Below are 72089 nucleotides of genomic sequence, written 5' to 3'. Positions count from 1 at the left end.
AGAAGTGGGAATGGGGAGGGGGGGCAGAGGGTGAAGCTTGTCACGGGGCAGAGTGTCACCAGGACGGGGGCTATGAGGAGGCACTGCACAGTCCTGATAGGCCTTGGGGAGACCAGGCACAGGAGGAGACACTGAGGCCCGACAGACAGGACTGGGAGCAGACGTGAGGCATTTCTTGCGGCAAGCAGGGCCCCAATTCTTGATCTCCTCGGTGGTCCAGTCAAGGGTGGGAGAATGATGCTGGAGCCATGGCAGACCGAGGAGGACTTCAGAGGTGCAGTTGGGAAGGACGAAAAATTCAATTTTCTCGTGATGCAGTCCAATGCTCATAAGCAAGGGCTCTGTGCGGTAACGCACAGTGCAGTCCAACTTCACTCCGTTGACCGAAGAAATGTAGAGCGGCTTGACGAGACGAGTCACCGGGATGCAGAACCTATTCACCAAAGAGGCCAGAATAATATTTCCAGAAGCACCAGAGTCCAAGCAGGCCACGGCTGAGAAGGAGGAGTTGGCAGAAGGAGAAATCCGCACGGGCACGGTGAGACGTGGAGAAGCAGACTTTGTACCAAGAGACGCCACACCCACGTGAGCTGGGTGCGTGCGTGCGTTTCCCAGATGTGGAGGACGAATAGGGCAATCCACCAAGAAATGTTAGGTACTGGCGCAGTACAGACATAAATTTTTATCCCTACGGCGAGTCCTCTCTTCATGGGTCAGGCGAGACCGATCCACTTGCATAGCCTCCTCGGCGGGAGGCACAGGGGTAGATTGCAAAGGATACTGTGAGAGAGGTGCCCAGAGATCAAGGTCTTTTTCCTGGCGGAGCTCCTGGTGTCTTTCAGAAAAACGCATGTCAATGCGGGTGGCCAAATGGATAAGTTCTTGCAGGTTGGCAGGAATCTCTCGTGCGGCCAGCGCATCCTTGATGTTACTGGATAGGCCTTTTTTAAAGGTCGCGCAGAGAGCCTCGTTATTCCAAGATAATTCGGAGGCGAGAGTACGAAATTGGATGGCGCACTCGCCTACTGAAGAATTACCCTGGACCAGGTTCAGCAGGGTAGTCTCACCAGAATAAGCTCGGGCTGGTTCCTCGAAGACACTATGGACTTCAGCGAAGAAGGACTGGACTGTGGCTGTGGCAGGATCATTGCGGTCCCAGAGCGGTGTGGCCCAAGACAAGGCCTTTCCAGACAGAAGACTCACTACGAACGCCTTCTTAGACCGTTCTGTAGGAAATTGGTCCGACAACATCTCCATATGTAGGGAACATTGAGACAAGAAGCCACGGCAGAGTCTAGAGTCCCCATCAAATTTGTCCGGCAGGGACAAGCGGAGGCTAGGAGCGGCCACTCGCTGCGGAGGAGGTGCAGGAGCTGGCGGAGGAGATGGTTGCTGCTGTAGCAGTGGCAGAAGTTGCTGTAACATGGCGGTCAACTGCGACAGCTGCTGTCCTTGTTGGGCAATTTGCTGAGATTGCTGGGCGACCACCGTGGGTAGGTCAGCGAGACTTGGCAGCGGCACCTCAGCGGGATCCATGGCCGGATCTACTGTTAGGATTCGGCTAGCTGGATGTGGGTCCTCTGTGTCAGCGAGGGATTGGCGTGGACTGCGTCGGTGGACCGGTTCTAGGGTTGCTACTGGTTTTCACCAGAGCCCGCCGCAAAGCGGGATGGTCTTGCTGCGGCGGTAGCAACCAGGTCGTATCCACCGGCAATGGCTCAACCTCGCTGACTGCTGAGAAGGCGTGGGACAGAAGGACTAGGCAGAGGCAAGGTCAGACGTAGCAGACGGTCGGGGCAGGCGGCAAGGTTCGTAGTCAATGAGGATAGCAGGAGATCTGGAACACAGGCTTTGGACAACACTAAACGCTTTCTCTGGCACAAGGCAACAAGATCCGGCCAGGAAGTGCAAGGGAAGTGAGGTAATATACACAAGGAGCAGGTGGAAGCTAATTAGACTAATTGGGCCAGGCACCAATCACTGGTGCACTGGCCCTTTAAATCTTAGAGCGCTGGTGCGCGCGCGCCCTAGAGAGCAGAGCCGCGCAAGCCAGAACATGACAGCCGGGGACTGGGATGGGTAAGTGGCTTGGGATGCGATTCGCGAGCGGGCGCGTCCCGCTATGCGAATCGCATCCCCATCGCGAATGTCAGTGCAGCGCTCCCGGTCAGCGGGTCTAACCGGGACGCTGCCGAAGGGAGAACGCCGCGAGCGCTCCGGGGAGGAGCAGGGACCCGGAGCGCTCGGCGTAACAATTGCATTTAGTGCTGTAAGTTCTTACAAAAGAAAGCTTGTAAAGTTTTAAAGAGTTAAAACCCTTGTCACTACGTTTAGTGGGAGAAAGATGATGACATCTACTTTTCTTAAGAAACTATAGATGGTACGTTTTATCCCTGGATGTCTCCGAGAAGCAAGTTTTATCCATTAAATCTGAAGTTACTGCATTTCTCTGGCCTGCATCGTGTTTGTTTTTGCTTTCTGGGATGTGATTTGGCCAAGAATCTGCAATTTTTGACTTATTTTTACATTTACGGCATTCACCATACAGAAATATTAACATTATATATTTTAATAGTTTAGATATTTATTCACGCTGCAATACCAAATATTTTTAATAATTTATTTTATAGCGATCTTTGGATTGCTATTACTGTTCAGTGCTATGCATAACCATAGCACAGATCAATGATATCATCGCTCTACTGGTGGACAGTTGACTCAACTTTAGTGACCAGTGCCAAGCAGCGCTTGCAAAGACTGGCAGAGAGACATAGAGGCTTGTTACAAGAACATAGTTTTGCTACAAAGAAACTGGCTCACATGCGGACCGCCCCAGGAAAGGAAGACCAAGAGTCACCTCCGCTGCGGAGAATAAGTTCAGCCTCAGAAATCGCAGGCTAACAGCAGCTCAGATTAGAGACCAGGTCAATGCACACAGAGTTCTAGCAGCAGACACATCTCTAGAACAACTGTTAAGAGGAGACTGTGTGAATCAGGCCTTCATGGTAGAATATCTGGTAGGAAACCACTGCTAAGGACAGGCAACAAGCAGAAAAGACTTGTTTGGGCTAAAGAACACAAGGAATTGACATTAGAACAGTGGAAATCTGTGCTTTGGTCTGATGAGTCCAAATTTGAGATATTTGGTTCCAACCACCGTGTCTTTGTGCGACGCAGAAAATGTGAACGGATGGACTCTACATGCCTGGTTCCCACCGTGAAGCATGGAGGAGGAGGTGTGATGGTGTGGGGGTGCTTTGCTGGTGACACTGTTGAGGATTTATTCAAAATTGAAGGCATACTAAACCAGCATGGCTACCACAGCATCTTGCAGCGGCATGCTATTCCATCCGGTTTGCATTTATTTGGACCATCATTTATTTTTCAGGCTGTGTAAGGGCTATTAGACCAAGAAGGAGAGCGATGGGGTGCTGCGTCAGATGACCTGGCCTCCACAGTCACCAGACCTGAACCCAATGAAGGCAAAAGGACCAACAAGTGCTGAGCATCTCTGGGAACTCCTTCAAGACTGTTGGAAGACCATTTCAGGTGACTACCTCTTGAAGCTCATCAAGAGAATGCCAAGAGTGTACAAAGCAGTAATCAAAGCAAAAGGTGGCTACTTTGAAGAACCTAGAATATGACACATTTTTTGTTGTTTCACACTTTTTTGTTATGTCTATAATTCCAAGTGTTAATTCATAGTTTTGATACCTTCAGTGTGAATCTACAATTTTCATAGTCATGAAAATAAAGAAAACTCTTTGAATGAGGTGTGTCCAAACTTTTGGTCTGTACTGTATATATATATATATATATATATATATATATATATATATATATATATATGTATATACAGTATGTGTATATGTATGACAGATATGTATATGTATGATAGATCTATCATACATACACACATCCATTGTACATACTTCTATGATACATACACACATCCACACATCCATCATACATACACACATCTATCATACATACACACACATCTATCATACATACATACATCTATCATACATATGTCTATCATACATATAAATACGTCTATCATACATACATCTATCATACATACATATACACATCTATCATACATACACATAATATACACATCTATCGTACATACACACATCTATCATAAATACACATAATAAGCACATCGATCATACATACAGCTATTATACATATATCGTGCATTCCTCTATTATACATATACACATCTATCATACACACATCTATCATACATACAAACATCTATCATACATACATACATATACAGTGGTCCCTCAACATACGATGGTAATTCGTTCCAAACGACCCATCGTTTGTCGAATCCATCGTATGTTGAGGGATCCGTGCAATGTAAAGCATAGGAAGTAATACTCACCTGTCCCCGTCGCTCCGGACCAGGTCGTCACCGCTCCCGCTGCTGTTCCAGGGGCTCCCGATGCTGTCCCGCTGCTCCGGTGTCTTCTTTGCGATCCTCCGGTGTCTTGCGCATCTTCTGCAGGGTCCGAGCCTCGCTTTCTGGTGACGTTATTACGCTGCTGCGCCGACGCGGAGTGCGTAGTGACGTAATAACGACGCCGGAAAGCAAGGCCCGGACCCTGGAGAAGATGCGCAAGACACCGGAGGATCGCGAAGTGGACCCGGAGCATCGGGAATAGGTAAGTGAACCTGCTGGGGCACATTACACTGCTATCCGACAGCAGCTTAAGCATTTTGCCTCTGAGAGGCCATCGTATGTCGATTTTATCATATGTCGGGGGGCATCGTAGGTCGGGGGGTTACTGTACTGAACATCAATGTGGAGGGGTGCCCATAGAGCGATTGGGTATGGGTCGGCATAGGACAGTACAGAACTAAAATACACCACTGATGGGTTAGGGAATATTGGTTTAGATTGCTGTTCTCCAATCTGTTGCTTCCCAGCTGTTGCACATCTACAACTCCTATCATGTTATGACAGCCTTCTGGAGAGGACTTTGAGGTCTGGAGGAGGGGGAAAGAGGAGCCTGGAGAGGACTTAGTGGACTGGGGAGGGGGGCAGAGGAGCCTGGAGGAGGACTTAGGAGTCTGGGGAGGGCGCAGAAGAGCCTCGAGAGGACTTAGAGGTCTGAGGAGGGGAGCAGAGGAGCATGGAGAGGACTTAGGGGTCTGAGGAATGGGAGCAGAGGAGCCTGGAGGAGGATTTAGGGGGTCCGGGGGTGGAACAGAGGAGCTGGGAGGAAGACTTAGGGGTCTGGGATGACAGAGGAGCCTGGAGTAGGAGGATAGAGGGGTCTAAAGGAAGGGGACAGAGGGGTGTGGATGAGAACAGTGCAAGGGTGGGATTCAGCTGACAATATTATTATTATGGGCACAGTGTGTGGCAGGGTTATATTCAGGGGGTAGAGTGCCTGGCAGGGTTATAATCAGGGGGCACAGTATCTGGTAGGGTTATATTCAGGGGCACAGAGTGTGGCAGTATTATATTCAGAGGGTATAGTGTGTGGCAGTATTATATTCAGAGGCACAGTGTGTGGCAGTATTATATTCAGAGAGTACAATGTGTGGAAGTATTCAGGGGTTCCAGTGTGTGGCAGTATTATATTCAGAGGGTATATGTTTGGCAGTATTATATTCAGGAGGTACATTGTGTGGCATTATTATATTTAGTGGATACAGTGTGTGACAGTATTATATTCAGGGTATTTGGCAGGATTATAATGATTATTTTCTTCATGCAGAGGACAAGGATCTGCTGACAAAGTGAGGAACCTGTAATGTCCATACTAAAGAGAAAATGTAGCTGAAAGAAGTCCTGACATTTGGACCACATAAGGAAGAAAGAAAAGACACCATAGAAGATGTCACTCAGGTCACTGATATCATTGTGTTTTCTCATTACTGTGCCCATCAGAGCTGTAGTCTCTTATAAATTCTGCAGTTATGATGGATGACACTGTATACCAATCTGTGGCTCTACAGCTGTTGCAAAATTACAACTACAATAATGCCTAAAACTCTTCAGACATGATGGGAGTTGTAGCTTTGCAACAGCTGAAGAGCCACTTGAACCGAGGTGATCGATGGGGATCCCAGCAATCAGAGGCCCCCCTCCCCCCCCCCCCAAAAAAAAAAAAAAACGGGCTGCTTATTCTTAAATGCCAGGGCCTATTTTTGGTCCCAGTCTGACCCTTGTGTAGGGGGGTACAGGGGCCCGAGGCAATTCCTTGCACCAGGGCATTGTGGTTTCTAGCTACACCCCAGTCTGCAGGCACAGAGTGCACTTCTCTTGTAGCAGAGCGCAGGCTCCATGTAGCCTCTCACGCCACTAGAATATGAGAGTGAAGAAATTAGAATATTTATCAGATGGTGGGCATAGCCGACTCCCCACTCCCATTACGCACAGCAGCGTTGTAGCAATATATACACCAAGTCATCCAGTGGACCAATTTATGCAAGTGACCCCTTGTTTTAATGCTGTTCACTCGCACTATGACCCAATGTATTAGGTTTAGTGTGGGTGAACAGCCTGTTAGTTTTCCTATAAACATTTATTAAGGAAGGGGCTTATTCACATTTATTAACAATTTGTTTTATCACTATTTTATAGTCTCCATAGGTAACAATTGATTGCATTGAAACACTAAACAATACTGTGCATACACAATACATAGTATAACATTGATCAGGGTTATCAGCACTCCACCTGGACAGGCTAATGAGGCTGCCTACACATTTGGAGCACCAATCGGACAACACGAAGCCCGGTTAGGGACCACTGGCCATCTTCTCAGATGAAAGGGACCCGGTAATTTCATGCTGGTCAATGGTGAGATCACCCATGCCCAGCATTTGCGGTATGTCCTGGCTGCTGATATCAGCTGGGACTTACCAGGAATGAAGTGCTTTCAGCTTGTGAGTATGCTTCCTATACCTCAATGTACATGTACATTAATAAAATATGTTACCAGGGCACACATGTGCAATAATAAAATATGCATGATAATACACTGTGTAAACATAGCCCAGTAGTTGAACTATTGTGGTAGTAGAGTCATACACACTCATAAAGAGCGACAGCAACACAACCCCTCCCCCTCCAAAAAAAAACTAAACACTAAGATACCCATACACATACTCAGTGTTAGCTGATGAAAGTGTTAGTTGTTGAAAATACACAATTTCAACCAAAATAATCATTGTCAGGTGATATTTAGCAATTAATGATTGTTTTAGCTGACCAATAGCAGACGGTTATTGTTTAAAAAGAAGCTAGCCATATATGAAAAGAATATTCTTAGAACATTCCCAGAATGTTCCCTGTTCATCATTGATCATGTATGACTAGTTTAAATATCCGTAATGGCCAATATGGACTAAAATGGTATGGCTATAGCTACAAAATAATCATTTATCAGACTATTATTTATTCAACAGTTGTTCAACCATTGACCTACTTCTGTAGAATGTATATGGCTGCTCTCCAGTGCCTTCCCCATGAGCTATGGCAGCCATAAAGCCCCTCTCCAAATACAGCCATTTATCCTACCACATAGCAGTCAGAATGATGTTGCAGATGATAGAGCCTTCTGAAATCTCAGTTTGCACAATTAGTCCCTAGTTTGTACTACAAATGCCAGGGGCTGGACCTTTTTTTTTTTTTTTATTACATACAGCATAAAAAAATTTAGCAATTTGCAAAACCAATGTTCCAACTACGAATCAGAGTTTCACCACATTTTTTTCCACTTTAATGGACTGTTATATTTAATAAGCCAAGCCGAGACTGAAGCAAAAGTCAGTGTAAAAAGGACATGCTCAGCATTATTTGATTTTCTTCAATACCAACCACTGGGGAATCAGAAAGTCTAACATTCTTTCACTAGGAGAAGAGAAAGCCATAATAAAGTACAATGTGCTTCTGCCTCTTGGCTCATTATAGAAGTGACTATTTTGTTTCAGTGAACATCAAAGACAGTTTGACAAGTGTTATGTTGATACAACTATCACCTTAACTGCAATAGTCATTTTGCCTGCAGACCTTGGAGATCAATTTATTTCACCACTAAAAATAACACTTGTCAGTGCGCTTCCTTGAAGAAAGTGTCCAATTAGCGCCAGTTTGATCCAATGTTGCCCAGGCATTACATCAGAAGAAACTCCTCTGGAATAAATATGTTGTGAGTTATGTTAGGGCATGGAAAATATATGGATTGAGTGAAATTTTGAAATGTTGAGAAGAAAAAAGTGGCTTGTATTTGTGTTACAACTATTTCCAGAAAGTTACGTTTTTTTATTGCATAAATATAGAGAAAGAAATTTCCAGTAATGGCTGGTCATATCTGGTGACTGAGGAGAGTGGGCTCCATAGCAAAAGCTAAACAGGATTCCACTCTAGTACAGGTTCACATCACCATAGTATCCTTATAACAGGACAGTAAGCTGCTTGCTCAGTGACTTACCAAAGATCTAACCAATCCACCAGCTTCACCAGTCCAAAGACTTCTTCATCAAAAGTGTCTCTTTTATAATTTATAAGGTCATAGTATTACAGTGGCAGGCAACTCGCAAATTGATTGATGGCATAACCAGATAAATTCATTGGTGGGTATACAGGCGCATTATTGAGTAATAAAATAAAATAATGGTTGTGCAAAGGTAGCGAAAGCACTTGGGCTCTAGTGGTTGATGGGGCCCAAAGGCCTAATTGTCACATAAGAGGACACCATTATCAAGATGGCACATGATCCGGCCTGGGGGTCCCCTTTTTTGTTTTACATTGGGCCCAGGTGCATTGTTATGCCTATGCGTATACAATGTCAGCCTATATAAAGGCTGGAACTCCACTGAGGTTTTTTTTTGCAAAAACGCCATTAAAAACGCAATTTTTCCCGCACAGCGTTTTTTCAGTGAAAAAACGCAGCGTCCAGATGTTAGCTGCAAGTCAATAGTAAACTGCAAAATGCCAGATTCACTTGGCGTTTTTCAGTTTGGCCTTTTTTTTTATAATCCTTTTGGTTTTCAGCAATTTCGGGCTCAGAGGCTGGATTTTCAAAACGCCCGACAAAACCTAGTTTGGCATTTTTTGGCCTGAAATCGGGGCGTTTTTCTCCCATAGAAGTCTATGGGATAGCAAAAACGACAAGAAAAACGCCATGTTGGTTTAAAATTTTGCGTTTTTGCAGGTGGTTTTTATTCTTTTTTTGACTTTAGTGATCAAAAAAATGATGGAGATACCTTTTATTTATTAAAATTTCGTATGGGTACCCTAAAAAAAAATAGAATAAAAAATATAGTAGTGATGGGAAAAATTGTATCTAACGAAATCTATCTTAATTTTTAAACAGGGATCAATTCATGTGGGCGGGTAAAGCACTAAAAATGTAGCCGACAATAATAAAAATATATTGTGTGTGTGTGTGTTTTTCACTTTTTGTTTAAAATTTTTTTGGTAGTACTACTACTCCCAGCATAGAACACACTGTTCCATGTTGGGAGTAGTAGTAGCTGTACTAATAGACAGATCGCCGGGTGCGATCCTCCTGTTTAATGTATAGATGCGGCCGCTCTTCTTTGGTCCCCTGCACCGACGTATATATACACATATTCATATTTCCCGCAGAGCTGTGATTGGCCAGATGGTTCCAGCCTATCACAGCTCTAGGAATATGTGTATATATACGGCAGTGCAGGGGACCATAGAAGAGCGGCCGCTGCATCTATACATTATACAGGAGGATCGCAGCGAGTGTCAGTAGTGGTACCCGCTGTGATCTTTCCTTAACTACAAGTACTACTACTCCCAACATAGAGTACACTCTGCTCCATGATGGGAGCTGTATTACCTGCATTAATAGACAGATCACATCATGTATCAGAAATTACACTCGTTGCGATCTGTCTATTAATGCAGGTACTACAACTCCCAGCATGGAGCAGAGTGTGCTCCATGTTGGGAGTAGTAGTACCTGCAGTAAGGGACAGATCACAGCGGAAGTCACTCCTCCTGACATCCGCTGCGATCCTCCTGATGGGAATGTCGGGATCAGCTGTCCTCAGGGCTACAGAGCTGGGAGAACAGCTGATGCTGAGCCGTAGGTATACATCATATATCTACTGCCCAGTGAGCCTGCAATGTGTATTCAGTATACACATTGCTGGCTCACTTAACCCCTTGCTGAGCTGTGCACTATGCGCAAGCCCTGCAAGGAAAGAGTTAACTTACACTGCTGGAAAGTGTAGGTTAACCCTTTGGGCGGTATATACTATATACAGCTATCTATAGATAGCTGTATATAGTGTATACAGAAGACGAAGTCCGCTTACTTCCCTCGAGTCCCGGGCAAGTCCGTGTAGCTCTGCCCCCTAGTGATGACGTCATTAGGGGCGGAGCTACCGAAGGGAACCAGGCTAGTAAATTTGAAGCTCTGTTCACATTGTCTGCTTTGTATAATGTGAACAGACCCTTCTGGCAGTGTCTACCCATACAGGGAGACTCCAGCTGTTGCTAAACTACAACTCCCAGCATGCCCAGACAGCCAAAGGCTGTCTGGGCATGCTGGGAGTTGTAGTTTTGCACCAACTGCTGGCTCCCTGTTTGGGTAGACATTGCATTATGGGTGCTCTCCTCAGTGGACAGCGCCAAAAATGTCATAACCAATTTTGTGTTTTTTGTGTCCAATGTGTTGTGTTTTTTTTAAATTGAATTTTCAGGGTTAGTAGTGGAAGCTGGTCTTATTGATGGAATCCATTACTAAGCCAGGGTTTATCGCTAGCCCCAAAAACAGCTAGCGCTAACCGCCAATTATTAACCCAGAACCCACCGCCACAGGGGTCCCGGGAAGAGCCGGTACCAAAAGGCCTGGAGCGTCAAAAATGGTGCTCCTGGGCCAAGGCGGTAACAGGCTGGCGTTATTTAGGCTGGGGAGGGCCAGTAACAATGGTCCTCGCCCACCCTGGTAACATCACTCTGTTGCTGTTTGGTTGATATTGTGCTGAGAATGAAAATACGGGGAACCCTCCCCCACAGCCCTCGTTAACCATTTTATTAAAAGAAAAAAAAATGTATCCGCCGTAATCCATCGAATCCGCGTAATCCTCTGCATACACGGATCTGAAACGAGAAGAAAAAACCACAAAAAATAGGTTATGACATTTATGGCGCTGTCCGTTGGGGAGAGCACCCATAATGCAATGTCTACCCAAACAGGGAGCCACCAATTGGTGCAAAACTACAACTCCCAGCATGCCTAGACAGCCTTTGGCTGTCTGGGCATGCTGGGAGTTGTAGTTTAGCAACAGCTGGCGTCTCCCTGTCTGGGTAGACACTGCCAGAAGGGTCTGTTCACATTATACAAAACGAACAATGTGAACAGAGCTTCAGATTTACTAGCCTGGTTCCCTTCTGTAGCTCTGCCCCCTAATGACGTCATCACTATGGGGCGGAGCTACACTGACCCGGCGGGGACAGGGAGCGAGAAAGGTAAGTGGACCTCGTCTTCTTTATACACTATATACAGCTATCTATAGATAGCTGTTAATACTGTATACTGCCCAAACGGCTATAGGAGCAGGGAGTCCTGTCAGTATAATGACAGGATTCCTGGCTCCTGTACAGTATGCACGGGTACACTATTCCCCCCTGTATACTATACAGCCGGCGAGGTGAGTAGTGATGCTGTACATCCCTCCTCATTTCCTTACACTCTGTGGACCGGGCGCTCAGCATCCGACCCACAGAATGGTACCTGAAGGCAGTGAGAAAACTGCAACAGGGGACAAAACCGGCCATTTCCACACACCAGGGAAAACGCCAGAAAAAACGCCAGAAAAACTGCCAACATGCAAGGAAAATTCCTGGCAGTTTTTCCTGGCGTTTTTGCTGGTGGGAAGAAATCTCAGTGGAATCCTAGCCAAACACTGCATAAAATTAATCCACTTATAATATGTGCCCATAGTTTTTGGCCATAATCAGCAAAAATTTGGCAGCAATTTTTTTTCTTTAGCTAAAAAGGGTTTCCTGGTTTCTGTATTGTAGTACCCTCATGTATAACCATATTACTATTGCAGTTCTGTTTGGGAGTATTTCATGCAATGCTTTGTGGTCACTGAATTTATGTATAAATATCTGTTTAAAAGCAAAATTGTAAATGTCCTTTAATGCCCACCTTGTGCCCTTATTTCAGATTTTTTTTCGCACGGGGGCCAAGGTTCCACAAAAACGCCAGAAAAAAGCAAATGCTAAACCTACATAGCATTTTCATGAAGTTTTTAGACTACTATGGGAAAGAAACACCAACATTTTATCAAAAATACATCATAGTCTCAACATTTTGAAAAACTGCAACTGAGCCCAGAACCGCAAATAAAAACACCAAATATGGATGACAAAACACCAAAGGAAAGGCCAAGACCAATAAATCCCTATTGACTTTTAGATAACATCTGGCCACAACATTTTTTTCACCAGAAAAATGCTGTGTGGCATTTCTGATATTGTTTGGGGCGTTTTAGAAAAAAAAACGAATTAAGTGGAAACCTAGCCTGACGGTTTAACTTTTAAAGTTCCCGAAGGAATTTAGGGTACTTTTTGTAATATATATGGGGTTGTACATGAGCAAGGTTATAACAGGTGACTCATATTTCACTTATTGGTCCGTAAATGATTATGATCTATATAATGACACTTCCGTTATACTAAATGAATTGGCTTTTTCTCTAAAAAACTACAAATATCCAGATATGGCACAGAACATTCCGCCTGGCTGCGTAAATAGCAGTCTACTTGAAATAAATAAATTCAGCTAGCGTTGACCTTTCGGAGAGAGAAAGTTGGAGAAAATGTGATGATAGAAGAGGAATTGCGCTGCTTTCCTTGATCTAATCACAGTCACACTGATGTGTTTTAAGCTCTGTTTGGGTCATCTTGTTACACTTCACTTTCTTATTATAGAGCTAACCCATGGGCTTACTTTCAATCTAATGCCTTTTCTCAGAGTTTTACAATAGTTGATGAGAAGTGAAATAATCTCTCTGTGTTCTGTTGAAGTGTGTCTATGCAATTACACTGTAGTGGGTTTAAAGAAACCACCAGGATAGGCACAAGAAAACACAGCCCAGTAGAAGTGCTTGTCTTGAGGTTGCATTTACATTTTTTTTTCAAATATAAGTTCTTAATGAGGCTTTATCGAGTTAAAGTAATTTCCCAATAAATATTACTTTATTATTACTCTCGGACAACTGAGATTAACCTTTGCAACTAGTATAACAGATCATCCTGTTATAGGGTCTTAGTTGATTAAAATTGTGATATTGTAATATACAAAGTAAAAGCAATTTTACAAATGCAAGTATGAATGCATGTACAGTAAATATTGGTAACCATTAAGCAAAGCCGCACTTAATACCAAGCAGCAGCTGCAAAATTAAGCGTTAGAGCCATAAGAAGACAAAAAGTGATTCTTGTAAAATATTGTTCTCGTCACCGAACAGCTAACAAACACCCTACAAATGTCTGCAGGTCAGGAGCGTACCTAGAGCATTGGGCACCCGGGGCGGACCCTTTGTTTGGCACCCCCCCCCCACACACACACACACGCACCCCCCCCCTTAATTACACCCCCTCCCCCCAGGAGCGGACTAACAACACTCGGGGCCCCCGGACCAAAAAAAGGCAAGGGCCCCTGCTAGGCTCTGCAGCTCGCCAATCTTCTGCCACGCTCCTATTCCACCCAAATCCCACACACAATAAACTAAAATTTATATATATAAGAAACACTTTAGCGTAGGTAAATTTCCATGACCAAAAATACTGGTATACAAGGAGTAAATATATACCACCACACAATAACTGGATAATACGGCCATATTGTACTGAATAAAACCACTATACACAGACCAGTATACAATAAAGGATCTGTATACAATATAAGTGATTATATACAGGAACATATGGCGGTAGATATCAGCTGTACACAGGATGTATATACCATATAAGCGATTACAGTTACATTTTGGGACTCACAATTACGTCTTTTCTGATCACGGGCGTCCTCTTTCCTTTTCTTCTCTGTCCGGATAAGACCGCCATGTAGATCTCTTAACATCTGCAAGAAAAACATGTCAAACTCTGCATATATTCAGTGCCCTCCTCTACACAATCTTCCCATCTATAGGCCCACAAACTGTAATAATACCCTCCTTGGTGTCCTGCACAGTAAAAGGGCAGGTAGGTAGGTAGGTAGCCAGGTAATCCCCTCTTTTCCATAGGTATATGCAGAGTTACACCCCCCCCTTCCCTATAGGTATATGCAGAGAACCCCCCTCCCCCCTTCCCTATAGGTAAATGTAGAGCACCCCCCCTCCCCTATAGGTAAATGCAGAGCACCCCCCCTCTCCCCCCCTTCCCTATAGGTAAATGCAGAGCACCCCCCTATCCCCCTTCCCTATAGGTAAATGCAGAGCACCCCCCCCTCCCTCTCCCCCCCTTCCCTATAGGTAAATGCAGAGCACCCCCCCTCTCCCCCCTTCCCTATAGGTAAATGCAGAGCACCCCCCCCTCTCCCCCCCTTCCCTATAGGTAAATGCAGAGCACCCCCCCTCTCCCCCCTTCCCTATAGGTAAATGCAGAGCACCCCCCCTCTCCCCCCTTCCCTATAGGTAAATGCAGAGCACCCCCCCTTCCCTATAGGTAAATGCAGAGCACCCCCCTCCCTCTCCCCCCCCTTCCCCATAGGTAAATGCAGAGCAAAAAAATAAATAAAAAAGGATGCTCACCTGATATCCCACGCAGCGATCTCCTCAGCTGCAGGGCCCGCGTCTTCTCCCCTCCACAGTACAGGCGCCGGATGAGTGACGTCATTGGCGCCTGTACTGCGTGCTGCATGGGGGCGGAGGTCACGTCTCCTCTGTGTAGCTGCAGATGTGGCTCACACAGAGGGGACGCCTTCTCCTGTATGTGCGTGTATCGTGCATACAGCAGAAGGCACCGCTGTCTGCTGGGGATCTGGGACAAGTGTCCCGGACCTCAGCAGCGGCGGCGCCGGGTCAGTCCGCCCCTGGCACCCCCCTTGAGAGTGGCACTGCTGCAGGTAATGGGTGCACTGATAATATGCTACACCTAAATCAGAACACAGTGCACCACAGACTAAATATAAAAAATGAATGCATATCTTTATTGACAAAGAATAAGTCAGCCAGCACTTCAGTTGATACCAAACTATTATATGGACCTGGCCTGCAGATGCACGCTACTAGGCTAAATATACAGCAACAAAAGAATGCAGCAGCACACTGCAAGCACAAGGATATAGGTGAAACATGAACATGCAGATAAAACATGGAGAGCTATACAGCTATGGTGTAATAGATGCAAATGTGAAACTATGAAATAGTGAGGCACTTATCTCGCAAATTTGTCTCCGCCGGCGGTCAAATAGCTTGGACCGTCCCACCGCGATAAGGTGGCCTCTTTGGGACGGACCCTACACTGTGAATATGCCTCTGTGTGAACAGTTCAGTAAGCATGGCAGGATCTGGAACATCCAAGACACCTTATATACACACCTGATAGAGGTGGGTGGGGTGCAAGGCCAACATGGAGGTAGCCACTCCCCAGTATGTGTAATACAGACAAAGAATAAGTCAGCCAGCACTTTAGTTGATACCAAACTATTATATGGACCTGGCCTGCAGGTGCACGCTACTAGGCTAAATATACAGCTACATGACTACCTCCATGTTGGCCTTGCACCCCACCCACCTCTATCAGGTGTGTATATAAGGTGTCTTGGATGTTCCAGATCCTGCCATGCTTACTGAACTGTTAACACAGAGGCATATTCACAGTATAGGGTCCGTCCCAAAGAGGCCACCTTATCGCGGTGGGACGGTCCAAGCTATTTGACCGCCGGCGGAGACAAATTTGCGAGCTAAGTGCCTCACTATTTCATAGTTTCACATTTGCATCTATTACACCATAGCTGTATAGCTCTCCATGTTTTATCTGCATGTTCATTTTTCACCTATATCCTTGTGCTGGCAGTGTGCTGCTGCATTCTTTTGTTGCTGTATATTTAGCCTAGTAGTGTGCACCTACAGGCCAGGTCCATATAATAGTTTGGTATCAACTAAAGTGCTGACTGACTTATTCTTTGTCTGTATTACACATACGGGGGAGTGGCTACCTCCATGTTGGCCTTGCACCCCACCCACCTCTATCAGGTGTGTATATAAGGTGTCTTGGATGTTCCAGATCCTACCATGCTTACTGAACTGTTCACACAGAGGCATATTCACAGTGTAGGGTCCGTCCCAAAGAGGCCACCATATCGCGGTGGGACGGTCCAAGTTATTTGACCGCCGGCGGAGACAAATTTGCGAGCTACGTGCCTCACTATCTCATAGTTTCACATTTGCATCTATTACACCATAGCTGTATAGCTCTCCATGTTTTATCTGCATGTTCATGTTTCACCTATATCCTTGTGCTGGCAGTGTGCTGCTGCATTCTTTTGTTGCTGCATATCTTTATTGGTGATTACAGAAAAGGTTGAAAGACATCACATAAAGGCACCAGAATACATACAGAGAATAGATATGTTGACTAGACCCATAGGGTATACCACACTAAAAAGGAATGAGCCAGGCACAAATACATAGGAAGCATACATGCAGTGCACAAAACAATGCAAAGGATTGGACAGAAGTAATAGATCAATCATTTAGGGTGCCAAACCATACCTATACAAACCCCAACAACCGTTTTGCTACAAGACTGCTCAGGGGTTGTTCATTATAAATTTGATCAAATGGAGAAGAATGAAAGGGGAGAGCACCAACCTTGTGGATGACAGCTATAGTGTCTAGAGATGAGCAAACTTTTCAAAAATTCGATTCGTCCGATTCGCCGAATTTTCCAGTAAAGTTTGTTTCGATCCGAATTTTTTTGCGGTGAATCTATATTAAAAAAGGCTATTTCTAGCCTACATACAGCCTCTATAGGGGTATAGAACACTTTGCTGTGTTCTAAAACGCATATGGAGTGTGCTGGGTTAGGGAAATAATACTGTTATTCAGAATAGCATGCAGATTACCGGCATCGCTTTTAGAATCACTGCCGCACAGCAGCACAATGACAGAGCCTGGTGGTGGCATCAGTGTCAGGAGACCATATAGTGACTGAATGACAGCGTGGAGGTGTTGGCAGCATGAGGAGACCATTTCGTGGCTGAATGGCACAGCGTTGAGGTGTTGGCAGCATGAGGACACCATATAGTGGCTGAATGACACAGCTTGGATGAGGCTGAAGCATGAGGACACCATATAGTGGCTCAATGACACAGAATGGAGGTGTTGGCAGCATGAGGACACCATATAGTGGCAGAATGGCACAGTGTGGAGGTGTTGGCAGCATGAGGATACCATATAGTGGCTGAATGACACAGCTTGGATGAAGCTGAAGCATGAGTAAACCATTTTGTGGCAGAATGACACAGCATGGAGGTGTTGTCAGCATGAGGAGACCATATAGTGGCTTAATGACACAGCATGGACATGTTGGCAGCATGAGGACACCATATAGTGGCTGAATGACACAGCATGGACATATTGTCAGCATGAGGACACCATATAGTGGCTGAATGACACAGCTTGGATGAGGCTGAAGCATGAGGACACCATATAGTGGCTCAAGGAAACAGAATGGAGGTGTTGGCAGCATGAGGACACCATATAGTGGCTGAATGGCACAGTGTGGAGGTGTTGGCAGCATGAGGACACCATATAGTGGCTGAATGACACAGCTTGGATGAAGCTGAAGCATGAGGACACAATATAGTGGCAGAATGACACAGCATGCAGGCTGTTGTCAGCATGAGGAGACCATATAGTGGCTTAATGACACAGCATGGACATGTTGGCAGCATGAGGACATCATATACAGTAACCCCCCGACCTGCGACGGTCCCGACATATGATAAAATCGACATACGATGGCCTCTCAGAGGCCATCGCATGTCGATGTCAGCATCGACATACGATGCTTTTATATGTCGGGGCCATCACATTAACTGCTATCCGACAGCGCAAAATGCTTAAGCTGCTGTCGGATAGCAGTTTAAGCATCCCGGGCAGGTTCACCTACCTATTCCCGCTGCTCCGGGTCCACTTCGCGATCCTCCGGCGTCTTCCGCATCTTCTCCAGGGTCTGGGCCTCGCTTTCCGGCGTCATTATTAAGTCACTACCCACGCCGCGCTGGCGCAGCAGCGTAATAACGTCACCAGAAAGCGAGGCCCGGACCCTGCAGAAGAAGCCGGAGGATCGCGAAGAAGACACCAGAGCAGCGGGACAGCATCGGGAGCCCCTTGGACAGCATCGGTGAGGACCTGGTCCGGAGTGGCGGGGACAGGTGAGTACAGCTTCCTATACTTTACATTGCACGGATCCCTCAACATACGATGGATTCGACAAACGATGGGTCGTTTGGAACGAATTACCATCGTATGTTGAGGGACCACTGTAGTGGCTGAATGACACAGCATGGACATGTTGTCAGCATGAGGACACCATATAGTGGCTGAATGACACAGCTTGAGTGAGGCTGAAGCATGAGGACACCATATAGTGGCTGAATGACACAGCATGAAGGTGTTGTCAGCATGAGGAGACCATATAGTGGCTTAATGACACAGCATGGACATGTTGGCAGCATGAGGACACCATATAGTGGCTGAATGACACAGCATGGACATGTTGTCAGCATGAGGACACCATAAAGTGGCTGAATGACACAGCTTGGATGAGGCTGAAGCATGAGGGCACAATATAGGGGCGTAATGACACAGCATGGAGGTGTTGGCAGCATGAGGAGACCATATAGTGGATGAATGGCACAGCCCAGAGTTGCCAGCAGCATGAGTAGGCACTAGGCCTTCACAATCCCTAAGATTAAAAGATGAATTAAGAAATTTAAACCGAAGATTTTGGATAGCGGGTGCTACCTATGAGAAAATTTGAAATTACCAGACCGAGGCCCAGCAGCGCCATCAGTAAACCATATATTGCCTGAATGACACAAGCTGGAGTTGGCTGCTGCATGAGGAGACCATTGAAATGTGTGATTTTTTTATTTGAAATTTAAATCAAAATTTGTGTCCCGGACCCAGCCGTGTGGGTACAAAGGACCTAATCTCACAAGCACCCACAGGGCTCATGTGGCCGTAAGATGTAGGCGCAACGTCTCCATAGCCCTGACCGGCCATTTTTGGTTTTTGTACCTTTGTTTAAGAACAAGGGCATATCCAAGAGTCCAGAATACTCTATAATGCAGGACGGTGGACCACCAAAAGACATTCTTCTATAAAATAATTTTTTTATGAAATAAAGAAGCAGAGTTCATCCCTCTACGTATTTTGTTTTTGAAAATTTTACTTAAAAAATCACACGCAACAATCGTTCAATGGTGTAATGGTTATTATTGTGGAAAATGTAAGTTTATTACTGTGATAATTATCAGGAAAAAAAAAAAACACTACCCAAGAGTGTTTATTAACCCCATACATTGCACCATAAATGTTGAAATTTTAATTAAGCATGTATGTATGTATTTCAAAAATCCTAAAGTTAAAGGCCCAAGCCCAGAAGCATCAGGAAGTCAAGTCCTTCCTGAAAGACACAGGAGCAGTCAGGAGTTAGGCATCAGCAGTACCCAAGAGGCTTTAATAACCCCTTACATTGCACGATCACTCGCGAGTGATTACCAACTGACTACGTAGAATGTCTCTGTAGTATATCAGTTTGTCCTCCCTCTCAGTGGGTGTAAAAAAAGGCCCCCATTTTGGGACGGTAGCGAGGGTCTAATAAGGTGGAGATCCAGAAGTCATCCCGCTGACAAATTTTTACAATTCGGGGGTCACTACGCAAGCAACTGAGCATGCATCGTGCCATTTCCGCCAGTGACTCGGAGGGACTACCTGCCTCCATCTCCACTGCATACTGCCACGGTGTGTCTGGGTCCTCTGTCTCAACTTCCTCATAACCCTCCAGCTCCTCTGGCTGCTCCTGCTTCTCCTCTCCTGTCCGAAGTCTAGTAACACCGGCCATCTCATCCAACCTAAACTGTGCTCCGCTCTGCCCCTCATCCTCCTCCTCCTCCAGTTCAGCCCCCACAGGGCTCATGTAGCCTTGAGATGTAGGCGCAACGTCTCCATTGCCGTGACCAGCCATGGTTTCAATCATTTATTGTAGGAAATGTAGAAGTGGAATTACGTTGTTCATGGCGTAATCCATGCGACTCACAAATAATGTGGCTTCCTCAAATGGCCTCAGCAAACGGCAGGTGTCACGTATAAGCTGCCACTGGTTCACATTGAAGTTACACAGGGGAGTACTCCTATCTGCTTGGATCATCAAGAAATCGGTGATGGCTTTTCTTTGTTCGTATAGTCTGTCCAACATATGGAGGGTGGAATTCCAACGTGTGGCAACGTCACAAATAAGACTGTTGTGGGATACCGTTCTGACGCTGCAGCTCAAGGAAGGTGTGCTTGGCGGTGTACGAGTGGCTGAAGTGCATGCACAGTTTCCTTGCCATTTTCAGGATGTTTTGCAAATGGGGTGAAGACTTGAGGAAGTACTTGACAACCAGATTCAACACGTGTGCCATGCAGGGCGCATGTTTCACACTTCTTTGTCGCAGCGCGGACACGATGTTCTTCCCGTGGTCTGTCACCATGGTTCCCATTTCCAGATTTCGTGGAGTAAGCCATACTCGGATTTCTTTACGAATGAACTTTAGCAGTTCCTCACCTGCGTGACTCCGTTCGCCAAGGCAAACCATGTGAAGAACAGCTTGACACCGCCGTGCCCTATACACATGGTACAATGAATGGCCACTGAGATTTGGACGTGCAGTGGAGGCCGAGGACATGGTGGAGCATGAGGAGGCGGCGTTGCACACTGTAACAGGACCAACTGTCTGGGAGCGAGAGCATGGAGGAGGAAGCGGTGTGACCTGTCCAAGTTGCTGTTGTGGCTGTGCAGGAACCACATTTACCCAGTGAGCCGTAAAAAACAAGTATTGTCCCTGCCCGTAGTTACAGCTCCACACGTCGGCGCTGCCGTGCACTTTTGAACACACCGACAGGCTCAAGGACTGGCCCACCTTCTCTTGTACAAACTTATGCAGGGCTGGTACTGCCTTCTTCGCAAAGAAATGACGGCTTGGGACTCTCCACCTTGGCTCGGTACAAGCCATCAATTCTCTGAAAGGTGCAGAGTCCACCACTTGAAAAGGGAGGGACTGCAACACCAGCAATTTGGACAGGAGCAAATTCAAGTTCTGCGCCGTTGGATGAGTGGACGCATACTGATGTCTCTTGGACATGGCTTCGCCGATGGATTGTTGGCGGAATGGCTGACTAAAAGCGGGAGAAGCAGGAGCGACAGAAATAGGGTTTGACACACAGCTCCCTTCAGCTGAGGTCATGGAGCCTTGGCTGGATGGAGGATGGAGTGGATGGCCACTGGGTGATGCAGCAGGCTGGACCACTACATCGGAGCCACGGTTCTCCCAGGCCGCTTTATGGTGGCGAAGCATGTGTTGACGCAGGGCCGTGGTGCCGACATTGAGACCCTGGCAACGCTTCACCTTCTTGCATGTGGCTACGTGAACCTCCTCCGGATGCCCTATGAAAAACTTCCACACCGCCGAGTAGCTGATTTTCCCACCCGCAGTCCGCACTAATTGACTGCTACTGGCGCCATCTCAAGGAACCCCTGTTCCACTACCTCCCGGAAAGGTAGGCTGCCGCGAAGCAGGTGGTCTCCCCCGGGCACGTTTGGCTCCTTAATTTCCACTACTGCCACCATGTTGACTGCCAACCGTGCCACCGCCTTGCTGCCTCAAGGGCAACCTGCAACTCTCTTCTCCTGATTATGATGAAGCGCCTTCTGCATCCGGCTCCCAATTGCGATCGGCTTCATCATCATCAACAGTTGTGTGCACGTCACTGATGTCCTCCTCAGGTTCCCCAACAGTGTCTGCTTCAGGACCCTGAACACTTGCAACACCGCCACCCACGTCACTCTCCGCATCACTACTTGGCCGCCTAGCAGAGCAAGCGGCTCATGTCTCCTCCCCTTCTTGGCTGTCCAGTAGCTGCTGACTGTCCTCTATTGGATCGTCCTCAGTAAATAGTGGAGCTGAACCCACAGCATAACATACTTCTTTAGGAGAGGGAACAGCATAGGACAAAGGCAATGGGAGGACACGGACTGCTCCCAGGCCATGCCAACTGAGCATTGTGTCTGAGGAACCCACCGACTGTTGACTGGGGGTGTCAGATGTCACTTGTGATGATGTGGATGAGCGTGTTAACAAATCAACTACGGCAGATGGGTTGCTGGTGGAGACACGACCGCTGGCTGATAACGGGAGCTCAGGCCTCTCGCTGCGACTCCTGCTGCAACTCGCCCCAAGTCTGCTGCCAACTCTGCCTGAAGTATTTAGGCCTCTGCCACTCCTCTGTGCACGTCCTGGCACTTCTCTGCCTGACATACTTAGTGCATTTAGGAGGGTATTACAATACGCTACACTACTCTTTAAACAGTATTTGTCTAGAACAGCAGCAGGTGAATACTTACGGCTGTCCTTGAACAGTATGTAGGCCCTAGACAGATTAACAGGTATTAGATGGTACAATACTTGGATGTACCTATGCGGTATGCACTGATGAGGGCAGTAATATGCCTAACTATTAGCAGAAAAAACTCTGTATTTTTGTAAAACTCCAGCCGGTGGATACTATTGTTTTGACTTTGACTTTATGGAGCACCTTGACAGCTTAACAGGTACTAAATGGTACAATACTTGGATGTACGTATGCGGTATGCACTGATGAGGGCCTATTAGCAGAAAAAACTCTGTATTTTTGTAAAACACCAGCCGGTGGATACTATTGTTTGGACTTTGACGGTTTGGAGCACCTTGACAGATTAACAGGTACTAAATGGTACAATACTTGTATGTACCTATGTGGTATGTGTCACGATGCCGGCTGGCAGGTAGTGGATCCTCTGTGCCAGAGAGGGATTGGCGTGGACCGTGCTAGTGGATCGGTTCTAAGTCACTACTGGTTTTCACCAGAGCCCGCCGCAAAGCGGGATGGTCTTGCTGCGGCGGTAGTGACCAGGTCGTATCCACTAGCAACGGCTCAACCTCTCTGGCTGCTGAAGATAGGCGCGGTACAAGGGAGTAGACAGAAGCAAGGTCGGACGTAGCAGAAGGTCGGGGCAGGCAGCAAGGATCGTAGTCAGGGGCAACGGCAGGAGGTCTGGAACACAGGCTAGGAGCATACAAGGAACGCTTTCACTGGCACAATGGCAACAAGATCCGGCAGGGAAGTGCAGGGGAAGTGAGGTGATATAGGGAAGTGCACAGGTGAAGACACTAATTGGAATCACTGCGCCAATCAGCGGCGCAGTGGCCCTTTAAATCGCAAAGACCCGGCGCGCGCGCGCCCTAGGGAGCGGGGCCGCGCGCGCCGGGACAGGACCGAGGGAGAGCGAGTCAGGTACGGGAGCCGGGGTGCGCATCGCGAGCGGGCGCTACCCGCATCGCGAATCGCATCCCGGCTGGCAGCAGAATCGCAGCGCCCCGGGTCAGTGGATCTGACCGGAGCGCTGCAGCGGAGAGAGTGTAGCGAGCGCTCCGGGGAGGAGCGGGGACCCGGAGCGCTCGGCGTAACAGTACCCCCCCCCCTTGGGTCTCCCCCTCTTTTTAGGGCCTGAGAACCTGAGGAGCAGACTTTTATCTTGGATGTTGTCCTCAGGTTCCCAGGATCTCTCTTCAGGACCACAACCCTCCCAGTCCACTAAAAAAAAAGTTTTCCCTCTGACCTTTTTAGAGGCTAAGATCTCTTTGACAGAGAAGATGTCCGAGGAGCCGGAAACAGGAGTGGGAGGAACAGATTTGGGAGAAAAACGGTTGAGGATGAGTGGTTTAAGAAGAGAGACGTGAAAGGCATTAGGGATACGAAGAGAAGGAGGAAGAAGAAGTTTATAAGAGACAGGATTAATTTGACACAAAATTTTGAAAGGACCAAGATAGCGTGGTCCCAACTTGTAGCTAGGGACACGGAAGCGGACATATTTAGCGGAGAGCCATACCTTGTCTCCAGGGGAAAAAACGGGAGGAGCTCTTCTTTTCTTATCCGCGAACCTCTTCATGCGTGAAGAAGCCTGTAAGAGAGAATTTTGGGTCTCTCTCCATATAATGGAAAGGTCACGAGAAATTTCATCCACAGCGGGCAGACCAGAGGGCAAGGGGATAGGGAGGGGGGGAAGAGGGTGACGGCCGTACACCACGAAAAATGGGGATTTGGAGGAAGATTCAGAGACTCTGAAGTTATACGAGAATTCGGCCCATGGAAGGAGATCTGCCCAGTCATCCTGGCGGGAGGAAACAAAATGTCGCAAATAATCACCCAAGACTTGGTTAATTCTTTCTACTTGTCCATTGGACTGGGGATGATATGCAGAAGAAAAATTTAATTTAATCTTGAGTTGTTTACAGAGAGCCCTCCAGAATTTAGACACGAATTGGACGCCTCTATCCGAGACGATCTGCGTAGGCAACCCGTGAAGACGAAAAATGTGTACAAAAAATTGTTTAGCCAACTGAGGCGCTGAAGGAAGACCAGGAAGAGGGATGAAATGTGCCATTTTGGAGAATCGATCAACGACCACCCAAATAACAGTGTTGCCACGGGAAGGGGGTAAATCAGTAATAAAATCCATACCAATCAGAGACCAAGGCTGTTCGGGGACAGGCAGGGGATGAAGAAAACCAGCGGGCTTCTGGCGAGGAGTCTTATCCCGGGCACAGATAGTGCAGGCTCGCACAAAGTCCACAACATCCGTCTCCAGAGTCGGCCACCAATAGAAGCGGGAGATGAGTTGCACAGATTTCTTGATGCCCCCATGACCAGCGAGATGGGAGGAGTGACCCCATTTGAGGATTCCGAGGCGTTGGCGTGGAGAAACAAAGGTCTTTCCTGGAGGAGTTTGCCTGATGGAGGCTGGAGAAGTGGAGATCAGGCAGTCAGGTGGAATGATGTGTTGCGGAGAGAGTTCAACTTCCGAGGCATCCGAGGAACGAGAGAGAGCATCGGCCCTAATGTTCTTATCGGCAGGACGAAAGTGAATCTCAAAATTAAATCGGGCAAAGAACAGAGACCACCGGGCCTGGCGAGGATTCAGCCGTTGGGCAGACTGGAGGTAGGAGAGGTTCTTGTGGTCGGTGTAAATAATAACTGGAAATGTTGATCCCTCCAGCAGATGCCTCCATTCCTCAAGTGCTAATTTAATGGCTAGAAGCTCTCGATCCCCGATGGAGTAGTTCCTCTCCGCCGGAGAGAAGGTCCTAGAAAAAAAACCACAAGTGACAGCATGCCCGGAAGAATTTTTTTGTAAAAGAACAGCTCCAGCTCCCACTGAGGAGGCATCAACCTCCAATAGGAAGGGTTTGGAAGGGTCAGGTCTGGAGAGCACGGGAGCCGAAGAAAAGGCAGACTTGAGTCGTTTAAAGGCGTCTTCCGCTTGAGGAGGCCACGACTTGGGATCGGCATTTTTTTTGGTTAAAGCCACGATAGGAGCCACAACGGTAGAAAAATGTGGAATAAATTGCCTGTAATAATTGGCGAACCCCAAAAAGCGTTGGATAGCACGGAGTCCGGAGGGGCGTGGCCAATCTAAGACGGCAGAGAGTTTGTCTGGATCCATTTGTAGTCCCTGGCCAGAGACCAAATATCCTAGAAAAGGAAGAGATTGGCATTCAAACAGACATTTCTCAATTTTGGCATAGAGTTGATTGTCACGAAGTCTCTGAAGAACCATACGGACATGCTGGCGGTGTTCTTCTAGATTGGCAGAAAAAATTAGGATATCGTCCAGATATACAACAACACAGGAGTATAACAGATCACGAAAAATTTCATTGACAAAGTCTTGGAAGACAGCAGGGGCGTTGCACAGGCCAAAGGGCATGACCAGATACTCAAAGTGTCCATCTCTGGTGTTAAACGCCGTTTTCCACTCATCCCCCTCTCTGATGCGGATGAGGTTATAGGCGCCTCTTAAGTCCAATTTAGTAAAGATGTGGGCACCTTGGAGGCGATCAAAGAGTTCAGAGATGAGGGGTAGGGGGTAGCGGTTCTTAACCGTGATTTTATTAAGACCGCGGTAGTCAATGCAAGGACGTAGGGAGCCATCTTTTTTGGACACAAAGAAAAATCCAGCTCCGGCAGGAGAGGAGGATTTACGGATAAAGCCCTTTTTTAAATTTTCCTGGACATACTCAGACATGGCAAGAGTCTCTGGGGCAGAGAGAGGATAAATTCTGCCCCGGGGTGGAGTAGTACCCGGGAGGAGGTCGATAGGGCAATCATAAGGCCTGTGAGGAGGTAGAGTCTCAGCTTGTTTTTTGCAGAAAACATCCGCGAAGTCCATATAGGCCTTAGGGAGACCGGTTACTGAGGGAACCACAGAGTCACGGCAAGGGTTACTGGGAACCGGTCTTAGACAGTCCTTGGAACAAGAGGGCCCCCAACTCTTGATCTCCCCAGTGGACCAATCCAGGGTTGGGGAATGAAGTTGAAGCCAGGGAAGTCCAAGGAGAATTTCCGAGGTGCAATTTGGGAGGACCAAAAGTTCAATCCTCTCGTGATGAGATCCGATGCTCATTAGAAGGGGCTCCGTGCGGAAGCGTATGGTACAGTCCAATCTTTCATTGTTTACACAATTGATGTAAAGGGGTCTGGCGAGACTGGTCACTGGGATGTTGAACCTGTTGACGAGAGAGGCCAAAATAAAATTTCCTGCAGATCCAGAGTCCAAGAAGGCCACGGTAGAGAAGGAGAAGGCAGAGGCAGACATCCGCACAGGCACAGTAAGACGTGGAGAAGCAGAGTAGACATCAAGGACTGTCTCTCCTTTGTGCGGAGTCAGCGGACGTCTTTCCAGGCGGGGAGGACGGATAGGACAATCCCTCAGGAAGTGTTCGGTACTAGCACAGTACAGGCAGAGGTTCTCCATGCGGCGTCGTGTCCTCTCTTGAGGTGTCAGGCGAGACCGGTCGACCTGCATAGCCTCCACGGCGGGAGGCACAGGAACAGATTGCAGGGGACCAGAGGAGAGAGGAGCCGAGGAGAAGAAACGCCTCGTGCGAACAGAGTCCATATCCTGGCGGAGCTCCTGACGCCTTTCGGAAAAACGCATGTCAATGCGAGTGGCTAGGTGAATAAGTTCATGTAGATTAGCAGGAATTTCTCGTGCGGCCAGAACATCTTTAATGTTGCTGGATAGGCCTTTTTTAAAGGTCGCGCAGAGGGCCTCATTATTCCAGGACAATTCTGAAGCAAGAGTACGGAATTGTACGGCATACTCGCCAACGGAAGAATTACCCTGGACCAGGTTCAACAGGGCAGTCTCAGCAGAAGAGGCTCGGGCAGGTTCCTCAAAGACACTTCGGATTTCCGAGAAGAAGGAGTGTATAGAGGCAGTGACAGGGTCATTGCGGTCCCAGAGCGGTGTGGCCCATGACAGGGCTTTTCCGGACAGAAGGCTGACTACGAAAGCCACCTTAGACCTTTCAGTGGGAAACAGGTCCGACATCATCTCCAGATGCAGGGAACATTGGGAAAGAAAGCCACGGCAAAACTTAGAGTCCCCATCAAATTTATCCGGCAAGGATAGGCGTAGCCCAGGAGCGGCCACTCGCTGCGGAGGAGGTGCAGGAGCTGGCGGAGGAGATGACTGCTGAAGCTGTGGTAGTAACTGTTGTAGCATAACGGTCAGTTGAGACAGCTGTTGGCCTTGTTGCGCTATCTGTTGTGACTGCTGGGCGACCACCGTGGTGAGGTCAGCGACAACTGGCAGAGGAACTTCAGCGGGATCCATGGCCGGATCTACTGTCACGATGCCGGCTGGCAGGTAGTGGATCCTCTGTGCCAGAGAGGGATTGGCGTGGACCGTGCTAGTGGATCGGTTCTAAGTCACTACTGGTTTTCACCAGAGCCCGCCGCAAAGCGGGATGGTCTTGCTGCGGCGGTAGTGACCAGGTCGTATCCACTAGCAACGGCTCAACCTCTCTGGCTGCTGAAGATAGGCGCGGTACAAGGGAGTAGACAGAAGCAAGGTCGGACGTAGCAGAAGGTCGGGGCAGGCAGCAAGGATCGTAGTCAGGGGCAACGGCAGGAGGTCTGGAACACAGGCTAGGAGCATACAAGGAACGCTTTCACTGGCACAATGGCAACAAGATCCGGCAGGGAAGTGCAGGGGAAGTGAGGTGATATAGGGAAGTGCACAGGTGAAGACACTAATTGGAATCACTGCGCCAATCAGCGGCGCAGTGGCCCTTTAAATCGCAAAGACCCGGCGCGCGCGCGCCCTAGGGAGCGGGGCCGCGCGCGCCGGGACAGGACCGAGGGAGAGCGAGTCAGGTACGGGAGCCGGGGTGCGCATCGCGAGCGGGCGCTACCCGCATCGCGAATCGCATCCCGGCTGGCAGCAGAATCGCAGCGCCCCGGGTCAGTGGATCTGACCGGAGCGCTGCAGCGGAGAGAGTGTAGCGAGCGCTCCGGGGAGGAGCGGGGACCCGGAGCGCTCGGCGTAACAGTATGCACTGATGAGGGCAGTAATATGCCTAACTATTAGCAGAAAAAACTCTGTATTTTTGTAAAACTCCAGCCGGTGGATACTATTGTTTTGACTTTGACTTTATGGAGCACCTTGACAGCTTAACAGGTACTAAATGGTACAATACTTGGATGTACGTATGCGGTATGCACTGATGAGGGCCTATTAGCAGAAAAAACTCTGTATTTTTGTAAAACACCAGCCGGTGGATACTATTGTTTGGACTTTGAGGGTTTGGAGCCCCTTGACAGCTACTAAATGGTACAATACTTGGATGTACGTATGCAGTATGCACTGATGAGGGAAGTAATATGCCTAACTATTAGCAGAAAAAACTCTGTATTTTTGTAAAACACCAGCCGGTGGATACTATTGTTTGGACTTTGATGGTATGGAGCACCTTGACAGCTTAACAGATACTAAATGGTACATTACTTGGATGTACGTATGTGGTATGCACTGATGAGGGCCTATTAGCAGAAAAAACTCTGTATTTTTGTAAAACACCAGCCGGTCGATACTATTGTTTGGACTTTGACGGTATGGAGCACTTTGACAGCTTAACAGGTACTAAATGGTACAATACTTGGATGTACGTATGCGGTATGCACTGATGAGGGCCTATTAGCAGAAAAAACTCTGTATTTTTGTAAAACACCAGCCAGTGGATACTATTGTTTGGACTTTGATGGTTTGGAGCACCTTGACAGCTACTAAATGGCCCAATACTTGAATGTACGTATGCGGTATGCACTGATAAGGGAAGTAATATGCCTAACTATTAGCAGAAAAAACTCTGTATTTTTGTAAAACACCAGCCGGTAGATACTATTGTTTGGACTTTGACGGTATGGAGCACCTTGACAGCTTAACAGGTACTAAATGGTGCAATACTTGGATGTACGTATTCGGTATGCACTGATGAGGGCCTATTAGCAGAAAAAACTCTGTATTTTTGTAAAACACCAGCCGGTGGATACTATTGTTTGGACTTTGACGGTATGGAGCACCTTGACAGCTTAACAGGTACTAAATGGTACAATACTTGGATGTACGTATGCGGTATGCACTGAAGAGGGCAGTAATATGCCTATTAGCAGAAAAACTCTGTATTTTTGTAAAACACCAGTTGGTGGATACTATTGTTTGTACTTTTACGGTATGGAGCACCTTGACAGCTTAACAGGTACTAAATGGTACAATACTTGGATGTACGTATGCGGTATGCACTGATGAGGGCCTATTAGAAGAAAAAACTCTGTATTTTTGTAAAACACCAGCCGGTGAATACTATTGTTTGGACTTTGACGGTTTGGAGCACCTTGACAGCTACTAAATGGTACAATGCTTGGATGTACGTATGCGGTATGCACTGATGAGGGCAGTAATATGCCTATTAGCAGAAAAACTCTGTATTTTTGTAAAACACCAGCTGGTGGATACTATTGTTTGGACTTTTACGGTATGGAGCACCTTGACAGCTTAACAGGTACTAAATGGTACAATACTTGGATGTACGTATGCGGTATGCACTGATGAGGGCCTATTAGCAGAAAAAACTCTGTATTTTTGTAAAACACCAGCCGGTGGATACTATTGTTTGGACTTTGACGGTTTGGAGCACCTTGACAGCTACTAAATGGTACAATACTTGGATGTACGTATGCGGTATGCACTGATGAGGGAAGTAATATGCCTAACTATTAGCAGAAAAAACTCTGTATTTTTGTAAAACACCAGCCGGTGGATACTATTGTTTGGACTATGACGGTTTGGAGCACCTTGACAGCTACTAAATGGTACAATACTTGGATGTACGTATTCGGTATGCACTGATGAGGGAAGTAATATGCCTAACTATTAGCAGAAAAAACTCTGTATTTTTGTAAAACACCAGCCGGTGGATACTATTGTTTGGACTATGACGGTTTGGAGCACCTTGACAGCTACTAAATGGTACAATACTTGGATGTACGTATGGGGTATGCACTGATGAGGGCCTATTAGCAGAAAAAACTCTGTGTTTTTGTAAAACACCAGCCGGTGGATACTATTGTTTGAACTTTGACGGTATGGAACACCTTGACAGCTTAACAGGTACTAAATGGTACAATACTTGGATGTACCTATGCGGTATGCACTGATGAGGGCAGTAATATGCCTAACTATTAGCAGAAAAAGCTGTATTTTTGTAATACACCAGCCGGTGGATACTATTGTTTGGACTTTGACGGTATGGAGCACCTTGACAGCTTAACAGGTACTAAAATGGTACAATACTTGGATGTACGTATGCGGTATACACTGATGAGGGCAGTAATATGCCTATTAGCAGAAAAAACTCTGTATTTTTGTAAAACACCAGCCGGTGGATACTATTGTTTGGACTTTGACGGTATGGAGCACCTTGACAGCTTAACAGGTACTAAATGGTACAATACTACCTATGCGGTATGCACTGATGAGGGCAGTTATATATGCATAACTATACGCAGAAAAAACTGTTTAAAAAAAAAAAAAAACAGCCGGTGAATAGTATTGTTTGGACTGGCACTGTATGTAGCCAGCCCCTTGACAGATTAACAGGTACTAAATGGTGCAAATGCACTACAGTCCACTGAACAATCACATATTTCTGAACAGCAGCAGGACCCAACAGTGCAGCACCACAAAAAAAAAAAATCCAGGGATTAAACCCTAAATTGCACTCTGTCACACAATTCTGAGCAGTAGAAGTTGTGTGCAGCAAACAAAAATAAACTCAATTGGGCTGAACAATGAGGAGATAAGATGCTTCAGAAAGTTCAGGTAGCTTGTTGATCTGTATGAGGCAGCTAACAGTTATCTGCCCCTCTCTGCTGCAATGCTCAATAATGTGAATGGGAGGTTTGGCAATCAATGATCCTCCTCAGTGTAACAGCAAAGCACTCTGCACTCCTGTCTTTCCCTAATGCTAATGTGACTAGCAGTTGCAGTGTAACACTGTGGTATGAGCTATTCACACACACGCAGTCCGGTCCTCTACATCTGAGTGCATAGATTAAATAAAGAGAGGCAAGATGGCCGCCGATTATATAGGGGCTGTGACATCACAGGGGTCAGTGAACACTGATAGGCTGCATCTCACATGTGATTCAGGGTCAGCCCGCCTACCTTCACCTCCCATAATCCCCTGCCCCATGTACTCACATGTGGATCCGCCATCTTAGGTCCCCAATAGCCTGGAACGCTATAAAATGGAATTTAATGAAGCGATTTGCGCCATAGAATCGCAGCGATATTCGTATTCGTTGCAAATCGAATTTTTCATGAAATTCGTAACGAATTCGGGTTCGTCAACTTCCATTCGCTCATCTCTAATAGTGTCCCATATATAACTCCAATGTATGTTAACAAACTGCTCAGTGTGGACTGACTAATTACTTCCGAGGGTTGCTAAACCAAGACAGGACAGAAAGTCCAACGTACATAGACCAGGAATAAAAAAACATGGGTAAGCACTCACTGCAATGGGCTTCTAATCGTGCCGTAAACCAGATCCCCATGGAGGCATATACAGATGAGTGCTCCATATTGTCTGTATGTATATGCTTCGTACCTAATCAAATTTTTTCAAAATTCCACAAAATTCCTTAAGGTTTAGAGTCCATTCTGTAATGAGGACTTCACACACTAGTTTTTAATGTATTTGTTTGAACCAAAGCCCAGAAGCACAAGTCATTTCTTTAAAGTATATTTCTCATTTATTTTGAACCCCCAACACCCCTTCAGCTACAAAAACATGTAGGAGAGCCACTATTTTCTCTATATATTAATGGTCCACTTCGAACAATAACTTTTTGTAGAAAGAGAGCTGTCCAGTCCAGAAATGTACTGGCTCCATAATGTTCTGAACGGAATTAACAAAAAATGTACATGCTCATTGTTTCTTCAGATGCTAAAATCAGGACTTCCCTGGTAGATGTTTCTGCCACAGAAATTCAGCAGAATGCTATTGAAAACAATAGGAATTTCTGAGCATAATTCCACTTGGCGTTTTATTTTTCGTTTTTTTAAACTGCCACTGCAGTTTCTGAGCCAAAGCAAGAAGTGGAGTCATAAAGAAGGAGAAGTATAAGTTCTTCCTTTATATTTCCCCTTTTAACCCCTTAAGGACTCAGCCCATTTTGGCCTTAAGGACTCAGACAATTTAATTTTTACGTTTTCATTTTTTCCTCCTCGCCTTCTAAAAATCATAACTCTTTTATATTTTCATCCACAGACTAGTATGGGGCTTGTTTTTTGCGCGACCAGTTGTCCTTTGTAATGACATCACTCATTATATCATAAATGTATGGGGCAACCAAAAAACACTATTTTTGTGGGGAAATTAAAACGAAAAACGCAATTTTGCTAATTTTGAAAGGTTTAGTTTTCACGCTGTACAATTTATGGTAAAAATTATGTGTGTTCTTTATTCTGAGGGTCAATACGATTAAAATGATACCCATTATTACATACTTTTATATTATTGTTGCGCTTAAAAAAAATCACAAACTTTTTAACCAAATTAGTACGTTTATAATCCCTTTATTTTGATGACCTCTAACTTTTTTATTTTTCCGTATAAGCGGCGGTATGGGGGCTCATTTTTTGCGCCATGATCTGTACTTTTTTTTGATACCACATTTGCATATGAAAAACTTTTAATTAATTTTTTATAATTTTTTTTTTAATAAAATGCATTACAAAAGTAGGAATTTTGGACTTTTTTTTTTTTCGTTCACGCCGTTCACCGTACGGGATCATTAACATTTTATTTTCATAGTTCGGACATTTACGCACGCGGCGATACCAAATATGTCTATAAAAAATGTTTTTACGCTTTTTGGGGGTAAAATAGGAAAAAACGGACGTTTTACTTTTTTATTGGGGGAGGGGATTTTTCACTTTTTTTTTACTTTTACATTTTTTTAAATTTTTTTTTACACTTGAATAGTCCCCATAGGGGACTATTCATAGCAATACCATGATTGCTAATACTGATCTGTTCTATGTATAGGACATAGAACAGATCAGTATTATCGGTCATCTCCTGCTCTGGTCTGCTCGATCACAGACCAGAGCAGGAGATGCCGGGAGCCGCACGGAGGAAGGAGAGGGGACCTCCGTGCGGCGTTATGAATGATCGGATCCCCGCAGCAGCGCTGCGGGCGATCCGATCATTCATTCAAATCGCGAACTGACGCAGATGCCGGGATCTGTATTGATCCCGGCACCTGAGGGGTTAATGGCAGACGCCCGCGAGATTGCGGGCGTCGGCCATTGCCGGCGGGTCCCTGGCTGCGATCAGCAGCCGGGATCAGCCGCGCATGACACGGGCATCGCTCCGATGCCCGCGGTTATGCATAGGACGTAAATGTACGTCCTGGTGCGTTAAGTACCACCTCACCAGGACGTACATTTACGTCCTGCGTCCTTAAGGGGTTAAATTTACTTCTGGCTTTGGCTCAAAACTGTAATGGCAGTTTAAAAAACAAAACAAACAAAAAAAAAAGTCGAAACGCACACTTAGTGATGGTGCATTTTATTTTAGGTGTGGTTATTTTTGGCATTTTTTTGTAGCCACATTTTTACTGATTACAGACGAACTAGAACAGTTAGAGTCTAACTGCATGTACATTTTTTTTGCATTTTTCTAAACACAGTTGTGTACGGATTTCATATAGAAAATCAACTTCATGAATGGAGGGTGGGGGGCATTTAAACTTGGCTTGTCACACAGATGAGACCAGATTAAAGTAAGGGTGAAAACACATTGTGCTTTGTTATTGTACTTTCCAATGGGAAAGTTATGTTATACAGTTACAAACTGCAATACAACGTCAATGCAACCTGATGTGTGTTTTCAGCTTAATACAATTTGTAACGGGTCACTGCAGGTGGTGGATCCTCTGGGCCTGTGTGGATGATGACGTAAGCCTGCCAGGGAGCGGAGTCTAAGGTGTCGCTGGTTTTCACCAAAGCAGGATGGTCTCGGTGCAGCAGGCGGCACCCAGGTCGCAAACCCTGGCACGACTCATCCACACAGGTAGCTGGGAGGTGGCGTGGTACTGAAGGAGACTGGCAGGACGTGGCAAGATGGCAGTAGGTCAGGGCAGGTAGACAGGTGCAGGGGAGGTAAGGTAACAAGGAACAGGTACACGGTAACAGGGACACAGACTTTCCTGCCTCTTGGTAAAATGCACATCAATTCGAGTGGCTAAATGGATAAGTTCACTCAGGTTAGATGGAAAATCTCGTGCAGCGAGAGCATCCTTGATTCTAGAGGAAAGTCCTCGTCCTTCCAAGCAAGTTCAGAGGCAGGTGTGCGGAACTGAACCGTGTAGTCGTCAATGGAGGAGTTCCCTTGGCAGAGGTTCAGAAGAGCCATCTTGGCAGAGGAGGCTCGCGTGGGTTCTTCAAATGCATTGAGGAATTCTGCAAGGAAGGATGACAGGGTCAGGGAGACCAGATCTCTAAGATCCCAGAAAGGAGTAGCCCAGGCCAAAGCATTTTCAGACAGTAGACTGAACACAAATGCCACTTTAGCACGCTCTGTCTGGAACAAATCCGCCATGAGTTCAAGATGGATAGAACACTGTGTCACAAAGCCTCTACACAACTTGGGATCTCTGTGATACTTAGAAGGCAATGACAAGCAAAGCTTCGTCCCAGGAAATGCTGCAAACACAGGAGGAGGCTCAGGAACAGGTGGCTGCTGCTGTTGATTCCGTTTTTTTGCCTGACGGGCTAACTGCTGCGACTGTTGAGCCACGACAGGAGGAAGATCTGAGACATCTGGTAAAGTCACCACAGCGGGATCCATGGCCGGATCTTACTGTAACGGGTTACAGCAGGTGGTGGATCCTCTGGGCCTGTGTGGAAGATGACGTGAGCCAAGCCAGGGAGTGGAGTGTAAGGTGCTGCTGGTTATCACCAGAGCCCGCCACAAAGCGGGATGGTCTTGGTGCAGCAGGCAGCACCCAGGTTGCTACCCCTGGCACGACTCGTCCACACAGGTAGCTGGGAGGTGGCATGGCACTGAAGGAGACTGGCAGGATGTGGCAAGATGGCATTAGGTCAGGGCAGGTACACACGTGCAGGGGAGGTAAGGTAGCAAGGAACAGGGACACTTACTTTCACTATGGCAATAGACAACCAAATATCCGGCAGAGAACCAAGGGTGGAGCTGATTTTTAAGGACAGGGTGTAGGTGTAGACACTTGATTAAATGAGCACTGACCCTTTAAGAATCAGAGCTCTGGAGTGTGCACCCTAGAAGGCAGGGACACGCGAGCTGGGGCTGCGAGGACACAGAGAGGCGGAAGATGAGGGAGGTGGGTGACGGGCTGGGATTCGCATACGGGCAAGTCCGGGGACATAAGCAAAGAGAGCTCATGGCCGGCGTGTCTGACCGGAGCACAGGCGTTACACAATACATTGAAGAATGCTTATATTGCTTATATTTTATAATCATGCAAAATAAATATATAAATGACAGTTATACTTCAGTCTGCAAGGGAAACATGGCAGCAACAGTTCAGTCCCTTGCAACATCACCACAGGTGCAATGAAGCATTACATGCTGCTTATTAAAACCAATGGGCTGTCAGTGTAATGCATAAATGTGCCAGGTGCTCTAGAGAGAGATGCTCTTTGGGGCTGCTCTCTGTCCTGTAATTAATGGAGGTTATGAATGAGGAAGTAAGAATGTCATAAAATCGTGTTTAAAAGCAGGTTTTCTACACAGACAATCCCTTGTGGATTTTTATTACGATTTCTATATGTACCTTATCATAACACGTCAACTTCATCAACCTTCTCATGAATTATTTTTCAGTGCAATTCTGTGTATTTTTTCCACAAGAAATCATCTGCTTCTTATACTACTCGGTAGACAGTATAATAACCAGCAGTTCACTCCAATGAAAAGGGATGCAAATATATTAAAGTGACTTATGCTATCTATAAAGCTACCGAAGACTAGCATACAATAGATGTAAGCAATGTAAACACTTCAATACTGGGGCAATTGCCAAAATATATTGCACATATCCCAAAGTGACAAACAGACTACCAGAGAATCATATGGGCACTTGTTCCACCTCTAAGCCAGGTAATGAAAAGACCTGAAGGTGTGGAGGGAAGGAATCCAACCTTAACCACACCTAGGTCTGCTTGGAAGCAGAAAGAGAAATTTACCACAGCATAAGGTGGAGCAGTTACCCTGTCACATAGCACATACCCAATGCAGCACGTCAGACCCCAACGCTGTTTCGCCGTGAAGGCTTCTTCAGGGAGGGATTAAGCAATGGTCAATCGGTCATTATATATCGGCTATTGCCAATCAAAACATAGAAAAAATAAAAGCACAGGTGCCCAAAACATTTACCTTGATAAACACACTTAGTGCAATGGCGACCGCCATTTTGGATCCAACTGCGTATGCTCAATGACGTGACGCGTCTAAAAAGTCTTAAAGTGTAATTCACACTCTACGGCAAACTCAGGTCTTGTTATATTATATTACCTGCCCAGGAGGTAGTGGAACAGGGGTTCCTGGAGATGGCGGTAGTAGCAGTCAATTAGTGTAGACTGTTGGTGGGAAAATCAGCTACTTGGCGGTGTGGCAGTTTTTCATCAAGCATCTTGAGGAGGTTCACATAGCCACATGTAAGATATGTCGGCAGAAGGTGATGCGTGGCCAGGGTCCCAATGTTGGCACCACGGCCCTGCGTCAGCACATGCTTCGCCACCATAAAGCAGCCTGGGAGAACTGCGGCTCCAGCCAAGGCTCCACCACCTCAGCCGAAGAGAGCTGTGTGTCATACCCTCCTTCTGTCGCTCCAGTTTCTCCTGCTTCTCCCACTTTTACTCCGTCAACTATCCATCCGCAAAGCCATGTCAGAGAGACAACAGTATGCACCCACTCATCCAATGGCACAGAAGCTGAATGTGCTCCTGTCTAAGTTGCTTGTGCTGAAGTCCCTCCCTTTTCAAGTGGTGGACTCTGCACCTTTAAGAGAACTGATATCTTGTCCTGAGTCTAAAAGTACCATCCCTACACAATTTTGTGGAAGAGAAGGTGGGCCAGTCCTTGAGCCTGTCGGGGTGTACCAAAGTGCACGGCAGCGCTGACGTCTGGAGCTGTAACTACGGTCAGGGACAATACATGACCTTTACGGCTCACTGGGTGAATGGGGTTCCTGGACAGCCACAACCCCAACTTGGACAGGTCACGCCGCTTCCTCCTCCACGCTAGCAGCCCGTTGGTCCTGTGACTGTGCGACTCTGCCTCCTCATCCTCCACTATGTCCTCAGCCTCCACTGCCCGGACAAGTCTCATTGGCCCTTCAGCATACCATTTGTGCAGGGCATGGCGGTGTCACGCTGTTCTTCACATGGTATGCCTTGGCGAAAATAGTCACACAGGGGGGGAACTGCTAAAAGTAATTCCTAAAGAAATCGGAGCATGGCTTACTCCATGAAATCTGGAAATGGGAACCATGGTGACTGACAATGGGAAGAACATCTTGGCTGTGCTGCGACAAGGAAGGGTGAAACATGCGCCCTGCATGGCACATGTGTTAAATCTGGTTGTCAAGCAATTCCTGAAGTGTTCCCCCCATTTGCGAGAATGGGAAGGAAACTTTGCATGCACTTCAGCCACTCGTACACCACAAAGCACACCCTCCTTCATCTGCAGCGTCAGAATGGTTTCCCCCAACATAGTCGGATTTGTGACGTTGCCACACAATGGAATTCCACCCTCCATATGTTGGACCGACTGTACGAACAGAGAAAAGCCATCACCGATTTCTTGATGATCCAAGCGTATATGGGTACTCCCCTATGTAACTTCAATGGGAACCAGTGGCAGCTCACACGTGACAGCTGTCGTTTGCTCACACCCCTTGAGAAAGCCACATTATACGTTAGTATACATACCAGGATTATGGGATATATGACGTCATTAGACTGCTTCATTTCCTACAAGTCTTGAAAACGATGGCTGGTCAGGGCAATGGAGACATCTGGAGACATCTCACGGCCACATGAGCCCTGTGGGGGCTTAACTGGAGGAGGAGGATGAGGGCAGAGTGGAGCACAGTTTAGGTTGGATGAGATGGGCGGTGTTTCTAGTCATCTGACAGTAGAGGAGGAGCATGATCAACTAGAGGAGCTAGAGCAGGGGTCCTCAAACTTTTTAAACAGGGGGCCAGTTCACGGTCCCTCAGACCGTTGGACTATAGATAAAAAAACATGAACAAATTCCTATGCACATTTATATATCTTATTAGTGGACTACCCCTTTAAGTACGCAGCACAGTTCCCCCCACATTAGGTTGGCAGTATAGATCCCCCACAATAGGTTGTAGTTCCCACACATTAATGTTGGCAGTACAGTTCCCCCACATTAGGTGCAGTATAGTTCTCCCCACATTAGGTGCAGTATAGTTCTCCCCACATTAGGTGCAGTATAGTTCCCCCACATTAGGTCCAGTACAGTTCCCCCACATTAGGTGCAGTACAGTTCCCCCACATCAGGTGCAGTACAATTCCCCCGCATTAGGTGCAGTAAAATTCCTCCCTATTAGGTGCAGTAAAATTCCCCCACATTAGGTGCAGTACAATTCCCCCACATTAGGTGCAGTACAATTCCCCCACATTAGGTGCAGTACAGTTCCTCCACATTAGGTGCAGTATAGTTCCCCCACATTAGGTGCAGTATAGCTCCCCCACATTAGGTGCAGTATAGTTCCCCCACATTAGGTGCAGTATAGTTCCCCCACATTAGGAGCAGTATGTTCCCCCACATTAGGTGCAATATAGTTCCCCCACATTAGGTGCAGTATAGTTCCCCCACATTAGGTGCAGTATTGCTCCCCCACATTAGGTGCAGTATAGTTCCCCCACATTAGGTGCAGTATGTTCCCCCACATTAGGTGCACTATAGTCCCCCCACATTAGGTGCAATATAGTCCCCCCACATTAGGTGCAGTATAGTTCCCCCACATTAGGTGCAGTATAGTTCCCCCACATTAGGTGCAGTATGTTCCCCCACATTAGGTGCAGTATGTTCCCCCACATTAGGTGCAATATAGTTCCCCCACATTAGGTGCAGTAAAGTTCCCCCACATTAGGTGCAGTATAGTTCCCCCACATTAGGTGCAGTATAGTTCCCCCACATTAGGTGCAGTATAGTTCCCCCACATTAGGTGCATTATAGTTCCCCCACATTAGTTGCAGTATAGTTCCCCCACTTTAGGTGCAGTATGTTCCCCCAGATTAGGTGCAGTATGTTCCCCCACATTAGGTGCAGTATAGCTCCCCCATATTAGGTGCAGTATAGTTCCCCCACATTAAATGCAGTATAGTTCCCCCACATTAGGTGCAGTATAGTTCCCCCACTTTAGGTGCAGTATGTTCCCCCACATTAGGTGCAGTATGTTCCCCCACATTAGGTGCATTATTGTTCCCCCACATTAGGTGCAGTATAGTTCCCCCACATTAGGTGCAGTATGGTTCCCCCACATTAGGTACAGTATAGTTCCCCCACATTAGGTGCAGTATAGTTCCCCCACATTAGGTGCAGTATAGTTCCCCCACATTAGGTGCAGTATGTTCCCCCACATTAGGGTAGTATGTTCCCCCACCTTAGGTGCAGGATAGTTCCCCCACATTAGGTGCAGTATAGTTCCCCCACATTAGGTGCAGTATAGTTCCCCCACATTAGGTGCAGTATGTTCCCCAATATTAGTTGCAGTATAGTTCCCCCACATTAGGTGCAGTATGGTTCCCCCACATTAGGTACAGTATAGTTCCCCCACATTAGGTGCAGTATAGTTCCCTCATATTAGGTGCAGTATGTTCCCCCACATTAGGTGCAGCATGTTCCCCCACATTAGGTGCAGTATAGCTCCCCACATTAGGTGCAGTATAGATCACCCAAATTAGGTGCAGTATAGATCCCCACATTAGGTGCCCAGTACAGTTCCCCCACAGACATACAACCTCCAGCCATACAGTGTATGGCTGGAGGCTGTATGCCTTTTTTCTGCCCCACTTCACTGCTCCAACCACCGCTCCTCCGGTCCGGACATAGCAGTAAGTGTCGGGACTGAAGGAGCGGTGGTCGGAGCACCGAAGCTGACGTGCCGCTGGTAACACTTACCAAGCTGGCCAGCGCTCGTCCTCATCGCTGCTCCGCTCCTCCGCGCTCCTTCCTGGCGGCCCCTGCGTTTTTAAAGTAAATGCGGGGCCTCTGAGAGCACATCCCTGTGTCACGAAAACATCTTTCGGGACACAGGGATGTCCCAGGCAGCGGCAGGCTGGATAAATGTCCTTGGCAGGCCGTATGTGGCCTGCGGGCCATAGTTTGAGGACCCCTGAGCTAGAGGATTACGAGGAAAGCGAGACAGAGGACCCAGACTCAATGTGGCAGTATGCAGTGGAGATGGAGGAAGGGAGTCCCTCCGAGTCACTTGCACAAATGGCACGATGCATGCTCAGATGCTTGCGTAGTGACCCCTGAATTGTCAACATTCGGCAGCGGGATGGCTTCTGGGTCTCCACCTTATTGGACTCTCACTACCGGCACAAAAAAGGGGCCTTTTTTACACCCACTGAGAGGGAGGACAAACTGACCTACTACAGAGAGATCCTACTTATTCCGTTGGCCGATGCCTATCGGCGCCATCGTCCATCCACTCGCAGGTCTGACTCGGGGGTCCCTCTCCACTCACCTTCCACTGCCATGACTGCTGGGGAGGGGAGGCCTGGCAGGAGCAGTACCAGCTCCATCAGCAGCAGCCTACAGTCTACAGTCACTGATGAGTACCTTTCTTCACCCGCATAGTGAAGCAACTCATCAGCAACAGGTAGACATGGAGCAGGACCTGAACAAGCAGGTGGTGGCATACCTTGACATGGCCATGCCAACAAACCTTGAAGAACTGCTGGATTTCTTGGCAGCCAAACTTGATGGCCGCAACTAGCAGAGTTTGCCCTGGAAAAGCTGTCCTCCCCGGCCAGTAGTGTGCCATCAGTGCGGGTGTTTAGTGTGTCGGGGGCCATAGTCACCCAAAGGAGAACTCGTCTGTCCATGAAAAATGTGGAGAGTCTGACATTTGTAAAGATAAATCAGGCATGGATCAGCCAGGATTTACACCTACCAATGCCAGATGCATCAGAGTAGATGGACCATGGTGCTACACCAACACTTCACAAATGTGGTGAGTGCCAAACAGATTTAAAGCACTGCTCCCCAGTTGCAAACATTCCAGCCACCTTCATCACCGGGCACTGGTATTGCCACTCACCTGCACCACTCTGTCAACGGGTCACTTACAGGACTCCTGATGCTGCTGCTGCCACCTCCAGGCTGTTTCATTAAGCCAATTTTCTGTCTCCTTATGCTTATGCTATCTCCAGGCTGTGCCATTCAGCCACTATATGGTCTCCTCATGCTTCGGCCACCTCCAGGCTGTACCATTCAGACACTATATGGGCTCCTTATACTTTCCCCAACTCCAGGCTGTGTCATTCAGCCACTATATGGTCTCCTCATGCTGCCAACACCTCCACACTGTATCATTCAGCCACTATATGGTCTCCTCATGTTGCCAGCACCTCCACGCTTTGTCATTCAGCCACTAAATGGTCTCCTTATGCTGCTAAAAACTCCACGCTGTGTCATTCAGCCACTATATGGTCTCCTCATGCTTCAGACTCATCCAAGCTGTGTCATTCAGCCACTATATGGTCCCCTCATGCTGCCGCTACATTCATGCTGTGTCATTCAGCCACTATATGGTCTCCTCATGCTGCCAACACCTCCAGGCTGTGTCATTCAGCCACTATATGGTCTCCTCAGGCTGCCAACACCTCCATGCTGTGTCATTCAGCCACTTTATGGTCTCCCCATGCTGCCAACACCTCCGCGCTGTGTCATTTAGCCACTATATGGTCTCCTCATGCTGCCGCCACCTCCACACTGTGTCATTCAGCCACTATATGGTCTCCTCATGCTTCAGCCTCATCCAAGCTATGTCATTCAACCACTATATGGTCTCCTCATGCTGCCAAGACCTCCAGGCTGTGTCATTCAGCCACTATATGGTCTCCTCATACTGATGCCACCTCCAGGCTCGGTCATTGTGCCGCTCTTTGGCAGTGATTTTAAAAGCGATGCCGGTAAACTGCATGTTAATCTGACTCCATAGCACACTCCATATGCGTGTTAGAACACCTCAAAGTGTTCTACACCCCTATTGAGGCTCTCTGTAGGCCAGAAATAGCTGTTTTTAATATAGATTCGCAAATAAATTCAGATCGAAAGTTTTTTCGAAAAATTCAGTGAATCGGCCGAATCGAATTTTTCAAAAGTTCGCTCATCTCTAATTGTGGCAATAGTAATTGGGACTTGATGGTGATATTACTCATAGTATTGATGCTTTTAATACATTTAAAACAGGGTTATATACATTCCTGGAACAAAATAACATTAATGCTTATGCAGAAATATAAAATCCCATCCCTTCCCCCAATATTCCACCACACCCCTACCCTTCAATTCCCTGGTTGAACTTGATGGACGTCTTCTTTCGACCGTACTAACTATGTACTATTGTTTTTGTACCACTTTTTCCCTGTGTTGCTTTGACTGTGTACTGTATTATACATGTTATCTGAATGGAGTGTATTAACATCTAATACATAGTAGGACGGGTGCCAATATCTAGGTGAGGGTGTTCATGGCCCCTCCCTAGGGTTGTGCTTGGGCATTTAATTTGCCCATCTTTTAATTGGTTTTATCACTTTTCCTCCCTGATTATACATGTGTCGTTGTTTATAGGGGATCTTTTTGTACTCAATAAAGAAGTGTCTTATTAGCATTATATTATTGATGTGCTGATGGTCTTTCAAAATTTTTAATACTATCACAGGGGGTTGATAAATTTGGCTCACATAAACAAAAAACAATAAATGACTTCAGAACAACGCTTTGTAACACAACCTCCTCTCCTCAGTGACTTTTTTGCTCTAAAATCGCAGTTGTGAAAAAAATGTGCGAAATATAAATATTTTTTTAACCCCTTTTGAACACAGTTTTTTTTTGCACTTTTGTTTTTTTCCCCCTCATCTTCTAAAAATCATAATGCTTTCAACTTTCCACCTTACATATGAAGCATTTTTTTTTTTAACCAATTAACTTTATAATGATATTAATAATCTCCCCACAAGATCTATGGCGAAACACCAAAAAAAATCTGTGGGACAAAATTGGGGGAAAAAACCACGCCATTTTGTAACTTTTAGGATCTTCCGTTTCTACCCAGTGCACTTTTCTGTAAAAATGACACATTTTATATATTCTGTAGGTCCATACAATTGAAATGATATCCAACTCAGGCTTCTTTCACACTGCCTTTGTGACACGGCAGTGTGACGTCTGTTGGGGAACCCGGGGCAAATAGCTGGAGGAATAATACATCATGCAACGTTTTTCCTCCCGCTACTCCCGTCAAAAAACAACATTGCCTGACGAACCCATAATAGTGAATGGCATCTGTCAGGAGCCATTGTTTCCTGTGGAGCCCTGTCAAAAATAACGTCCGTTAATGCACAAAAAAGAAAAGTGCCTGACGGACGTTTGTGGCAGTGTGAAAGGGGCCTTATATAGGTTTGATTTTGTTTTTCTTTTTACTTATATGTAAATTAGCACATTTAAAATCTAACTTTTTTATTTTTCCATATACGGGGATGTGTATGGGCTAAGAGAGTTGTACTTTAGGAACAGCGAGACTCCAGCTGTTGCTAAATTACAACTTATATCTTTCCCAGGCAGCCAAAGGCTATCTGGAAATTATGGGGTTGTAGCTTATCAACAGCTGGAGGCTCCCTGTTTGGAAAAGCTGGTTTATGGCCTTTTTCCCTAACGGAGGGCACTATAAATGTACTAACCAATTTTCTGTGTTTTTTTCTTATTATTTCAGATCTGTTTATTCAGAGGACTTCTTAAGATTCGGCTGACTACGTCGATGCCCATAGTTTTTAGTTTTTTTTATATATATCAATTAAATGGTTAATGGGGGCTTGTGGGGGGGAGTGTTTTTTGGAATAAAAGTTTTTAAAAAGTGTTGTTTTTTGTTAAAATTTACTTTACAGGCTTAGTAGTGGAAGACATCTTATAGACAGAATCCATTATTAAACCGCTAGCACTAACCCCCACAAAAACAGCTAGCACTAACCCCCAATTATTACCCCGGTACCCACCACCACAGAGGTGCCAGGAAGAGCTGGTACCAACAGTCGCGGAGGGTAAAAAAATGGCGCTCCTGGGCCTAGGCCGTAACAGGTGGGCATTATTTAGGCTGGGGATGGCCAGTAACAATGGTGCTCCCCCACCCTGGAAACGTCAGGCTGTTGCTACTTGGTTGGTATCTGTCTGAGAATGAAAATACCAATAACCCCTACATGTTTGGGGTTCCCTCTATTTTCATTCTCGGCCAGATACCAACTAAACAGCAGCAGCCTGACGTTACCAGGGTGGGCAAGGACCATTGTTACACCTAGGCCCAGGAGCGCCTTTTTTGACACTCTTGGCCTGTCGGTTCTGGCTCTTCATGACACCCCTGTGGCGGTGGGTACCGGGGTAAAAATTGGGGGTTAGTGCTAGCTGTTTTTGTGGCTAGGGCTAAGCCCTAGCTTAGTTTTGGATTCTGTCTATAAGACAGCTTTCACTACTAAGCCTGTAAAGTAAATTTAAACAAAAAAAACCCACAACACTTTTTAAAAACTCTTATTCCAAAAAACACTCCCCTACAAGCATTCGTTACATATTTTATTAATATTAAATAAAAAAAACGCTGGTCAACGATGTAGTCCACCGAATCCGAAGAAGTCCTCTGCATGCATGGATCTGAGATGATAAGAAAAAAAGATGAAAAATAGGTTAGTACATTTATAGTGCCCTCCCATAAAATGCCCATAAACCAGCATTTCCTAACAGGGAGCCTCCAGCTGTTGCTAATCTACAACCCCATCATTTCCAGACACCCTTTGGTTGTCTAGGAAAGATATAAGTTGTAACTTAACAAAAGCTGGAGGCGCCCCGTTCCTAAACTATAACTCCCGTCATGGAAGTTGTAGTTTAGCAACAGCTGGAGGCACCCCATTCCTAATCTACAACTCCCATCATGGAAGTTGTAGTTTAGCAACAGCTGGAGGCGCCAGCCACTCCCCAGCTACCCGCCCGCTAGCTGTTGCAAGACTACAACTCCCAGCATGCCCTAACAGTGAGGACATGCTAGGTGTTGTAGTTGCAATGGCTGGTAGTTGAGGGAAGGTGCCCCCCCCTGCTTATTGCCAACCTCACTCCCCCCTGTTTATTGCCAACACCCCCACCCAGCTGCTCTCCTCCCACCTGTGTAACGTCCCCCTCACTGCCGCCTATCTTTGCCTCACCGCCGCTCGCAGCAGCCCCCGCTCGGATCGCTCACCCGCCGGCTAGCCGTTACAGGACTACAACTCCCAGCATGCCTTGTCAGTGAGGACATGATGCAAGTTGTAGTTGCAATAACTGGTAGTTGCGAGTGGTTGGGCGGAGAGCGGAGCTGGCCAGCTGCAAGGAATATGAACCTACACTGTAATTTCATATTTCCCAGCATGAGCTCTAATTGGCCGTGACTGAACATGCTGGGAAATATGAAATTACAGCGTAGTTTCATATTCCTTGCAACCGGCCAGCTCCGCTCCCTGGCCACCCACCTGCAACTACCAGCTGTTGCATCTAAAACTCCCAGCATGTCCTCACTGACAGGGCATGCTGGGAGTTGTAGTCCTGTAATGGCTAGCCAGCATGTGGGACATCTGGAGTGGGGCTGCTGCGAGCTGAGGTGAGGCAAAGATAGGCGGGACATTACACACACAGGAGGAGAGCGGCCGGGGAGGGGGGCTGTAGGCAATAAGCGGGGGGGTTGCTGGCAATAAGTAGGAAAGGGATTGGCAATAAGCAGGGGAGGGGGTTGGCAATAAGCAGTGGGGTTCCGCTCCCTGGCCACCCGCCGCAACTACCAGCCATTGCAACTACAAATCCCAGCATGTCCTCACTGTTAGGACATGCTGGGAGTTGTAGTCCTGTAATGGCTAGCCGGTTGGTGGGAGATGTGGAGCTGGGGCTGCTGCAAGTGGCTGTGAGGCAAAGATAGGCAGCAGTGGGGGGATGTTACACACAGGAGGAGAGCGTGGGAGCGTGATTTCATATTTCCTGCAGGAGCCATGATCTTGGCTCCCATGGGAAATATGAAATCCCGCTCTCCAAAGCAAGTTTTGTAAGCAAGGTCCGGGCTGGCTTACATTTACGCTGCTTTGGAGGTGGTTGCGACTTTTTGTGTGACTGTCGCACTTGAAAAATCCCTGACCACTGCACAGTGAAAACTGAAATTTGCCTTGGTAAGCTCTTTTGTCGATTTTTGCTTACAGCCAAAAAATTGCTTAGACACAAATGTGACTTTTTGTGCGACTTTTGTAAGTAAGAAAAGACCTGTAGTCATTTTGGGTAACCTTGTTAACCAGCATGCTCCAAATAGCAAGCCCCGTTTTTCTACAAGATTCCATTGGGACCTGTCTTTTCTAGTACAACTGTACATATGGTCTCAAAAATAAGGATGAGTTATTATTGAAGAAAGGAAATGTTTTGCAGCATAGATTTTAGTCAAATAGTTTGAAAGGACAAATTTCAATATGGCGACTGTTTGAGGAACATGTCCACATTAAAGGAAAATGGTCATCCTTTTCACCCACACTAAACCTAATACTAGAGATGGACGAATCGAAGCTGATGAAGTCAAATTCCTTCTGAATTTCATAAAAAATTTGATTCTGAACTAATCCGAATTTCCTAATGCTTCGTGGTAACGAATCACTTCATTCACTACATTTTGTGTGGACCCGGGGGCTAAAATGGTGGCTACACGTGTGAGGACATGGGGCAAGGAAGTCTGGGAAGGCGGGTAGGCGGGATCACCCTGGCATGCAGCCTATCAGAAGCCAGCCAGCCCTGTGTCACAGCCCTATATATTTGGCAGCCATTGCTGCAGATGGGCATTTCCGAGATCAGAGACTGTGTGTGCGCACTAATCACTGTTACTGACAATACAGATCTTTACAGCGGCGAATCCATTCACCTCAAGCCCGCACTCGTTCTGGCTAGAGAAAGAGCAGACACTATGGGGGAAATTCTCAATGAATTTTGCACCCCAAAAAATCAATCTCGGGCCAAAATTTTGGCGTGAAAAGTATCAACCACATTTTCAAAGAGCTTTGTGCCACGGTTTAAACTGTTCACTTCAATTTTGTAAAAGTGGGCATGTCCACATATATTGTCTGCTTTACATGATATTTTCAAAGGGGTGAGAGTCCAATTTACATAAAAAATTTCATAGTGTAGAAATCACAAAAATGGTTGTAGTTTTACTGTTTTTTTTTCTTTGTTTTTTGGGGAAAAGGTGTTATTTAAGAAAAAATTGGCACCAAACTCAGCAATTTTGGTGCAAAAAATCCCCCCCCCCCCCCCCCCCAAAAAAAAAAATTTGCCATGAAAAAAAAACAAAAGTAGCGCGAAAATGAATTTTCACATATTTTCATATTTTCAAAGCAGCGCAAAAGGCCTTTGAAAATGTGAGGAGAAAAAAAAGGTGTGGACTGTAATTTCTAGAACAGAAATTACAGTAGTTTTTGAGAATCTCCCCATGTGGTCACTAATCAGTGTTACTGACAATACAGATCAGCACAGGAGAAATCCATTGACCTGAAGCCCACATCACTGCAGGCAGGCAGGGAGAGTTTTTAAGTCGTTTCATAGTCTGCCAATTGAGATCATCACAGGAAGCACTCCCCATTCAAAGACTGCAAGCAACCACAGTGCATCCAGGCTCTGTCATTGTGTCGCTCTGCTGCAGTGATTCTAATAGCAATGCCTGTAATCTGCATGCCATTCTGAATAACAGTATTATTTCACTACCCTAGCACACTCCCTATGCATGTTACGGCAAGGCAAAGTGTTCTACACCCCTATTGAGGCTCTCTGTAGCCTGGAAATAGCAGTTTTTAATAGCAATTTGCCGAGAATATATTCGGATCGAGCCAAATTTCTTCTGAGAATTCGGCGAATCGGCCGAATCAAATTTTTAAAAAATTTGCCCATCTCTACCCAATACACTGGGTTACGGCGTGGGTAAACAGGAGACCAAGGGGGGGGGGGGGGGTCAATGACTTAAATTAGTACCTGAATTGCGGAGCTATGTCCCTCTGAAGATCCTCTTCTATCCCAGCTTAATTGCCCACAGGAGGTGGGCCCAACAGATGCATCTGAATATTCATTGGCACTGGTCACGTGAGCGCTCATTGGCGCTAGAGTTTATTTTCTTTTAAACATTAGTTAAAAAGCAAATATTTCCTTTGCAATATGTGCTTTATTTTATTCCATTGAATAAAAAAAAAAAAAATGGATGTAAATGTGTACATAAGCTGAGGTTGTAAATGCTTAATGTAGTCGGCAATATTGTAATGCTAAATTGTTAATTAAAATAAGCTAGTGATCACCATGACTATACTTCCTTCAGCGTATGTGAATATAAATGATATAGAGATGGCTGCAAACTAATGCAAGAACATCTGTTGTTCGCTTAGATCTTAGTACAATGCGGCCCAAGATAAAAGCAAAGGAAATGAAAGGCTATAGGAATATATTTAGAATGAAATGTACCAAAGTAGAACAGACTCGGAAGGTATAACAAATGCATTTCTATCTTTATCACCATGGCCACATTTTGTATTGTAAGCACCTTCCGTCCTGTAATTAAAGCTTCCTCCATCGATTATCGCTGCTTTGAGTTGAATAGTTCATTAATATATCGATCAAAGCCGCGGTATACTCCATTATCTGGTGAATCATGATGCAGTAGTAGTTTCTCTCTATATATGGACACGTAGACTCACTTATTAATGAGTGTAAAAGGAAATGTTGCCAAGAGGATTCCTAGTGCTGAAAGGCTGTCACATTACTGGCAGGGGAATGCCCACGTATCACATTAACGAGCCGTTTCTGAAGTGTATCCCAGGAGGAGATGCTTGGCACTTCAGCACAGAAACTAGGTAGATTATTAGCAGCTTGCCTCCCATAGCTAATACATGTCCCTTACCTTTTAAAAAAATATTTTCTTGGCCACAGTCAAAGATTTAAAGTCATATTTAGTAAAACTAAAACATACAAAAAAAATTACAGCATACAATACTATTACATTATTTTATGGAGGCTTTTTAATTTACTTTCCTCTGAAGTTTAATGTGTAAAAATGAAACCTCATAAGTAACTATACAAATATATGTTCTTAATGTATGGCACAGTGGCTCAAACTAAGTTAAAGTCAGCATCGACAACTTCATCTGCTGTTCTCTCTGTGTTTTCTTGACTTATATTAAAGGGGTTATCTACCATAAGGTAACTTTACTACTTACCTGCCAGACAGTAATGGACATGCTTAGAAAAGATGCTTGCTCGTCTTGGTGCTAAATTTTGTGAGTCCACCATAATGTTGCTGCTTTCTTTTTGTGAACTAGCTATTTCCTGTTGGAGTTTCTTCCCTCCAACTACAAGTCCCAGGATCCCTTGTTTGTAAGTGTGAGATCATTTTCTCGTTCCCACACATGAGCCACTCCACCCATTGCAGTACAGCTGTAGTCATGTGGAGAATGATCTCCTCCCTCCCAGCAGTTGCTATACCAATTGAAATGCAGACAGGTTCTCTTTTAACACCTGAATAGAGATGTAATGTGTTGGGCCCCACTGCAACCTGGAAAAAGCAGAGACAACACTCATTTTGTTTGCTGATAAAAATGAACATCGGGGCAAATATCACATAAGAATTACAAAACCAGCCATCAAACACAGGTACAGACACTATATTTTAAACTACACTAACTCTACAGCCCCTGTAGCACAGTCACATGAAAAAAAAAATCCCGGATTACCCCTTTAGGGTGCTCCAGAAAGGTCATAAATAGAAGTCACAGGCGGCATACTTAAAGTAAAAAAAGCCACCTAGAAAGAAAAAAATTCCATACAGACTCCTTGATAATGCTGCTGATGTAATACTGTTATAGGGTGCGTTCACACACTAGTAATTAGCAGCGGATTTCCCGCTGCGGGAAACCTACTGCGAGCTACGCTACCATTTATTTGAATGGGTCCACGGACAGTCCGCAAATCTGACACTATTGTGGACTGTCTGTGGACCCATTTAAATCAATGATAGCGTAACCCGCTGCTAGTAATAGTGTATGAACGCACCCATATAATGTGCATTTATTGTTGCAGTGTACAAAACATTAAACACTACAAATAAATTGTATAAAAAAGGGGAACTTGTCACATTAAAAATGCAGTCCAATCTGCAGGCATCAAATTCCCGAGCTGGAGGAGCTCTCTCTGTATTCACACATATACACAGATCAATCGCTTTTTCATTTTTAACCCAGCCTGAGCCTGGATGCATACAGTTTATTTTCCCCACACTATCGTTTTAACTATTTACCAAGGTTTTATATGGTAGAATACCGTGCTATTATTATAAGTATAACCCCCCCCCTATATCTGACATACTCATTCTAAGTTAGTAGGATCTGTAAGGATATGTTACAAGATAGACATAACAGTTTCCTCTTTTCTATCATTCAGCACTTACTGGCTCCATGTAAGTTTGCAATTCCACAACTGCTCTTAGTGAGTCTATTGTTTAGGGTCCCTGCACACTACAGAATATCTTAGATAGCTGCATGAATCGAGCAGGTGTTTGCTCACCTGTTATATTTAAGAGTTTTCTTTAATGACTGTCAATTGAAGTGAACAATTGTATTTCTCATCAAATAATAATTCTAAAGAATCTTTTTTTTTTTAGAACTCTCCATTGTGCTGTTCCTCTGTTATTTCTATTGGAAATATATGAATAAATGTACACCTGGGTGTAATCATTTCCCTGTACCTACTCAGTTATCATGGATGCATTCACACTGTGTATGGACACACATCCAGTTGACAAGTGAAAGGTCATGTCCAGTTGCCGATACGGCCAAGGCTCTACAAGGACTTTCTGTAAATCTACTGATTATCTGTAGTGATTGGAGAAGTCCGCAAGATTGCATTCAACTCAATGTACAGCTTTGTACTACAGCTGAGCTCTGTAGATAAAATGGGGGAGATCCTCAAAGAATTTTGCGCCAAAAGAAAATCAATTTCAACATTTTGGTGCGACCACAAAATTTTGGTACGACCAAAAGTATCGACCACATTTTCAAAGAGCTTTGTGCCACAGTTTACACTTTCCGCGTCAGTTTTGTAAAAGTGGGTGCGTCCATGTATATTGTCAGCTTTACATGATATTTTCAAAGGGGTGAGAGTCCAGTTTACATCAAAACTTTCACACCAGCTTTTTGATAGGGTAGAAATTACAGAAATGGTTGTAGTTTAATTTTTTTTTTTTTTTTTGGGGGGGGGGGGGTTGAAAAGGTGTTATTTAAGTAATTATTAAAAAAAAATTATTATTGAAAAATGTTATAAAAAATATATATGTTTATTTTTTTTCTTCGTCACTGCACCTGAACTCACATTTAAGCTCAGAAATGTTTTATTTATACAGTTATTGCTTGTTTGGGCACTAGTAACCATGGAATATTTATTGAAATATTACCGCCAGAATTTTCTGTAAAATTTTGCGCCAAAAAAATCAAATATGGCTGCAAAAAAAATAAAAAATTGGGTGCGGAAAAAAAAAAAGTGGCACGAAAATGAACTTTCACATATTTTCAAAGCAGCACAAAAATGAATAATATCCCTGGAACAGATATTATAGTAGTTTTTGAGAATCTCCCCGAAATGAATCAGTTTTTTTTAACAAAAAGTCTTCCTGTAGGCCAGGCCTCATGAATACATTTCAAAGAGGATTAACAGATGAACTGCAGAATACAATGTTCTGTCTGCTCCAGTATTATTTCATGGATTTATACTGTAACAGACATGTAAAGAGAGGCAACAGGTCATACTTGTGATTTATTTTCTCATTGTAGGCTCTTTTCTTTTCATCTCCATCGGGCACAAATTGATATGATGAATTCTCGACATGCTACCAAAACAACTTTGGCATCTTGCTTTTCCATCCATTCTTGACATCTATAACTACTTATATGAATATAGACCCTGGGCCAGGTAGGCAGGGGAAGAATACACTGTCAAAATTAGAATTGTCTACACATTAAAGGGGTAATCCAGGAATCGAACAACACAGATAATTTCTATTTCTTGATAACCCCTTTAAGGAGCCACTAGGCTGTTAGATGCAGTGGTCTAGAGAAGGCTATCACCTCTATTGCCCCCAAACCACCCCTGCTTATTTACAAGATAGATTATAATAGAATCATCATGTCTTTTATGGCCCTGTAAAAATTTAAAGGGGTGCTCCGGCGCTTAGACATCTTATCCCCCATCCAAAGGATAGGGGATTAGATGCCTGATGGCGGGGGTCCCCAGCGGCGAGACCCCCACGATCAGGCATCTTATCCCCCTTTGGATAGGGGATAAGATGTACAGCTGTCACACCCCCTCCCATAGACTTGCATTGAGGGGGGCAGACCGTGTCGTCACACCAGGTGGAGCCTTGACGTCACAACGCTCCAGCCCCATGATCGCCAGTAATCAGACGCTCCGGGGACTGATTTTAACGGGGAACTGCGTGCAAGATCACGGGGGTCCCCAGCGGCGGGACCCCTGTGATCAGGCATCTTATCCCCTATCCAAAGGATAGGGGATAAGATGTCTAAGCGCCTGAGTACCCCTTTAAGCCATGAGACCAGTAAGAACTGAGCATTATTCAAATTTTCTTATGTTCCTAGGCACTGTTCTTTTTGCTATTATAATCGTTGTTTTGAATATATTTCCCCTGAGGCAATGATTTATTCTCTTTTTCTGTATACCTATACTCAGATCATACATAGGTTTGGAGACTAAGCATAACGCTTTAACATTACTGTAGAAATTGCACTAGTATAGTATTATGGCAATTTAATGTACTAATGTTCACAAGAGGGTCTCCTAAGTGGAGTATGATTCAGCTGGGAAGATTCTTCTATAGCTTAAAATCATCTGCTACTCTGTATTCCAAAGTTGCTTGCTTGTCACTGTAATGGAAAGTAATAGAGTATCAGTAGCAGCTGTGGTGGGGAAGAGGACCAGAGGGAATAAGCCAAAGCCATGAGAAAGATGCAGAAATATACCTGGCTGGATATCAGGCAGAAAAGTAGACAGTCATTAAGGAGAACACTTTGACATCCCACGTGAGCAAACACCTGCTCGCTTATTACAGCCATCTAAGCAACTAACGCACTGAGAGCAGTGGTGGGATTGCAAACATACATCAAGCCTTTAACTGCTGAACTACATTAACACACGCTGAAGATTGCTGGGTGTGAAGTGTAGAACACAAAAAAGGAAATTCCTTTGTTATATACCGCACAAGTGGCATATAAATGTACCTCGTCACACAAATAGGTGGAACTGATATTGCTCATTGACAGTGCTCTTTTACTTATCATGCAATTATATTTTCAGCATTTGAAAATGATTTTGCTTTCTTGTAAAATTTTACACTGAACATAAAGCACAGGGTACAACTCAACACAACCTAAATGCAGTTCATTTCAACCCAGAAGCACTGTAATAGTTTAAAGTATAAGTGGTGTAGGTGACGGCTGGCGGTTACAGTCTGCATGGTAAAATTCACAGACTTGGCTTTGACTAAAGTTCATATTTTCACATTAACAGATTCTCTGCTTTGCACATTGCAGCTCATTTGTGTGTCTGGTCTGCGAAGTCTATCCCTACCAGCCAGCAGCACACGAGGCAGATTACATGGCAGCATATGGTGTTTCACAATGTCAATTAACAACAAATGGCAAATTTACCCTAAAATGATCATCCCACTCTATCCAATATCCCTCCCCTATTGTAATAATTCAAGAAATACTAATCATATATATAAAACAAATGTAATATTTAAGTAAAGCTAAAAAACAAAATACCCTTCAAGTCATGGATCATGCACAATAGCCAAAATTATGTACAATGAAAAAGGCAAATGTAAGATCCAAAATTATTTTTATTAAACTTAAATGGCAGAAATATACATACATTTAAAAATACTAAAAAGGTATAAAGGAAAAGTGACGCTATTGCAGAGATACAACTCTGAGACAGCAGAGACTATTAATGACTAATCTAAGAGGTCCACACAAACCCAAAGGTAAGTGCAATAAAATTCGTCCCAGACTAAACCATGCTTAGATTTTTTGAGCACTTGAGTTTTATAATTCTCTACCAAAACGTTAAGGTAAGGCAGTTGTTTGATGTTACACTTTTGGGTTTGTGTGGACCTCCATAAATTGTCTCTGCTGTCTCAGACTTGTATCTCTGCAATAGCATCTCTTTGTTCTTTATGCATTTTTAATAGTTTTAACTGTATGTATTTTTCTTGCAGATATGTTTAATTAAATGAATTTTGGTTCTTAGATACGCCTTTTTCTTTGTACATAATTTAAGTAAGGATGTGTCAACCCTAATGCCAAGGCTTTGTCTATATCAGAGTAATGAAAGTTGTTGTATGCTATATTTGCAAAAACATAGACATACTGACAAATCCTGACTGACATTAACTTAGGATCCATCAGATATTCTCTGGGTATTGGTATTTTTGACTTTGCAATTCTTCCAGTCATTATTAGATGTCACTAGGGTCCTAAAAAACACCTAGTGATATGCTCCTGCTAGACTCTGCCCTGCAACTTCCTTGCACATGAGGTATCTGTAAGAAGTGATTTCCTCATGCAATAAAAGCAATTGAAATACGTGGTGAGTGCTCTATCACTATTCTCTACATTAAAGTGTAAGGCTGGGCTTCCGTTCTGGCTCGGCCATGTGAGCAGGGACATGTTAACCTAAAACAAGAAAGAGTACTGGCTACCCCATGGGATTTGGCGGCCCTTCTCCATACTTCCTACTCTTCCTTACTTGTTCAGATGAGACACTCTATCCTCCTCCGAGATACAGTGGTTGCGTGGAAGGAGGTGCGTAAATTGCTTCACTTACCCTTTCTCCTGTCTAAACATATGCCCCTGCAAGGTCATCCTTACTTTCCCTGAGAAAGCTCTTTCCCTGGGTGTACTGTATGATATGGAAAGGGTCTTGTTAAAATTGGTGACTGTCACGATCCTGGCTGGTAGGAGGTGGATCCTCTGTGCCAGAGAGGGATAGGCGTGGACCGTGCTAGTGGACCGGTTCTAAGTCACTACTGGTTTTCACCAGAGCCCGCCGCAAAGCGGGATGGTCTTGCTGCGGCGGTAGTGACCAGGTCGTATCCACTAGCAACGGCTCAACCCCTCTGACTGCTGAAGATAGGCGCGGTACAAGGGAGTAGACAAAAGCAAGGTCGGACGTAGCAGAAGGTCGGGGCAGGCAGCAAGAATCGTAGTCAATAAGGCAAGCAGGAGGTCAAGTACACGGTATGGATAAACACAGTAACGCTTTCACTAGGCTCTAAGGCAACAAGATCCGGCAGGGAAGTGCAGGGACAGAGAACAGATATAGTCTGGGAGCAGGTGGAGCCAATCAAGCTAATTGGGCCAGGCACCAATCACTGGTGCACTGGCCCTTTAAGTCTCAGGGAGCTGGCGCGCGCGCGCCCTAGAGAGCGGAGCCGCGCGCGCCAGCACATGACAGCAGGGGACCGGGACGGGTAAGTGACCTGGGATGCGATTCGCGAGCGGGCGCGTCCCGCTGTGCGAATCGCATCCCCGACGGCCATGACAGTGCAGCGCTCCCGGTCAGCGGGACCGACCGGGGCGCTGCGGAGAGAGAGACGCCGTAAGCGCTCCGGGGAGGAGCGGGGACCCGGAGCGCTAGGCGTAACAGTACCCCCCCCCCTTAGGTCTCCCCTTCTCTTTGTCCGGTAACTGCCTCCCCTGGGATGAGGAGACCGGGAAAGAATGAAGGGTTTCCTCAACGGCAGGCAGTACAGCAGGAGTGGGAATGGGGAGGGAGGGCAGAGGGCGAGGCCTGGCACGGGGCAGTGTGACACCAGGACGGGGGCCATGGGGAGGCACCGAGGCTTGCCTGACTGGACTGGGAGGGGGGGAGAGGCACTTCTTATGGCAGGACGGCAGACCGGTTACAGGGGGAACCACAGGGTCATGGCAGGGAGTACTGGGAACCGGTTTAAGGCAGTCCTTGAAACAAGAGGAACCCCAGTTCTTGATCTCCCCTGTGGACCAATCCAGGGTTGGGGAATGGTGTTGAAGCCAGGGTAGTCCAAGGAGAATTTCGGAAGTGCAATTGGAGAGGACCAAAAACTCAATTTTTTCGTGATGAGGTCCGATGCACATTAGGAGGGGCTCCGTGCGGTAACGCACGGTGCAATCCAACCTGACTCCGTTGACCGCGGAAATGTAGAGTGGCTTGATGAGACGGGTCACAGGGATGCGGAATTTATTCACCAAGGACTCTCGAATAAAATTCCCAGAGGCACCAGAGTCCAGGCAGGCCACGGCTGAGAGGGAGGAGTTGGCTGAAGGGAAAATCCGCACGGGCACCGTGAGACGTGGAGAAGCCGACTTAGACTCAAGAGACGCCACACCCACGAGAGCTGGGTGCGAGCGTGCGTTTCCCAGACGTGGAGAACGGATAGGGCAATCCACCAAGAAATGTTCGGTACTGGCACAGTACAGACAAAGATTAGCTTCCCTACGGCGATTCCTCTCCTCCTGGGTCAGGCGAGACCGATCCACTTGCATGGCCTCCTCGGCGGGAGACCTAGGCGTAGATTGCAACGGAGACTGTGGGAGAGGTGCCCAGAGATCTAAGTCTTTTTCCTGGCGGAGCTCTTGATGTCTCTCAGAAAAACGCATGTCAATGCGAGTGGCTAGATGAATGAGTTCATGCAGGTTAGCAGGAATTTCTCGTGCGGCCAGAACATCTTTAATGTTGCTGGATAGGCCTTTTTTAAAGGTCGCGCAGAGGGCCTCATTATTCCAGGATAGTTCAGAAGCAAGAGTACGGAATTGTATGGCGTACTCGCCAACGGAAGAATTACCCTGGACCAGGTTCAGCAGGGCAGTCTCAGCAGAAGAGGCTCGGGCAGGTTCCTCAAAGACACTTCGAATTTCCGAGAAGAAGGAGTGTACAGAGGCAGTGACGGGGTCATCGCGGTCCCAGAGCGGTGTGGCCCATGACAGGGCTTTTCCAGACAGAAGGCTGACTACGAAAGCCACCTTAGACCTTTCAGTAGGAAACTGGTCCGACATCATCTCCAAGTGCAGGGAACATTGCGAAAGAAAGCCACGGCAAAACTTAGAGTCCCCATCAAATTTGTCCGGCAGGGACAAGCGGAGGCTAGGAGTGGCCACTCGCTGCGGAAGGGGAGCAGGAGCTGGCGGAGGAGATGGTTGCTGTTGTAGCAGAGGCAGAAGTTGCGACTGATGTTGCTGCACCATGGTGGACACTTCCGACAGCTGGTGGGTTAGATGGGCGATCTGTCGGGCTTGCTGGGCGACCACCGTGGAGAGATCAGAGATAGAAGGCAGGGGAACCTCAGCGGGATCCATGGCCGGATCTACTGTCACGATCCTGGCTGGTAGGAGGTGGATCCTCTGTGCCAGAGAGGGATAGGCGTGGACCGTGCTAGTGGACCGGTTCTAAGTCACTACTGGTTTTCACCAGAGCCCGCCGCAAAGCGGGATGGTCTTGCTGCGGCGGTAGTGACCAGGTCGTATCCACTAGCAACGGCTCAACCCCTCTGACTGCTGAAGATAGGCGCGGTACAAGGGAGTAGACAAAAGCAAGGTCGGACGTAGCAGAAGGTCGGGGCAGGCAGCAAGAATCGTAGTCAATAAGGCAAGCAGGAGGTCAAGTACACGGTATGGATAAACACAGTAACGCTTTCACTAGGCTCTAAGGCAACAAGATCCGGCAGGGAAGTGCAGGGACAGAGAACAGATATAATCTGGGAGCAGGTGGAGCCAATCAAGCTAATTGGGCCAGGCACCAATCACTGGTGCACTGGCCCTTTAAGTCTCAGGGAGCTGGCGCGCGCGCGCGCCCTAGAGAGCGGAGCCGCGCGCGCCAGCACATGATAGCAGGGGACCGGGACGGGTAAGTGACCTGGGATGCGATTCGCGAGCGGGCACGTCCCGCTGTGCGAATCGCATCCCCGACGGCCATGACAGTGCAGCGCTCCCGGTCAGCGGGACCGACCGGGGCGCTGCGGAGAGAGAGACGCCGTAAGCGCTCCGGGGAGGAGCGGGGACCCGGAGCGCTAGGCGTAACAGTGACCTTATGGATATTCCTAAACGCAAGTGGTCATCGGCCATGGCAGTTTTAGAATGGTTAAATTTACCTCCCTCCCATGTGCTTGCTGTTAACCAGGCTCTCTCATTTTGTAGGTCTAGATTGCTACCCATTTCCTTGATAACCTAATTGGTACCAGCCCTCGCAGAGTATCCATTTAGTTTGTATACAATGCACTTTGAGATTTCTTTCTAAAAGTAAGTACTGATAGACTGTTCGATTCTTGGTGGGCTTAGATACCCGATGAAGACATCTCGAACTTCATTCAGGAAAGGCATAATTAATGATCACTGGCGGGAAACATACGTTAAGTTAGCCCATAAGGCTCTTTAGGGTTTTAATATTCTACCGTCTCCCTCATTCCCAGATAGACTTACAGAATGTCCAAAATGCTCAGAACCGCTGGTGAAACTATGGCGCGGTGTATGGACCGGTTCGTTTATGGTGCAGTACTGGTAAGCAGTCCTGACTCACATACGAACCCATTGGAACGTGGAGATTCCACTTACTCCTCAGGCTGTTCTGTTTCACCAGCTTAGACCTCCTGAATCTACCTCAGGTGACTTGAGGCCACCCAAGGTGCCCATGATGGTTCATATAGTGTTGCATGTAGCCCTCCGCTGCCTCTTTTACTCCTGGTTGTCCATGGCCCCCTCAGATATCCCTTTTTTTAGTCTCTCAATTTAAACTTTACTGTGGGGTCGATAGATAGGACACAGAACGTCATAAGAACACGGGAACCAAGAGGTTCTTTGATAAATGTAAATCTTTCATAATTACATATTATACAGAGGAAGAAATAGTGGAGTTGGTTCGCCCGTTTTGTTTGACTGAATGGTATCGTTTAGAAGCCCTGAAGGATACCTTGGGTGCCTTACGAGTCGCCAACTGATGTTGCCTTAACCCTTAAGTGCCTTCCCTGTCTATTACCTGTCTTGTAGATTCTGTTTCTGCTAAGGTCTTGACATTATCTGGTGCCATGCCTCTGCCTCTGTTTCTTGAAGGCGTTTACATTTTTTTCTATTTTTGAGGGGTTTGGGTACTTGGGGATGCTCCTATAACCCCAGTCCTACACTGGGTTTGTTTTATGCTGTGCTTTCTTTCCCTGGGTGCTATTCTGTTGTTTTTTTCTCTTCTAGGTACTCTGTGTGCAAGGCTGTGTTCACATCCCAGCATTTCCATGCACTGGAATTCCACATGGAGATTCTGCAGCAGCAGAGTCCCATTGATTTCAATTGGATTCTGCTGTGCTGTGCATATAGCAGAATTTCCGAGTCAGAATCATCTGGCATTGAAATTCAAATTCCAGTGTCCACAGAAAGAATAGACATGTCCATTCTTTTTGCGGACTCTGCACAGAATGCATTGCCATCTATGAGACGCCGCAATTCCCGAGCAGTCCTAGGGCCAACATGCCGCAGTCTGCACTGAGATTTTCCGTGCGGACATATGAACATAGCCTAACTATTTTCTGTACATCAGAATGTATAAATCATACATTAGTAGTGAAATAATGACAAGGAGGAGAGAAGATATTGGTACCACAGGGCCTGCAAAAAGAAAAAAGGAGGGAGGAAAAACCCTGCAAAAAATCACAAGGAAACATAAGATACCTGTAATGTACTGTGCCTGGGACAACCGCCTGCCTACCCCAAGGTAGTAAAATAGGAAGGAGCAAATGATGCGTGTAGACCTATGTGTAGTTTTGAAATGTAATAGGAAAAACACTAAGATCATAAAACATACTTTTATTGGTGTACAATTAAAATATAGGCACACAAAAACAAAAAGATATACAAAACAGTATATAGATAGCAACCCAGCTTATCCTAGTATTGGATAGATTGCTGGAGGAGAGGCTATACTGGCCCTGCTTGGCCGCATAGGACCCCCTACCTGTTACTGCAGGGAGGCCTTCCTAGAGAATGCCAACCTGCAACAGGAACCTCCTGTCTCTCCCTGGTTCTGGAGGGAATGGAGGCGTCGGGTGCAGTGAGTATAGCACATACCAGCAAAAACTCAGCTGGTTTGTAAGAACCTCAACCTAATTATTCGGTGAGTATACAAATTGTAGGCACATCAATTATAGGATGCAAAGATTGCATACAAATATTGTACAGTTTAAGCCACATAAAACCAACGCGTTTCGTTGCGGCGCATTTTCAAGTAGCCCAACTCTTCAGGGACAAGTGTGTAGAGAGTACGAGTATATTTTCTCCCGTAGAAGTATTTTCCCCGTTTTGTTGCTTATCTACTAACCAACCTCCTTCCTGGAGTCCAGTGTGAGGAGCAGTCCTATGCATTTCTGCGTACACCCCTTCCCTCAGCTGTTCTGAGATTTCTGAAGATACAGCGAGGGGAGGGGAAGGCAGAGCTGGGCAGGACACAACTCTGCACCTCCCTCAGCCCCATACACAGTTTCCTCCTTGCACCTCCCTCAGGAGGAGGGAAGGAAAGTAAATTTTCACAGCCCTGCTCCTGTCAGCAGGAGGGACATACATTTTCACAGCCCAACTCCTGTTAGCAGGAGGGACGTAGATTTTCACAGCCCTGCTTGCACGGTGTGAGCAGGGCTGTGAAAATCTATATCCCTGAAGGGGTCTGAGGTGACAGGAGCAGGGCTGTTACATCCCTTCTCTCCTCCTGAGGGAGGTGCAGAGTTGTGTCCTGCCCAGCTCTGCCTTCTCGAACGCAGAACTGCATAGGATGCATTTTCTGCACCGCACACTAGGCCTCTTCTTCTGTAACTCTGCCTCTAATGATGATGTAAATAGAGGCGGGGCTACAGAAGAAGACCAGGAAAGTGGTTGGTAAGAATGGGTCTGTTCATTTTAAGCATGTTTTTTTATTGTTGATAATGATAAAAATGTATGTGATGTGAACAGACCCTTTCTGCCAGTGTGTTCCCAAAAAGGGAGCCAACTGTTGCTTACCTACATCTCCCGTCATTTCTAGACAACTAAAGGTTTGGATCAAATTCGTGTTTGTGTTTGAAGGGGGTGGCTTGGCACGCTCAACTCCCCACGGATGTCATGGAAGGTCTTGACAAGGAGTATTTTCTGCTTCAAGAATTGACATCTGCTTGGAATCTCTTCAAAATAAGGTTCATTCACACTATGGCAGGCATATTAAAATATTGATGTATTTTTTTCTTTTACGTTAATTATTAATTTACTTGGGATTCTCATAGCCCCCCCCCCCTTTTTTTGAATATATGGTAAAAAAAATTTCAAGCCACTTTTTAGATTTTTTGCGCCAAATAGTTACAATTCTGCGCCACTTTTGCATAGCTATGTGAAAAAACTGGCGGGGCAAGCTATATCTGAGGAAGAAAAAACAAAAATGCAAAAATAAAAATGGCCTGGTCTTTAAGGTCAAAATGGCCTTGGTCCTTAAGGTCAAAATGCCCTTGGTCCTTAACCTCTTGGGGACGCAGGGTATACGCTTAAGAACTCACGGCATACCTGTATGCCCTGGTTCAGTTTAATGGGCTTAAACCATTCTCACCAGCGGAGAACGGGTTAAACCCGGTGGGTCCTGGTTGCTACAGGCAGCCAGGACCCACGGCTAATCCTGGGCACAGCCGATCGGGTCGATGTCCAGCATTAACCCTATAGACGGCGCGATCAAAGTTGATTGCGGTGTCTAAAGCTAAAGTAAAAGAATCCTGGCAACTCAGCGGAGCTGATTGGGACTTTGTGACAAAATTATGATGTCCCGATCAGCTTACCGGACAACGGAAGGGTCCTCACCTACCTCTCCATCGTCCGATCGGCAATGTACTGCTCCCAAAAAAAAAAAAAAATGCGTAAAAAATATGCAATAAGAGTTCATTAAAATCACCCCCCCCTTTTCCCATTTTTTAAATAAAATAATGTAATAAAGAATAAAAATAATCATATGTGGTACAGCGTGCATAAATATCTGAACTATTAAAATATAAGGTTAGCTAAAACACACAATTGATGGCGTACACGTAAAAAAAAAATACCAAAGTCCAAAAATTTTGCATTTTTGGTCACTTCATATGCCATAAAAATATTAATAAAAAGGGATCAAAAAGGCCCATCAAAACAAAAATGGCACCAATAAAAACTACAAAAGATGGCACAAAAAAATTTGCCCCATACCACTCCATAAACGGAAACATTTTAGTTATAGGGGTCAGAATATGCCAATTTTAAACATATTCATTTTGGTGCATGTAGTTTATAATTTTTTTTAGTATTAAAATAAAATAAAACCCATATAAATTGGGTATCCTTGTAACCGAATGGACCTACAGAATACAGATAAGGTGTCATTTTTACCAAAAAGTGCACTGCGTAGAAACGAGTCCCACAAAACGAGTCCCACAAAAAGCTACAAAACTCTTTTTTTTTGTTTTTTACTTTTGTTTCGCCGTATATTACTGTGAAATAAGTGATGACATTACAAAGTACAATTGGTGACACAAAAAACAAGCCCTTATATGGGTCTTTATGTGCAAAATTGAAAGCGTTATCATTATTAGATGGGAAAAAACGAAAATTCAAAAATGAACATTTGCTGAGTCCTTAACCCCTTAAGGATTCAGGGTTTTTCCGTTTTTGCACTTTCGTTTTTTCCTCCTTACCTTTTAAAAATCATAACCCTTTCAATTCTCCACCTAAAAATCCATATTATGGCTTATTTTTTGCATTGCCAATTCTACTTTGCAGTGACATTAGTCATTTTACCCAAAAATGCATGGCAAAACGTAAAAAAAAATCATTGTGCGACAAAATCGAAGAAAAAATGCCATTTGTAACTTTTGGGGGCTTCCGTTTCTACGCAGTGCATATTTCGGTAAAAATTACACCTTATCATTATTCTGTAGGTCCATACGGTTAAAATGATACCCTACTTATATAGGTTTGATTTTGTCGCACTTCTGGAAAAAAATCATAATTACATGCAGGAAAATTTATACGTTTAAAAATGTCATCTTCTGACCCCTATAACTTTTTTATTTTTCCACGTACAGGGCGGTATGAGGACTCATTTTTTTGCGCCGTGATCTGAAGATTTTATCGGTATGATTTTTGTTTTGATCGGACTTTTTGATCACTTTTTATTAATTTTTTAATGGTATAAAAAGTGACCAAAATACGCTTTTTTGCGCGTACGCCATTGACCGTGCGGTTTAATTAATGATATATTTTTATAGTTCGGACATTTACGCACGCGGCGATACCACATATGTTTATTTTTATTTTATTTTACACTGTTTTATTTTTTTTATGGGAAAAGGGGGGTGATTCAAACTTTTATTAGGGAAGGGGTTAAATTACCTTTATTAACACTTTTTTTAACATTTCTTTTTGCAGTGTTATAGGTCCCATAGGGACCTATAACACTGCACACACTGATCTTTTACACAGATCACAGGCGTGTATTAACGCGCCTGTGATCAGTGTTATCGGCGCTTGACTGCTCCTGCCTGGATCTCAGGCACGGAGCAGTCATTCCCCGATCGGACACCGAGGAGGCAGGTAAGGGCCCTCCCGGTGTCCTGTCAGCTGTTCGGGATGCCGCGATTTCACCACGGCGGTCCCGAACAGCCCGACTGAGCAGCCGGGTCACTTTCACTTTCACTTTAGAAGCGGCGGTCAGCTTTGACCGCCGCTTCTAAAGGGTTAATACCGCACATCGCCGCGATCGGCGATGTGTGGTATTAGCCGCGGGTCCCGGCCGTTGATGAGCGCCGGGACCGACGCGATATGATGCGGGATCGCGGCGCGATCCCGCTTCATATGGCGGGAGCCGGCGCAGGACGTAAATATACGTCCTGCGTTGTTAAGGGGTTAAGGACGCAGGTCATTTTCACCTTAAGGACGCAGCCCTTTTTTGCAATTCTGACCACTGTCACTTAAGCATTAATATCTCTAAGATGCTTTTACCGATTATTCTGATTCTGTGAATGTTTTTTCGTGACATATTCTACTTTATTTTAGTGGTAAATTTTCATCATTACTTGCATCCTTTTTTGGTGAAAATTCCCCAAATTTCATGAAAATTTTGAACATTTAGCATTTTTCTAAATTTGAAACTCTCTGCTTGTAAGGAAAATGGATATTCCCAATACATTTTATATTGATTCACAAATACAATATGTCTCCTTTATGTTGGCATCATAAAATAGACATATTTTTACTTTATTAAGTATAGCAGCAATTTTCAACATTTTCATGAAAATTGCAAAATCAGAAGTGACAGATGTTACAGAACTACATCTCCCAGCATGCCTGGGCAGTCTAGGCAAGGTGAGAGTTTTAGTTTGGCAACATCTGGAGGGCTACCGTTTGGGCATCACTGTAACAGTGGTCTCCAAACTGTGACCCTCCAGATGTTGCAAAACTACAACTCCCAGCCTTTGGCTGTCTGGGCATGCTAGGAGTTGCAGTTTGGCAACCTCTAGAAGGGCAGCAGTAAAGATCACTTTACTGCCCCCTTCCTTCATCCCCCCCCCCCCATCGCTTCCCTACATGCTCTGTGATCTCCGCTGATGCCACCGATGATCGCCGGTCCCCACGCATCTTCTCCTCCAGGTACTGGCCTCCATCTTCTCCCCCCGTTCTGCCCGACATTCAGGGGTGGGCAGAGCGGGGGGTTTCCATGGCAACCCCCTGTTGCGCGCTGCCATTGATCAGAATAAATTTCTGACCAATGGAAGGGGATAGGAGGAGATCGCACCTCGCTCCTATCCCTCAGGCTAGCGGTGGGGACCGGAATTCCCACGGGCATATGCATATGCCCCATGTCCTTAAGGATTTGGGATGCTGGGCGTATGCATACGCCCCACATCCTGGACAGTAAATATATAGTTTTTTTAATCAAATGGTGCCAGAAAGTTAAACCGATTTGTAAATTATAAATATAATAGGAGCACGCGCTGGGAAATAGCTGGGAGAAATGACAATAGATAAAAAACAGAGATGATGTCCTACCTTAACATTTGTAGTGCTTCATCATAATGGAACAAAGTACATTGGTTTCTGAAATATGGATGAGGATTGAAAAAATGAATAGAGGACAATGATATGGTGCGATAAGTGAGTGGTATAGTATATACTAGTTGGATACCTGGAAATGTTAAATGAATAATATGGCAGCCAAGAAATAAATAGATCCTTCCGTAGTGGGCCTGTTAATGGGTTGCTCCAGCGCTGCAAAATGTAATGTAATGGTATCTGCACTTCCTTAACAGAGATATGATATAATTTCCTGATGTGATTGAGTACCTGGAGTCTGCAGATGGTCAGAACAGTCACCTTCCAGGGTAGAGATCTTTAGAACAGGTATAGCGGGAGAACGCTCCGGCCGGTAGCGTCTCAACCGGCTTCCGTCCTCGTGGCAAAGAGTTCGGTGGTGTGAGCGGCTAGTGGTGATGTCACTAAGGGGGCACAGAGAGTCCACAAAGATATCGACACGTTTCGAAAACATTCGGGTTTCCTTCGTCGGGATACACGATGTGGGTAAGTGGCCGGTATTTATAGGAGGAAGCGGACCTGACGTTTTAACCCTATGTGTGCTATCCTGGATGAGTGATTGACTTAATTTGTGGTCCAGCGCTGGGATGAAGATGTTGCCGTATATATATATATATATATATATCTTGTTAGGATAGAAACCCAAACATTTCCATTTCTTCATTTAATCCAAATGGGGCCATTGAATTTAAATGAAAGATCCATTTGCTTTCCGATCGTGATAGTTCCACAATAAAGTTCCCTCCTCGCCAGTGTGGGGCAATCTTCTCCAAGCCAAAAAAGTGGGATCCTGTGACTGATTGTTAGTGAAATCTTTTATAATGAACTGATAATGGGTGTCCTTCAAAACCCAGCTGAATGTTATAAAAGTGTTCTTTTATTCTTATTCCTAGTTGCCTCTTCGTTCTGCCGATGTATATTTTTTCACATGGGCAGGTGATAGCATAGATCACCCCCACAGACTTGCAGTGTATATGATTATTAATTTTGTATTTGATTTTCTCACACTTATTTTCTACCTCAATTGTCGGGTTGGTATTTTTAATTATTGTACAGGTGCTGCAAGCTTTGCAGGGAAAAAAGCCTTTTTTAGTGGGTAAAAAATTGCCACTATTAAGAGCTGGTGATTTTTTTGTTGTTGATTTAAAGGTGGAGTGGAGAGCTTGGACTCTTTTTTAATTGATATTAATAAAAATGAATACTTTTTAAATTTTACAGCCACATATAGCCAGACTGCTGTACATTTCTTGGATCTCACCATTTCTATTTTAAATGATCAAATTACCACCTCCACCTATCACAAACCAACAGACAGCAACAGCTTTATTAGAATGGACAGCTGCCATCTCCCAAGCTGGCTAACTAACATACCTAAAAGCCAGTTCCTCAGACAGCGCAGAAACTGCACAGACACAACCCAATATGATAAGGAAGCCACCATCTTAAGGGATAAATTCATAATAAAGGGATATGAAAAAGCCCCTTTCATAACAATAAAAGAACAAATACGGGAAACAGACAGAACATCATTAATATTTAAAGAAAAACAAGAAAAGGAGGAAAAAAACATCAATATGGAAAAACAGAAAACAATAAAAATTCCCATTATAACACAATTCAACAATCAAAGCTTCGCCTTTAGGAAAATAGTAAAACGGTATTGGAATGTCCTCTTCAGTGATAAAATACTGGGGGACATCCTTCCACAGACTCCCTCTTTTGTATACAAAAAAGCACCTACCATCGAGATAAAAATAGTCCCCACTACTAAATCAAAAAAATCACCAGCTCTTAATAGTGGCAATTTTTTACCCACTAAAAAGGCTTTTTTCCCTGCAAAGCTTGCAGCGCCTGTAAAATAATTAAAAATACCAATCCGACAATTGAGGTAGAAAATAAGTGTGAGAAAATCAAATACAAAATTAATAATCATATACACTGCAAGTCTGTGGGGGTGATCTATGCTATCACCTGCCCATGTGAAAAAATATACATCGGCAGAACGAAGAGGCAACTAGGAATAAGAATAAAAGAACACTTTTATAACATTCAGCGGGGTTTTGAAGGACACCCATTATCAGTTCTTTTTAAAAGATTTCACCAACAATCAGTCACAGGATCCCACTTTTTTGGCTTGGAGAAGATTGTCCCACACTGGCGAGGAGGGAACTTTATTGCGCAACTATCATGATCGGAAAGCAAATGGATCTTTAATTTAAATTCAATGGCCCCATTTGGATTGAATGAAGAAATAGAAATGTTTGGGTTTCTATCCTAAAAAGATATATATATATATATATAGATACGGCAACATCTTCATCCCAGCACTGGACCACAAATTAAGTCAATCACTCATCCAGGATAGCACACATAGGGTTAAAACGTCAGGTCCGTTTCCTTCTACAAATACCGGCCACTTACCCACATCGTGTATCCCGAAGAAGGAAACCCGAGTGTTTTCGAAACGCATCGATATCTTTGTGGACTCTCTGTGCCCCCTTAGTGACGTCACTACTAGCCGCTCACACCACCAAGCTCTTTGCCACGAGGACGGAAGCCGGTTGAGACACTACCGGCGGAGCGTTCTCCCGCTTTACCTGTTCTAAAGATCTCTACCCTGGAAGGTGACTGTTCTGACCATCTGCAGACTCCAGGTACTCAATCACATCAGGAAATTATATCATATCTCTGTTAAGGAAGTGCAGATACCATTACATTACATTTTGCAGTGCTGGAGCAACCCATTAACAGGCCCACTACGGAAGGATCTATTTATTTCTTGGCTGCCATATTATTCATTTAACATTTCCAGGTATCCAACTAGTATATACTATACCACTCACTTATCGCACCATATCATTGTCCTCTATTCATTTTTTCAATCCTCATCCATATTTCAGAAACCAATGTACTTTGTTCCATTATGATGAAGCACTACAAATGTTAAGGTAGGACATCATCTCTGTTTTTTATCTATTGTCATTTCTCCCAGCTATTTCCCAGCGCGTGCTCCTATTATATTTATATTTTATTACTCATTTTTGTACGCCATACAGGAAAACGTACTGGAGTTAACGCAGCAGGGTATAGTAGCCCATAGTTTCCGTATATATAGAAACAGACATACAACTGGGAATTGCACATAAAAAGTTCTTTATCTCAATATTTATCCATGTACAAACTTGAAATGAGATATACAGAACATAATCATCCGGTGCTCAATAAACTGCTCAGAGGTAATTCCACTCGGTGTCTTCAGAACCTTCCATCCCAGACTTGCTGCTTGTTGGACGGTAAGTTCCTGGCCATGTGGACGCTAATTGTCACGATGCCGGCTGGCAGGTAGTGGATCCTCTGTGCCAGAGAGGGATTGGCGTGGACCGTGCTAGTGGACCGGTTCTAAGCCACTACTGGTTTTCACCAGAGCCCGCCGCAAAGCGGGTTGGTCTTGCTGCGGCGGTAGTGACCAGGTCGTATCCACTAGCAACGGCTCACCTCTCTGGCTGCTGAAGATAGGCGCGGTACAAGGGAGTAGGCAGAAGCAAGGTCGGACGTAGCAGAAGGTCGGGGCAGGCAGCAAGGATCGTAGTCAGGGGCAACGGCAGAAGGTCTGGAAACACAGGCAAGGAACACACAAGGAACGCTTTCACTGGCACTAAGGCAACAAGATCCGGCAAGGGAGTGCAAGGGAAGTGAGGTAATATAGGGAAGTGCACAGGTGATTACCCTAATTGGAACCACTGCGCCAATCAGCGGCGCAGTGGCCCTTTAAATCGCAGAGACCCGGCGCGCGCGCGCCCTAGGGAGCGGGGCCGCGCGCGCCGGGACAGAACAGACGGGGAGCGAGTCAGGTAGGGGAGCCGGGGTGCGCATCGCGAGCGGGCGCTACCCGCATCGCGAATCGCATCCCGGCTGGCAGCGGGATCGCAGCGCCCCGGGTCAGAGGACGTGACCGGAGCGCTGCAGCGGAGAGAGTGAAGTGAGCGCTCCGGGGAGGAGCGGGGACCCGGAGCGCTCGGCGTAACAGTACCCCCCCCCTTGGGTCTCCCCCTCTTCTTGGAGCCTGAGAACCTGAGGAGCAGACTTTTGTCAAGGATGTTGTCCTCAGGTTCCCAGGATCTCTCTTCAGGACCACAACCCTCCCAGTCTACTAAAAAAAATTTTTTCCCTCTGACCTTTTTGGCAGCCAAAATTTCCTTGACCGAGAAGACGTCCGAGGAGCCGGAAACAGGAGTGGGAGGAACAGATTTGGGGGAAAAACGGTTGAGGATGAGTGGTTTGAGAAGAGAGACGTGAAAGGCATTAGGGATACGAAGAGAAGGAGGAAGAAGAAGTTTATAAGAGACAGGATTAATTTGACACAAAATTTTGAAAGGACCAAGATAGCGTGGTCCCAACTTGTAGCTAGGGACACGGAAGCGGACATATTTAGCGGAGAGCCATACCTTGTCTCCAGGGGAAAAAACGGGGGGAGCTCTTCTTTTCTTATCCGCGAACCTCTTCATGCGTGAAGAAGCCTGTAAGAGAGAATTTTGGGTCTCTCTCCATATAATGGAAAGGTCACGAGAAATTTCATCCACAGCGGGCAGACCAGAGGGCAAGGGGGTAGGGAGGGGGGGAAGAGGGTGACGGCCGTACACCACGAAAAATGGGGATTTGGAGGAAGATTCAGAGACCCTGAAGTTATACGAGAATTCGGCCCATGGAAGGAGATCTGCCCAGTCATCCTGGCGGGAGGAAACAAAATGTCGCAAATAATCACCCAAGATCTGGTTAATTCTTTCTACTTGTCCATTGGACTGGGGATGATATGCAGAGGAAAAATTTAATTTAATCTTGAGTTGTTTACAGAGAGCCCTCCAGAATTTAGACACGAATTGGACACCTCTATCCGAGACAATCTGCGTAGGCAACCCGTGAAGACGAAAAATGTGTACAAAAAATTGTTTAGCCAACTGAGGCGCAGAAGGAAGACCAGGAAGAGGGATGAAATGTGCCATTTTGGAGAATCGATCAACGACCACCCAAATAACAGTGTTGCCACGGGAAGGGGGTAAATCAGTAATAAAATCCATACCAATCAGAGACCAAGGCTGTTCGGGGACAGGCAGAGGATGAAGAAAACCAGCGGGCTTCTGGCGAGGAGTCTTATCCCGGGCACAGATAGTGCAGGCTCGCACAAAGTCCCCAACATCCGTCTCCAGAGTCGGCCACCAATAGAAGCGGGAGATGAGTTGCACAGATTTCTTGATGCCCGCATGACCTGCGAGATGGGAGGAGTGACCCCATTTGAGGATTCCGAGGCGTTGGCGTGGAGAAACAAAGGTCTTTCCTGGAGGAGTCTGCCTGATGGAGGCAGGAGAAGTAGAGATCAGGCAGTCAGGTGGAATGATGTGTTGCGGAGGGAGATCAACTTCTGAGACATCCGAGGAACGAGAGAGAGCATCGGCCCTAATGTTCTTATCGGCAGGACGAAAGTGAATCTCAAAATTAAATCGGGCAAAGAACAGAGACCACCGGGCCTGGCGAGGATTCAGCCGTTGGGCAGACTGGAGGTAGGAGAGGTTCTTGTGGTCGGTGTAGATAATAACAGGAAATCTTGATCCCTCCAGCAGATGCCTCCATTCCTCAAGTGCTAACTTAATGGCTAGAAGCTCTCGATCCCCGATGGAGTAGTTCCTCTCCGCTGGAGAGAAGGTCCTAGAGAAAAAACCACAAGTGACAGCATGCCCGGAAGAATTTTTTTGTAGAAGAACAGCTCCAGCTCCCACTGAGGAGGCATCAACCTCCAATAGGAAGGGTTTGGAAGGGTCAGGTCTGGAGAGCACGGGAGCCGAAGAAAAGGCAGACTTGAGTCGTTTAAAGGCGTCTTCTGCTTGAGGAGGCCAGGACTTGGGATCAGCATTTTTTTTGGTTAAAG

This window comes from Hyla sarda, chromosome 8, assembly GCF_029499605.1.
Source record: "Hyla sarda isolate aHylSar1 chromosome 8, aHylSar1.hap1, whole genome shotgun sequence".
NCBI lineage: Eukaryota > Metazoa > Chordata > Amphibia > Anura > Hylidae > Hyla > Hyla sarda.
This window is presented reverse-complemented; position numbering follows the sequence as displayed.